This window comes from Protomyctophum bolini (assembly GCF_963924005.1).
Source record: "Protomyctophum bolini genome assembly, chromosome: 7".
Classification (NCBI taxonomy): Eukaryota; Metazoa; Chordata; class Actinopteri; order Myctophiformes; family Myctophidae; genus Protomyctophum; species Protomyctophum bolini.
This window is the reverse complement of record NC_137868.1, coordinates 31,662,949-31,720,313: the sequence shown is the minus strand read 5'-3', so window position 1 is coordinate 31,720,313 and position 57,365 is coordinate 31,662,949. Positions and strand designations below refer to the sequence as shown.

Sequence of the window (57,365 nt, the reverse complement as noted above, 5' to 3'; positions counted from 1 at the left end):
GGAGTAGAATGCCAAATTTGTGCTCCTACAAAGCCTACAAAGCATTGTGAGCTTGTAGATTGGCTCTTTTCAGCGAGCAAAACTACAAAACTATATTTCACCTCAGCTGAAAGTTCTGATTGATTACTCAACTCGCCTGTCATTTTGAACTTTTAGTTATTGCCGCTTCTTAAATGACCATCCCTATAATGTGAAACCATTACACTCACAATGAAGTTTGTGGAAGAGGAGAGACTCAAAGCTACACATGATTTCACTTTGTTTCCGAATTTGTGGCGTTGAGTATACTGTAGCTTTAGTTAAGGATTTAGTATAGCAACAGTTTTTAGTCCCTCCTAGTCTTAACTCTTCCCTGTGCCTCAGTCATAAATGCTACAGTTGGTAGGCTACATGAGATCATCTGGGTCCAGTCAGGGATGAGACTGTTCTGCTTTGTAATCACAATTGAATTACCAGACAAGATGTTGTGGGGGCAGTCTGCTGGCTCTGCACAGGAGTTGACGTCCAATTTCTCCAAGGACCCACCCCTACCCCTACCACATGCACACACACACACGCACGCACACACACACACACACACACACACACACACACACACACACACACACACGAGATGCTCCTCGTTTTCCTCATATGCATCACAGGTTTTTTGAAGTTCAGTGGTCCTCTAAGATTGTATCCCCCTTTCTTATCCAGGAATTTGTCTTGTACATTTACCGGTAATTGGTTGTATATGCTTTGTACATAATTTCTTTCATATCACAAGCAAAAACTAAATACAGGCCCAAATAGGAACTCGCTTCAGGTTACACCTTGGTCACACAAGGCCCTGTAGCTCTCTGTGTTAAAGCCCACAACCAACTAACCCACCTGTCCCTGCAGCCTCCCTTAAATAGGTGTGGATCCTACCACAGGACACAGAACAATTAGCAACCTTTCTTCTCAATAAATACTGCCATAATAACGCCTTAGATGTTTAGATTACCCCATAAAAGTAATCTAAACATTCATAAAGATGCATTACAATTAACAAGTATAACTTGGGTTGGAAACTCAATGACAATTAAACTCAAAGCATAGGAAACCCCCTCCCCTGCATAGCACTTGGCCTCTTCCTAAATCAAGCGAAATGCCACCAGCAGTGCAGGAGAGACAATTAGCAAACAATCAGTGAACACAGTTTTCAATACACCAGTTTAAAACATTAGTCCTTGCCTGTTATAGAAAGCAGTTTTATGTGTATATATATAGGGCACGGGTTGCCCCGTGACAGTGTGATTGTAAAAACAGTGTGTGTGTGTGTGTGTGTGTGTGTGTGTGTGTGTGTGTGTGTGTGTGTGTGTGTGTGTGTGTGTGTGTGTGTGTGTGTGTGTGTGTGTGTGTGTGTGTGTCCCGGTATCCTACATAGTTTATTTCTTGTAGTATAATGAGTGTATTTATGGGATTGGTAGGTGTCTCCCCATACCTCAGAGCAGTAGTTCAGGTATGGTAGGATCATTGTGCAGTGCAGTGTGTGCAATGAGCTGGGCTTGAGTAGATGTTTTGCCTTATTTATGACCGAGATGCTCTTTGCCATCTTGTTCCTCACATATTCTATATGGGGTTTCCAGCAGAGCCTATGGTCTAAAATCACTCCCAAGAATTATAACTTCACACATTAACTCTAAATGAATTTCTTTAGCTTTATTTGGCAGGTAACAGAATCAAGCCAAGCAGTAATAGAAAATAGAACACAGCCGGCATTTGTGCAGGCTACATGTAACCACTAAACAGTAGCTGCTGGACTGCTGTGAAGCTCCAGTCAGCAAGAGAGAAGACACGAGAGACTGAGGTGATGGAGGCCCTGATGAGCTCACTGCTAAAAATAAAATCCCTATACAAGCTGACATGCAAGGCTGCCCTCATCCAACCATCCATCCATCGGGTCCGCGTCAATATGCCGACGGTCCATTGGTCCGATCGACAACCTACTTCAAACCCTCACCCTAACCCTAACCTCCCCCGGGGCAGACACCTAAACCTAACCACCCACCCTCTCCCGACCCCCAGCGCACCTCGGAGCAATGGTCCGTCGGATCATAGGGTGCTTCCCCCATCCATCCACCTACCTAGTACCTGTCTACCTATCTATCTATCTATCTATCTATCTATCTATCTATCTATCTATCTATCTATCTATCTATCTATCTATCTCAAACAAACAACTTCCCATCAAGTCATCACAATGACATCATGTCAAGGCATCAAGCTTGCAATTTACAAATAATTTATAAAGACTTTGTTTTTACCCGGGTCAGGAATCTCAGAATAGGAATGAGAAGCATGATTTCTATTGGACTAAATTACATGGAGCTGATAACAGTGTAAAACAACATTGAGTTTAAACTAGACATTACCCTAAGCAAATACTGTATTATGTCCAAGTTTGGTTTTCCATTCTCTTTGTCTTCTTTTTCACGTCCAACATAAGTCTAAGTCTCTGTGGTAAAACCAGCTACCTTTTCCTATTTCTTGAGTATAGTTGGATTATTGAGGTCGAGCCGATATGTGGGACACTGATCACATTCAATTCAGATATTTGTACGGCTACAGCCTGTGAATCAGCTGATCCATGGAAAAGGAGGGTTAGAGGTGGGTGTAGGGCAGAATAAAACCTCCCCATTTCTCAATGTGAAGACAGCAGCTGTGTACAGTTACCATGGAAACCTTTGTCTAAATGTGTCAGGCGGTGGCATAGGAGGAGGGGAGGATTAAGTATTAATCTATTCCATTTAGAAATAGGTTGAAAGAAAATGGCCTTTGATACATTAGTTACTTACTTTTAGGTAAATAAAATACAAACAGCAATGGCATTAATTCTATATTTGCAGACAAGCGACAACTTTGCCAAATATTTATAGACAGATTCAACAAAAGACAAAAGATTCAAATTGATCGATTAGCCTATATTGTGAACCTTTTCGCACACTTTGAGCTAAATATCATATATATCAATATAAAACAGATTTTAATTGCTCCAAATAGCCTAGATGCCAAATAGGGAAAAGGCTGCATATACAGAATGATGCTGCATATGTATATCAGACTAGCCCTGCCTCTATCTCAGATGTCTAATATCTCCATTGGCCCGGGGGAATTCTGAGCAGAGGATCTCCCCAAACTGAGACTTCAATTAGATCAAAGGCACACTTTGTCTGGCAATTAGCATGCAAGGTTGTCCAATGTCCATAGGGTGTGTACTGTCTAACTGCATGCATTAAGGCTAGGTACTGTTGTTGTTGTGGTCAAGTTTAGGCATGGGTTTGTCTACTATGGTTAAGTTTAGGGTAAGGATCTGGGGAAGACCTTCATTAGTAGAGTAGACCAGCAGTCTGAATACTTGATGTGACAGTAGCTCACTCTAGTGTTTCTTCAGAGAATAGCATCACAGTTGCCACTTGCCATCACTGAAGTGGTACAACATACACCACATGCCCGCAGCCCACATCCTTTATCACTGAAGTGGTACAACATGCACCACATGCCCACATCCTTTATCACTGAAGTGGTACAACATACACCACATGCCCACATCCTTTATCACTGAAATGGTACAACATACACCACATGCCCACATCCTTTATCACTGAAGTGGTACAACATACACCACATGCCCACATCCTTTATCACTGAAGTGGTACAACATACACCACATGCCCACATCCTTTATCACTGAAGTGGTACAACATACACCACATGCCCACATCCTTTATCACTGAAGTGGTACAACATACACCACATGCCCACATCCTTTATCACTGAAGTGGTACAACATACACCACATGCCCACATCCTTTATCACTGAAGTGGTACAACATACACCACATGCCCAAATCCTTTATCACTGAAGTGGTACAACATATACACCACATGCCCACATCCTTGCTGTTCATTGAGTACTTAATGGTGAGACCTTCAAAGAGATTTATTCATTCAAATGACACATCATAATCTCATCTGATTTATAGTGCACACAGAACCATGTTCTTGTTAAATTTCTGTAAACCGTAGACTGTGACCATGGGGTAAAGTAACAATAAAATAATAAGCAGATATTTATACAGGCATTGATTTTAATTCAGTTTAAAGAGAGTTCAAAGTTATGGTAAAAAAAGAAACCGATTTGGAAACAAATATCAAAGCACAATAAATTGGGAATGCTCCCAAAGATACAAACATCACAACTCATTATGTACAACACAAATATATAAAAGAAAACAAATACAGACAACATGTTTTTACTTAGATGAAACTGTATATATTTACATAAAAAAAACATTGAATAGTTTTAGTGAATTAACAATATAAAGCTGTTTTGTTGACAAAGAGCAGAACACTGTTTCATACTATGTACACTGCAGGCGGTGCAAAGTTTATAGTGATATAACGTTAAAAAAAAATCACCATAGAAATTTAGCTATTTTTTAAGATATATTATGTCACCTATTTGTTAAATCCAAATGTCCCCCTGTTCAATTTACAAACAAGGGCCGTTCAGGACATACATTAAGTCCTTTAAATGTAAGCAGTATTGAAGTAGACATCTGCATTGTGTCTGAAAAACAGTCTGTAAATTGCCGACTACTGTCGTTCTGGATTCTGAGTAATTTTTTTATTCATAAAACCTCTCTGCACACTCATACAGTTCTACTTTGTTCACACTTCACACACAAGATTTTTCACCAGATGTTATTGACAAAGGCAGACAGCACACAGAAACACAGGTAAACATTGGCAAACATCTCTGACAAAACTCTGCCACTTTCTTGGTCAAAACTGGAATTAATGTGACAAAATACATAATTTCAAATGTGCCTTCTATCTGGATAAATAAGTCATCTTTGATACATATGATTTCAGATATGTCAAACCAGTGAAATAGACAGATATACGTATAGTAGCTATACAGTGAGAGAAAAAGTTGAACCCTATGGGAGCCAAAGCTCAAGATTATCCACTGTTAAACCTTCAATGAAATGACCAATCTTTTTTTGTTTGTTTTTTGCATATTTTTACTTTTTGGCATGTTTCCAATTGTAACTTTGTAAGTGAAAACTGAAAACTGACACATCTTTGTAAGGACTTCTCTAGGGCTGAATCCATAGAGAAAATAACCGCATCACGTGGGGGACTCTTTTGCTCTATCACTCATTTACTCACTCTTTACATTTTCTCTCTCTTGTTTTCCCCATGTCTCCCTGCCTCACTCTCTCTCTTATTAATAACAGCATGAACTATGTTGATGATGCAGGGACTCCAAAAAAACAGCATGACACATCATTAACAGTTACATATTCTGTAAACCTATTAAGAAATAAAAAGAAACAATCCCAAACATAAACTAACTGACAGACTGGGTGTATGTACGTACGTAACGTATGCACTGTACTGTACTGAATGTGTGTGTGTGTGTGTGTGTGTGTGTGTGTGTGTGTGTGTGTGTGTGTGTGTGCGCGCGCGTGTGTGTGTGTGTGTGTGTGTGTGTGTGTGTGTGTGTGTGTGCTACTATGTGTTGTGTATTCCTATCTCTCAGCACGGCCCAGCCTGTTCCTGCTCTAGTTCAGGTGTACATACGGAACGCAGCAGAGAGACCCTAAAGCCTTTGAAAGTCAATGATGCTTTTTTGACCCAGATCTCTTGGCACCACAGTACAGAGGATGGATACTAAAGACGCCTCCTGAACCTCAAACCAGTATTTTTGCGTTGCTTGTGATTATATGGCTACCTTAACCATTCAGGTAGTCAGAGAGATCCTCTTTTCCTGCAAAAGCTCTTTCATTGTAGGCCAGCTTCCATCTTCCATCTTATCTGCAATAACCCAATGATGGCTAACAGAAACACCACAACCACCTTCTATCCACCCATCCATGCATCCATCCACCCACCCATCCATGCATCCATCCATCCATCCATCCACCCACCGACCCACCCATCCATGCATCCATCCATCCATTAATCTCGGCTTCCTTTATTTACCCATCCATCCATCCATCCATCCATCCATATATCAATGCTGTGTTCCTTCATGTATCCATCATCCATCCACCCTTCCTTACCCTCCGACAAATTAAGTATTTAATGTTTATGTTCTCTCAACCTGGAATCCAAAGTAAAGTCTTACCTCAGCTCTTCTCTTCTCTGTCTTTCCTTTCTAATCTCTCTTAGCTCTGCCTTTTCTCTTCCTCCTCCCTGTGTTCTCCTGGGTCTTCTCTTCTGCCTTTCCCCCCACTGCAGCGGCCCCATTGGTGGCCTTGTTGAGCCCGTTGAGGCCCCCATTGGAGAGGGCTTTGCCTGACTTGGAGGAGGCGGAGGCATCACGGCGAGGCAGCTGGCGGCGGTAGGTCTGGTAGTAGAAGTTGCCGAAGAGTATGATGAAGGTTACGGCATAGCAGATGAGGGAGTAGTGCATCCAGTGGGGGAAGTCACAGTTGACGTACAGAGACAGGGCCGTATGTCCAATGGTAACGTGGAACTGGACCTGAATCAGGGAGGGAGAAATTAATCCAAATTGGATCAAGGTGGGCCGAGCCAAGCCGAGCCAAACTGAGCCAATTGAACTGAATCAAATCCAATTTTGCACTGCAGACTGGTGACCTGCTGCATTGACTGAGACGGTAATATCAATCAGTTACGTATCTGTTCGCAAAATACAAGCACACAATTCCCGATAAAGCCAGTCGATTTGACATATTATTACACATTTTATGTGACACTAAAACTGTGGGAGTAACATAGAAAACCATACTATAGTCTATAGTAAAGTATAGTAAAATTGTCTTAAAAATTGTCCTTAACCTACCATAGGGGGCGTAGGTGGATAGTGCCAGCTAAATGTACATCATGAGCACAGAAGAAGAGCTCTTGTTGTCATGTCTGAAACTGAAAGTACTAATCGCCCGTGGTCTACTGAGGGTCACAGAGGCCTACTAGCGATCCGATCATTGTTTTGTTTAGCGGGAGCTTTTTTATTTATTATGGTACTTCATCCCATTATGAGCCATAAAGTCACTAAAGTACGTCCATGAAAGAAGCAGACAAAATCCCCAATCCTCCGTGTGGAGGATGACATCAGAGATATCCATATATGGGATCCGAACTCTTGATCCTCTAGACTAGACTATAACCTCTATTGAAATAAACTATACTATACACTGGGATTGCCTTTGAGGCAACCACACTAACTAGACATTCTTTTTTAATTGTAGTGTGTTGGCCCAACACAAGTCATGGGTTGCAGCCATTGGGACCCAAGGAATCGACAGGGGAAATTGTGTGGAAAAATTTATAGGGCTGAAGAAATGAGGTACAGTGAATGAACCCACGTGCATAAAATGTATAAATTGCATTGATAGAATAAACGTTATCATAAACTTTGGGTAGTTTATGACTTACCATCTGAACAATGGTCAGATACTTCTTCCACCACAGGTATTTCTGGATCTTAGGTCCACAGGAGGCCAGGCCATAATACAGATACATCAAGACATGAATGGCAGCATTCATATGTGCACCAAAGAACGCTAACAGAGGGGAGGAAAACAATCCAGATGTCATTCTAACAATTCCACTTGTTCCTCTTTGTTGAGGGGCGCTAGCCCCTCCTATATACAGCTATAGAGATTTTTGTCCTAGCACAAACATTAAATGCCATTGACAATGAATGGATAATTTACGTCACATTGTGTCTGAGCAAATCGGCCATTTTGCTAACAACACAAACATTATGATAATGATAATGAATTTATTTATACAGCACATTTCTAGACAAAGTCACAAAGTGCTCTACATCAAGAGAAAACAACAAAAGGACAATCCATGCAATAGCACGCATCAAAATACAAGAGAGATTTAAACGTGGATATTGATTTTGCACATCTTAGGTCAGTAGGAGGGACATTCCAGAGTGTGGGGGCCCAGGTTGCAAAGGCCCTACCGCCCTTAGTGACAAGCTGAGCTTAAAGGCCATTGACAATGAATGGAGAATTTACGTCATCTGAGGACAAGCAAATCGGCTATTTTGTCGAATTCCCATTGACAATGAAAGGAGAATTTAATGTTTGTGTTGGCACCATTTGTTTTACATCACCATTACGTCCCCTAATCAACATGAGTTAGACTTTACTAATATATTAGCGCCCCTCACTTCACACAGGTGTGATTTTTACTGTTGATTACAGTATGAGAAAATTATGAAAATAAAATCATAGCTCCATAATATAGGATGATATTTTTAGCATAGAAAAGCACTGTAAATGTAAAGCAACTAGTACTCACACTGTCCCCCAGCGACCCACTTGATCCCAATCCACCAGAGGGTGAACATGGTGCAGTGGTGGTAGACGTGGAGGAAGCTAACTTGGTTGAATTTCTTCCTCAGAATGAAAAACACCGTGTCCAGGTATTCTACCCCCTTGGAGATGAAATACCACCACAGAGCCCCTGCTACCTGCCTCAGGGACAGGATGGGAGAGAGAGAGAGAGAGAGAGAGAGAGAGAGAGGAAGAGACGGCCAGTCAGATAAACAGAAAGTTCATGATGAAAAAGTAATTATGCTCATAATCAGAGGTTGCAGTGAAATGCATTGGAGCAGTAAACAGTACACTCTCTGGGCATATTATTTTTCCTTTCATCTTTTCTCCTTTCTTTCATTTTTCTTTTCTTTTACTGTTTTCTTTTCATCTGACAGTGAGGAGTTTCACCACCAGGACGAACAAGCTATCCCCCTCCCACTGTCCCAGTGCTACACACGCCCTGACCAACCTGGAGCATAGTATTAGTCACTAGTGCAAAGACAGAGATCGCCTTCCCCTCTCATCTTCTCACCCATGTGAACATGGCCAATAATGTTCACTGGAGCGCCTGGCCAAGGCAGAAGGACCATGAAGTTATGCAAACGAAAATACTGGGTACTGAGGCTATCAAACCCCAGGAACATTAACTTTAACCAGATGCCCCAGCTCACTGGTTTTCTGCATTTTAGGGGCATGCAAAGCACTCACCCTGGTATCGCGCATCTGTGTGAAGATTAAGGTTGAATGAGATGTGTGTGTGCGTATGTGTCTGTTTGAGCATGTGCACATTCTCATGCAATCTCGGGTCTGATAACTCACCCTGACTTCATTGGGGTCATCGGAATAATCCACTGGTTGGCAAATGTAACTGTAGCTTGCTGCCCGTGCTGCCATGAAGAGCTGGAAACAGAACATACAGTACACAGTGAGCAGTGAGTGGTGGACAGTAATGAAATACATTTACTAGAGTAATATTACTTATTTTTGGAGTTGCTTATGTGTACACTTGAGTATTTGTATAGACAGACAGACAGACAGACAGACAGACAGACAGACAGACAGACAGACAGACAGACAGACAGACAGACAGACAGACAGACTGCACTGGTGTTTTACAGCAAAATACCTTTTATAAACGGAGATGAGCAATAAAGAAAGAGCTAGTATGCAATGTGAAAGCTTGATTTTTATTTTATACTTCTTTCAAAGGCAATATACTAATAATACTGTACATGAACACCAGCTCAGTGGCCTTGTGGTTAGAGTGTCCGCCCTGAGACTGGGAGGTCTCAATCCCCGGCCGGGTCATACCAAAGACTAAAAATCGGACCCAATGCCTCCCTGCTTGACACTCAGCATCAATGGTTGGATTGGGGTGTAAGTCCCTGCGACATACTAGTGTCATGTCCAGGGGGTGTGCTTGTACATCAAGCTGCCTCACGCTACAAAAACAGGAGATAGGCTCCTGCCCTATGGGCCTCATTACTACTGTGTGTGAGTGTGAGTGTGTGTGTGTGTGAGTGTGTGTGTGTGTGTGTGTGTGTGTGTGTGTGTGTGTGTGTGTGTGTGTGTGTGTGTGTGTGTGTGTGTGTGTGTGTGTGTGTGTGTGTACATACAGAGAAGGCAGGAAGAGAGGGTAGGTCATCTTTTTTTGATAATGAGATGTGCCTTCTTTTATAACAACAGCTCTTGAGAGAAAGCAAATTTCCTGCCTGATAAAAGTGTCTTAAACTGCCACCTGCCTGTGACTATAGTGGGACGTGACCTATAAGCTGAGACTTGTAACAGGAATTCAAGCTACTGTACCTCTTTGCAGATGAAGAAGTTGAGAAACACCATGCTGAAGTTGTAGACAATGAGGGTCTTGCGGAGCTGGAAGGGCTCTCTGTTTTTCATGTATTTAGGTCCCAGCCATAGGAACAGCAGGTAGGATGTGCTGATGGCCAGTGTGGGCAGTGGATTGTCCATCAGGGGCCATTTCTCCACTCGCTTGTCTGCAGGACAAATGTTTGAATAATGTTCCAGTTGCTACTGGAAACTGAATGGACTTATAGAGGAGGCTGGTTTTAGATGATAGAATGAATTACTGAGGATTCTGCAGGTGTTGGTAAATATAAATATATATATAAATCAATATAAGCATCACCACTGAGGTACCCACTCTCTGCAGCTCACCTCTCTCCTCTAGCGTTTTAATTGCGGGCGAGCATCGGCCGACACATCGCCCAATCGGTCAGATTGTACGCATGGCGGACAATGCAAAGAGGAAACTCTCTCACAAATGATACAGAATTAAGAATGAATTCTGATGGACCAATCAGAATTCAGAAGTCTCTTCACTAATAATAGAATGACTATATGAAAACAGTGTGCAACAGTGTGACACAGTTCACTGTGCGCAAAACTATAATGTGACAACAAACACTGCATTATAAAAGGAATAAAGAATCTGCTTCATTATTAATTCTTGTTTCCATATTTAGCACAGCTAAAACTATACAGATGTTTCAATCACAGGACTTTTAACCCATTCTGGGCGGGAAGTGGGAACCCCATTTGGTGTTTTAAGCATTATATTATACTTTAGCTGTTGAAAAATAGCAGATCTAGAAGCTCATAGCGTGGCACCGAGTGCCGCGCTACGAGCTTGTAGGTCTGCTATTTTTGAAAAATCGTGAAAATGTGGCGCAAATCTTTGAATATATATTCTTTCAGAGCGAACGTTTTTAACTCTTCTGAGAGGTTCCTGAAATAACATATTTTCAGATGGTGGTCGGTGGCCAATTACATATAGTTTCTGGGGTCCTTGACATGAAATATTGAGCACCAATGATATAGAAACATACTGTCAGGACATTTTCTAAATGTCGAAGTCAGGTCTACAACCTACAGAAACCATTGCTCTACCTGCGGCTCTACCATTGCTCATTGCTGAAAATCCCAACAACAACTTTTGAGTGCAGAGATCCTATAATTTTACACAATGATGTTTTTCTAACCTGTAGACATACCTGCAGAATAGACATGCATGCTAAATTGTTTTAACAAATTCTCTCAAAAGTCAATAGAGTAACACATTCAAATATTACAAACATTCTATAGCACATTTGCTCTCGCACGCACGCACGCATGCACGCACGTGCACACACACACACACACACACACACACACACACACACACACACACACACACACACACACACACACACACACACACACACACACACACACAATAAATTATTACCTGCAATAGTCAGACTCCATTTGTAGAATTCTATCGTGTCATTTATTAGGTGTGTGACGATCTCCATATTTGTGGCCAATGTCCTGAATGTAAGCAAATAAAATGTTTAAGGACTGGATATTAAAACAGTTTTGCCACTAAATCTATTAGCATGCATAGTGTAGACTATCAAAATACAGAGGTAATAAGTCAGTATTTCTTTGAAATAACTCTTTCTTTAACCTAATCATATAGGCCTATACATTTTGTGAATTCAGGTGAATTCGTGTAGCCTGTGAGATGCCTACACAGACTGAAGGCTTATATGGATGCTTAAGGCCTATTCATATACTTCCGTTTTTGTTAATAAGGTGGTTAGTAAAATCAGAGACATGTGTTTGGGTGAGCGGTGAAGCGCTGACCACCGCAGCGTGACGTCATGTTGTAGGTTTCGGTGCACCTTATCACCTAAGACTGGAGTATGAATGGGCCTTTATTAGTCCTATGGGACCCTGGTGGTGATGGGTCTCGTCTGCTATACAGTATAGGCTAGGCCTACAGGTGATGGGTCTCGTCTGCTATAGGCTAGGCCTACAGGTGATGGGTCTCGTCTGCTATAGGCTAGGCCTACAGGTGATGGGTCTCGTCTGCTATAGGCTAGGCCTACAGGTGATGGGTCTCATCTGCTATAGGCTAGGCCTACAGGTGATGGGTCTCGTCTGCTATAGGCTAGGCCTACAGGTGATGGGTCTCGTCGGCTATAGGCTATAGGCCTACAGGTGATGGGTCTCGTCTGCTATAGGCTAGGCCTACGGGTTAGTCCTATGGGACCCTGGTGGTGATGGGTCTCGTCTGCTATAGGCTAGGCCTACAGGTGATGGGTCTCGTCGGCTATAGGCTAGGCCTACGGGTTAGTCCTATGGGACCCTGGTGGTGATGGGTCTCGTCTGCTATAGGCTAGGCCTATACGGGTTAGTCCTATGGGACCCTGGTGGTGATGGGTCTCGTCTGCTATAGGCTATAGGCTTACGGGTTCGTGCGAATTAAGCAGAAGGGTCTGTGTGTCAGCACTGCAGGTTTACTGCCTGAGCAAGACCATCAATCTGTTACTGTAATTAATATTATGCTCTGCACTGTAGGCTATAGGCCATTACGCCATATACCTACTTCAATGAAATGGGTCATTGTAGTAGGCCAGACCCGACAGTATAGACTTATATGGCTGAACCCGAATTTAGTGAATTAACAGAATACAACCAGACACACAAACTGATGATCCTAAAAAATATGACGCCCCCCTCTCTCCAGCCTAGAGCAGATCAAGCGCTGCTGCAGCATCTGCCGTATAGCCTACCCTCTCTAATCTGGTCTGTGAAGATGAAGAACCCATTCGCTTCTATTATAGGACAGGACTATTTACTGTGTATAGGCTGAAATTATATTCAAAACTCTACCTCTGGCTCATTAAAACATCAATGAATATGAATGCTCAATTTGCATTTTGCGGCATAAAGTGTGGCCTAGACTAGGATATGTGCTATAGACTACCGGTATTTAATGCTTAAAAAAGCATAAACGATCAGACAGTTGATTTGGCTTATAAATATGTGCCCTAAAACTGGGCCAACAATTGCCAAAAATGCGTTGCTCGTTCTAGTGCGAATGAAGAAGATGCTTATTACCTTACCGTGTCGGCGGATAATTTAAAAAAAAAAAGAGAGTGATAGAGAGATCCTTCAGTGCAAGGTCATGCAGTGTGCGCTATTCCACCTCGTAGGCTATTCTACAGACCACATTTTATATAACATTTGAATGTTCCTTAAAACAGATGGAGGTAAACGAGGAGCTGTCTTGGATAAAACGGCGACAGCAGCAGCATGCATCTCTGATCAGAGGACCATCGTGTAGTATCTATCCTCCAATGCGCTGGGTGCACGACTCCTCGGTGATGGGGCGCCGATGGAGGGATGCTACGCGCGTGCGCACAGCGGAAGACGGGTGCAGCAAACCCGAAAATAGCCGATCTACAAGCTCACAGCGCGTCGCGGACGCGACGCCCTGTGAGCTTGTAGGTCGGCTATTTTCGGCGCACGATTACACCTATACCGCTGTGCTGTTGCCGACAAAGCCCCGGCTTCTTTACGTTGTGATTCTGTATAGGCTACATACTAGATTGCCAAAGCATCACGTGACTTTCCTCCGTATGTGTGCGTTCGCCACAGGAGGGGAGGGGGTGGGAATGAAATGAATGGATCATTTGCGCAGTCTTTACGCAAGGTTGATGTTGTGCATGGATAAAAGTCTACATTTATGGCTCTGGTGAATGGTGGTGGTGATGATGATGATGACGAGACTCCATTGGAGGCCGATCGGTGTCTATTAATGCATTTATTTCCTCATTTTCATAGCTATCACATGAGGAAATGAAACATCTTTTGGGCGGATGGATGGAGGACATTTCCACGGTGGTTAATTAAGGTCAAGGTTGACGTTTTAGCAAGATGAAGATTTGGAGCACGGAACACGTTTTCAGGTTGGTCGCGACGTTTTTGCTACTTTATCAAACAATACTTCCTTTAATCAACTTAATTACTAGTATCGTAGCGAAATGATGGTCAAACATGGGCCTGAATTGAAAATGCATGGAGGACCCCAATGTAAACAAGTCTTAGTGCTTTTTTGGGTTTATCCGACCTAGCAGACCTTGTGTTGATTGACAAATGGGATCATGTGATGATGTAGATGAGACAGTAAGGTGAGGAGTAAGGTGGAGTAATATGATTTGTAGGCACACAGTAGGCTATACACTGTCTGGTAGGCTATAGTACACGGGTGTAGCTATCTGTCATAGGCTACTTTACCTATAGGGTAGGCCTTTGTAATAGCATGATAGCTTATGATGGAATTTGACAGCTCCTAAACTCTGAGCACGTTTATTCATAAATTGGGTTACTCAGTCATACAGTCTATACAGTATAGAATGCTATACCTCAGATGTATTGGAATTGTTAACAGCATCATTACTACAAGGTAATACAAACTGTGTGATGTTGTGCATAATTTGGCCTATAGTCCCAAACTGAGCTGCAGAAGAACAAGAACACAGGTTTTGGGTTAATAGAGTTGAGAAACATCCCAAAGAAGATGGATACAAAGTTTAAATTCAAACACTTTACAGACAGTATTGTGCAGATAGACATGATGTTTGTATCATATTCATAACATTTTCAAATGTTTACTAATTTTTAGGTTTTTGAGGGGCACTAGCCCCTCAAAAACCATTGAAGACGAATGTAAGGACACACATTGTGATTGGCCGGAATGAGATGATGTCTGATGAATCATCATACATCATCATTGATGATGATGATGATGATGATGATAAGAGCGCCCCTCACTTCACACAGGTGTGATTTTTAACAATACATGTTATTACCAGTACATTGGTATTGTATTGTATTTTAAGGGGCGCTAGCCCCTTCTATAAACAGCTTTTGTCCCCACACATTTCAAGATTTGCCATTGACCGCACGGTAAGAGAATTACGGTCAAATGTCCGCAAACTTTTGTCACTCAAGTTTTGCCATTGACGATGAACGAAGAAATTGTGTCAGAATTCCGCTAAATATGACGTAAAGTAAACATGAAAACATTAAACGCCATTGACATTGAAGGGAAAATTTATATCATGAGCAAATCAGCTAACCAATCACCGGCAACAGGCATTCTGATTGGCCAATGGCCAGTATGAGATGTGGCATGATGATGTATGATGATAAGAGCTGATAATTCCGCTAAATATGACGTAAATTAGACATCACAGCATTAAACGCCGTTGACAGTCTATATTTTTCTATATTAAATATACATTACATATAATTTATATAATATAAATATATATTGATTGTTAAATTATAATAACATAAATTGATGTACGATAACAAGAGCGCCCCTCATTTCATTTTTTTATTAAGTACATTTGTGTCAGTGTGTTTCAAATGCAATGAATGCATAAAGCATACTAGCCTACATGTTATTCTGTCCTTTATCAACAAACATCATCATCATTTTTCGACCGCAGTCGAGATCGTGGATTTCACAATATTACGCCAGACTTCCCGGTCCTTCATTGCCACCCCCAGTTCCTGCTTACTGATGCCTGTGTCCCTAGCGATGACATCAGGGTTCGACAGTTTTCTACCTCTGGTCTGCTTTGAGGCAGCAAGGGAAGATATAACCTCATTGTCAGCTCTGTAGCAGTGGCCAGTGTTCTTCTGGATCGGACTAGAAACACGGGGAAGGTTGCCGTATATTAGATTAGTCGATTTGTGGCTCTTCCAAGACAGATTTTGCGCTCTCATTAGAAGGCGGGTGTAAGTGCCATCCAACCGTTTCTCTAGTTTCAACAAACATAGGGGGATACATAAAACATATTATGTTGCTTTGCAGTTACCCATGGGAGACGGTGATCAAGGCAGCGATGAGGAAGTACCCCAATCCCATGAACCCCAACGTTGTGGGGGTAGATGTGTTGGAGCGCAGCCTGGATGCAGAGGGACGGCTGCACAGCCACCGACTCCTCAGCACAGAGTGGGGCATACCGGGCATTGTGCGAGCGGTAAGCCATCAATACAGATACCAATGTTATCAACCCATAATCACCAGTATGTTCTCATCAAGACCATGCAATGGAGCCAGTATATGGACATTTCCTACATATTGACGTGGGGAACGGGGACCTAATGTTTGTTTTGTCACCGTTTGTTTTACAGCACCATTACATCACCTAATCAACATGAGTTAGACTTTAATATATTAGCACCTCTCACTTGGTGTGATTTAGATTTCTACATTCTCTCTGGCACAAAACCTTTTCAGATGGGGGTCCGCGTTTGAGAAGTTTGAGAACCACTGCACCAGATATCTGAGAAACGATTATCATGTGCATTATGTCGACACATGGGATTTAGTATTGCTAGTTTCATCATTTCAACAATTGTCTGGTTAACATGAAGAAGCAAAAAGTATCAGTTAAGTTCATAAAAATATTCAACTAATGTAACTATGGGACACATGATGTAGTGTAGGCCTACAGATATACGTATGTGTTGTGCACAGTACGTATGTACAATACAACACGTACTGTAGACACACTCACATTATGTTTATGAGAAACATAATGTCACAGTGCAAAGGCAGGAGCAATTAGGACCCAATTGCAGACAGATAGGCGCAGGCAGATGAGCTTCAATGCAAGGGTTTTATTCCAAAAAACCAACACAAGGAATACACTAGGAGTTCATTCATGGATACATGAGGAGCTGAACACTACTGACATTAAGTGACGAACTAGCAAAGGGAACTGAATGAACAGGGGAGTATAAATAGACACAGACTAACTAGGCACAGGTGAAACAAAACTCAAAATCAAGACAGGGATTGGCTGGGGGACTAAGAAGACACAGGTGGAAAACAAAGCCTAATCACAATACAGGTTAGACAAGGCAGGTACAGAACTACAGGGGCAGACAGGAGAGCAACAAAACAATACTACAAAATAAAAGGTACACAAGTTAAACATAACACGTCACGAACCATGACACATAATGCCTGTTCCCCTCATTGGTGCAATTGTCTGCTGTGTTCTTGCTTTTATATTGCCTGCTAAAGTCTGCTTATATTGTACCATTTGGTTTTATTTTTCTAAATGCCTGTTTATTTTTCATGTTTTTAAATTGGTTGTTTATATTGTATTGTTTGTTCTCTGTTTCTTTTAACCTGTACAACACTTTGGATGACTTAGTCATGTAAAAAATGCTCTACAAATAAAGTTGAGTTGAATTGAGAAAACTGTTTTACTGTGTCAGATACTGGGGACGAACCAGACCAGTACCTATGTGAAGGAGCATTCCATAGTGGACCCAGATGGGAAAAGGATGGAGTTGTGCTCCACTAACGTAAGTTAACACTCACCTCATCATATCGCCATGACTCACTTATAAGGTTACATCTGAACGGCATTTAAAATGAGGAAATTCAAGCTGCTTTTCGCCCCTCCAGATTACTCTAACCAACCTAGTGTCTGTTGATGAGAGGCTAATTTACAGACCCCATCCTGACAACCCGGAGGTGTAAGTACACTCTTTATACACCGAAATATTATATCACAGTAATATATCACATATTAGTACTGGATATTTAGGGTGATTCAGTGTTTCTTGTTATCATATCCTTTTCTTTGACCAGGCAGAGGCTGTATAGATTTGAGACTAGGATTACTGCAAGTTTTTTGTGATCAAATTCTTAAACAAATGATCAGCCTGGTTTCTTATCTCTCTGCTTCTGTCTGTGCTTGTGTTTATGCCACTTTCTCTCTGTCTTTCTCTTTTTTTTGTCTGATTATCTTATGCTTCAGTACTGTCCTGACTCAGGAGGCTATAATCACAGTGAAGGGAGTGAGTCTGAGTAGTTATTTGGAGGTGATGATGGCCCGGAGGATGTCTGCTAACGCCAGAAAGGTAATACATGCCACACAATACTGTGAACCTTTATGCTCTCATTCTAATTTTCTTGATCTTATCTCAAATCACGTTATGATTGCTGCTGTCTAACTGTCTAAGCATGCCTTTTGACCTTTGTGTGCTGTTTGGTGCAAGCCACAGCAAATCTGTGTTAAGAATGTTTGCGATATTCACCTGAATGGCTCTGTGAATGCTGCTTTCAATCTTCCTTGCCTTTGTGTGAATCTGTAGGGTTGGGATGCTATTGAATGGATCATTCAGAACTCAGAAAGTGAGAACGTTCCTCTCTGACATACACTAACTCTGGTAACTCCCCCCCCCATACAATGTTGTGCTATAAATATCATACTCTTTTCTGTCTCAGAAAAAATGTCTGTCCAATTAAACTGGCTTTTTGTATATGCGCTTGCCGACACTCCCTCTTTTTATACATTTACAGGACGGCAGGTTTACAGCACACCTCATACCTCGTATTCTCCTGGTGCATAAAGCCTGGTTTATATTTCGTTGTGTGACACCAGTGTACAATGAAGCATAAATCAACCATTAGTAACTGGGAATCCTCTAGCTGACATTCAGACGGTGCGGTGGTGTTCTTTTTTGTTTTTTCCGGGGGTGTTTCACCCATCACCCCCACCTCTGTCTGAGATCAGCCTTGACTGTCTACACTGGAAGATCAAACACGCACATGACAGCAGGAAGATAAAGTGTCTGACTTAATAACACAGAGGACAAGAATCAGAATGGACATGGATTTCTAGGAATGGGATTTAAGGATTTGGGGAGCTAGTCCAGTGGATTTGGTTGGTGATGCCTACCTCCACTCCCTTCTTGATAACATGTTTAACTTAAGCTATAAGAGAAAGAAATAGAGTCCGCAACACTGGTAAGGAATAACTCAGCTCCACTGGTTTATTAATTAAATGTTTCGATCAATGGGATCTTCTTCAGGAGTTCCTGAACAATTGTATTTCCTTACCAGTGTTGCACACTCTATTTCTTTCTCTTGTACTGCCATGTGTCCAGCACCTGGGCTAGAGTGGATGTGCATGCTCTATTACCTTTGTTAACTTAAGCTATAAACCTGAGATCTGGTAAAATTTCCATCCCACATGCTGTACCAAGAAAGTACACAGATGCCAAGCCAAACCATTCATATGAAGCTGCAGAACGTATTGGACCTTCTAGACTTTGCTTAATGATTGTTAACATTACTACCAGTACCAGAAAAAGAATAACTCATCTGCTCCAATGTAATTTATTGCCAACGTTTCTAGTTTGACCTGAAAAAGAGCCTTGGCTTAAAAAAAACGTCAATAAATGACATTGGAGCAGATGAGTGCATGCAGGTTTCTTTTTCTTTTGTCACTTTTCAACCCAGCATCTCCACTAAGTGATGTGTGTATTGTCGTATTCTATTTGTTTTTTAACATTAATTTACTACTATACATTAAAGTGTGCATTCACTATCTTAAAAAGCACCTCCTTATTGGACCTGGCCCTGAAAGAGGATGCGATCTGTGGATGAATACATTTCAGATTCTGAAAATAGTACAAAAACGAAATAGTTATCTCTGAGAGTTAAATTAACACTAAGGATTTTACTATGTGGGCTGCTTTGCATAGCGAGTCAATCACCACCATATTGTTATAATGAAAATGATGGGAGTGTCTCTTGGGCTTTACCTTATACTACTGATTACTGAAAAGTAGTGTATAATTTATTACTAGAGTAGGGCAGCATTATAACAACAGCAGCTATAGGCAACTGTTTGTGGCAATATTGGCTTTAACATCATCTGGATTTGCAACTGTCATTTTTGTTTTTAGGTAACGAATGACATTATGATGTAAAATGTACAAGTCAAATGTACATCGCTGTTAATATTGCCTCAAAACATTCGCCTTTGTAACATGAGTCTTAATGTGTGCTTTTGCTAGTCCTACGCACTAATATGCTTCCAAATTGTAACTATTCCATGGATGCTAAGCTACCTAATATTCCCTAAAATCAGGGTGGTACTGTACTGTATGTTCAATGCTGCAGTGGACCTCATATGTGACTTAATCCAAATGCACTCAACGCCACTGACAAATGTTACTGTACTAAATGGAATTTATAACAAGACAAGAATTTGTTTATGAAACAACAGTTCTTTTAAGTTGTGTTCGCGAAATACTTCGCTTATGGGAGGTTTCGATCTGAGAAAGCGAGGTGCAGATATTCATTTATGAACTCACACAGGCATTTTATATGCACTGTGGGTTTAAGGCTCGTGACGCAGGCACCCAGCGCCTTAGGCGTATATAAGGCCTAGCTGCTGCGTCACAGGCCACTCGTTTTCCTTCTGCCACAGAGGTTGCATGATAACGCTAGCCAGTTATACTTTGGGCGATTCAACACTTCATAAACCGGGCGAGAGACAGGACTCAAGCTCCGTGAGGTTCCCTAGTAGTGTACTGGTTAGATTCATATCTATTTTTTAAAAGCAGAGAGAACTCTAAAGCTTTTCCTCGACGTTTAAATTAGTTTAAAACTCAGGAAACTGCTAATTTTACTACAAGCTAATTCGCGCGAGCGAAGCTACCTAGCATAGCTACTCTCACGGGCCTAACACCCGTCCCAGCTAGCTTAAACACACAGCTTTTTTCTCGACGTTAAACTGGTTTTTAATTCAGGAAAACTAGCTAATTCCAACAAGCTATCTTCCCGTTGGGAAGCTAGTTAGCCTTAGCTGCGCGGAATCACGGGCCTATTACCCGCGGCTCCGCTAGCTTATAGCTAACTTGAGAACAAAGGAACGGGTGAACCCGCTCTTTTTAAGATAGCCGTTCACTAACTGTGACGATAGCGAACAGAGGAACGGGTGAACCCGCTCTTTTAAGCTAGCCGTTCACTAAACTGTGACGATAGCGAAAAAGAAAACAAATGTCTAAGTTTGCTTCTACGAGAAGTTCGAGGGCGACAGACCCGACCCAGACCTGCCTCCTCAAAGGGAGAAGCAGGTCTGCGAAGGGCCTCCGCGCTCCATGCCTAGACAGCGGGTCGACTGGCCACCGTTAGCACGTAGCACACCAGTGCCGCGTGCTAGCGCGGCTAACAAAGACAACACTGCATCCTCCTGGGTCCCGATAGCCAGGGCCGAAACCCATGACTACGGGGCCTGGGGAGCGAAGCAGAAAATGACGACCCAGCCAAAGCAGCCAACTGAGCGGGGGAAGTTACACGCTATACGGCATATTACCGTAGAAGAGTTTCCCCCCGCTCCATTGACTAGACCGCGCCAGCTGCTAGTCAAGGCTGCCGTGGAGCCTCCCCCGAAGCGCGCAGCACACACTGTCGTGCCTAGGAGGATGGCTGACCGCAGAAAATATTTTTCTATTGTCCCGGGCTCGCGCATGCTCGCATTGTTCGACCAGGGAAGCCCTGCTATATCCCGTGCGACAACATGGAGACCGTGCCCCGCATCACTGTGTCATCACAGCACCAGCCCGACGGCCGCGCTACGCGAGCCCCAGGCTTTGCGGCCTTCCCTCTTCCCACTACTACATCCAGCAGAGAGTATAGTGGTCTCGAACCACAAACCAAACGTTTCAGTGGGAATGTACACGCAGTTCTGCCCCTGTGCAAACCCCTCAAACATGGTGAATGTGCATGATTATGTCACAAATGTGTATGTTTTTTAATTCAATAAAAAAGTAACACAAACATCTCACTCAACGCCGTTCCCCAGACCCACTGCTTCCCTCAACATTACAAGGTATGTACATTGTGAAGCTAGGTTTGTTTAGCTGTTTAGCTAATATTTAAAAGAGGTCGGGTTTAACAACCTCGTTGGATGGTCGCTGCCATCCTAGCATGCTTAGCATTACTAGTCAGGCTGCTTTCAGGGTGGACGACGGACACAGAGGACGCCCCGGGACCGCTGGCCGCTGCTCTCCTCCGCCCTACAAACGTTTCAGAGGGAATGTACATGCAGCTGCTGCCACTGTACAGAACCCCTCAAATGTTGTTAAAATGTGCATAATTATGTCACAATGTGTATGTTTTTTACTTCAAAGAGTAACACAAAAACGAAAAACACAAGAACAACTTGAAACCTGACACAAGGGCATAAGCCCATACGTGGGGATTATAACCCGCCTCTGGGACAGTTTTAAAACTGTCCCAGGCCCGGGAGGTCACGCCCAATTATTTTTTCAATTAATTGAGAAATTAACGGCCTGTCTACTGATGCCATGCCTCTACACGCCTAGGCCACTAGAGTGCACCAGAGCCTCACAGACAGAACCTTCCCCTAGAACGGGGGCTTCTCCTCTCACGGCCCATACATGGGAAATATACGAGAGCAGGGGTCAGGACGTACCCCTGAATCTCTCCTCCCTTCAGGGGTCCGAGTTAGAGGGTAGTGGTCACGGACCTCACCCTCAAAACCGCAGACTCTAAAGACATTTCAAAGCCGAAAATTGTGCATGCTACTAGCCTCTGTACCATTTTCTGCATTTGTTGTTAATGTGTATTCTCTGTATTTTTTTTTATAAAATAAAAATATACATGAAACAAAAACACGAATACGACCTGTAGGCCATAGGCCCATACGTGGGGAATAACCACGCTCTGTGACAGTATTATACTGTCACAGGCCGGGTAAACTACGCCCAATTATTTTCTCACCTCAATGAAAGAATAACGGCGTTTAATGGTAATGCCTCTACGCGCCTAGGCCACTAGAGTGCACCAGAACCTCACAGACAGAACCTTCCCAGGAGGACGGAAGGCTCCCTATCACCCGTTAAAACAGGTGTGCAAGACCCCATTTGCCACACACACCGCGGGTGCGGGACAATACAGAGGGGACGTGCACGCAGAAATGCCTCAGCACAGGCCCCTCAAAAGAGCACGATCATGTGCTTCACATTCAGCATGTGTTAATGAGATAATCGCCACAGACAGTACTGTTTAAAGCAGCTCTCATTCTCTCATCTAAAAGAAGAGAAACATTTGTCCCCATGCGCTCAAATCGCTAGAGGGCACCAAAGCCTCACGGACAGAATCCCCTGAAACAGAAGGGGCTCCCTGTTAGGTCATCAAGCTCAGTGCTGGATACTGGGAACTCCCCATGATCATGCGCACTATAGCAGAGGGCTAAAGGTTAAATAAAACCGCACACTCTCGAAGGAATCATCTTCTCGAGAGCAGACGGAGAGGATAGGGGCACATTCTAAAGGAGGAAATCGATTCCGTCCTGCAGAAAGACGCCATCTCAGAGGTCCCTGTCAACCAGTCTCTTAACGGGTTCCCCGCTATTTTCTGGTGAAAAGACAGGGGGCGGGCTTCGCCCATTCAAACCTCAGAGCCCCGACTCGATTTTGATGACTTTGGCTTCAAAATGCTGACACCGCCAGTCCTACTAAGCTTACTCCGCGAAGGGGACTGGCGCACGTTAAATGGACCTACAGAACACATACTTTCAAGGTCCAAACTACCCCCCCGCACAGGAAAAAATTCTGCGCTTCGGGTTCAAAGGGAGAGTACGAATACAACGTCCTCCCGTTCGGACTGTCCCTGAGTCCGAGAGTCTCTGTGAAGGTTACAGCCACGGCTATAAGCTCCACTATGACAACAGGACATTCGTCTAGCAGCGTGCATAGACGACTGGCTCCTGTCAACAGACTCGCCACAGGAGGCGCTGTTGCACACTCAACGAGTGCTCAACCACCTCCACTCTCTAGGGTTCCGAGTGAACCAGGAGAAGAGCGTGTTAACGCCGACACAGTCTATAGACTTCATCGGTATAACGCTGGACTCGATTTCTTTCACGGCTCGTCCGAGCCAAGAAAGAATAGAGGCGATAATACAGTCCACGGCATCATTCAAAAGGGATCGCTCGATTCCTTTTCATGCATGCCTGCGGATGGCGGGGCTTATGGCCTCGGTGGTTTACATAATACGCCTAGCCAGGCTAAAATATGAGACCTTTTCAACAGTGGATGAATGCGTTACGCATACCCATGCACCGTCGCCGCCAGAAGGTAACAGTGACGTCACAATGCGTGCTAGCACTGAAATGGTGGGCGGACAGACGAGCCCTCTCAGAAGGCGTCCCTATGGGCAGACCTCTGACCAGGAAAGTCGTCACCACAGACGCCAGCATGTCTGGCTGGGGAGCCACATTGGAGGGCACTACAGCCAGAGGACTGTGGACAGGACAACTACTGTGCTTTATAAATAAAGTTGAGTTGAGTCCTGCCACATCAATTATCTGGAGTTGATGGCGGTGTTCCTCGCACTGAGGTGCTTCGAACCGCGCATCCAAGGTTGCCACGTCCTGGTCAGGACAGACAACACGACAACGATGTGCTACATCAACAAGCAAGGGGGACTCAGGTCCCCCCGCTTGCACCAACTGGCTCAGAAACTCACGTTGCGGTGCAACGCTCGTCTCTTGTCCATTACAGCGTGCCACGTCCCGGGTGTTCTAAACACAGGAGCGGACCTGCTGTCCAGGGGAGACCTCCGATACGCAGACTGGTCACTACACCCCGAGGTAGCAAACCAGATCTGGGGCAGGTTCGGAGCGCCCGAGGTAGACTTGTTCGCCTCAGAGCAGGACACGGAATGTTCTCTCTTCTTCGCCATAAGAGGACCATCGACATTGGGACTAGACGCTCTAGCTCACCAATGGCCCAGGTCCCTTCTCTACGCCTTCCCTTCACTGAGTCTCATTCTCCATACTCTGAACAGAGTGAGGACTCAGGGTCTGACGCTACTTCTAGTAGCACCAGCCTGGGGCGTGTGGAGGACGGAGATAGCTCCCCTCCTCTACAGCCGACCATGGAAGCTCCCTCTACGAGCGGATCTCCTCACGCAGGCGAAAGGAGAGATCTTCCACCCTTGCCCCAGGGACCTAGACCTATGGGTCTGGCCCGTGAGAGGGTGATGCTGACAGAAACCGGCCTCCCTCCGAATGTTATTGCAACAATTCAGAGAGCCAGAGCCCAGTCAACAGCAATACGCTGCGAAACAGCCTGGAGCGTGTTCGGGCGGTGGTGCTTCGAACGACCTAACCAGGTTATCCCCTTCCAAGCTTCAATAGTCGACATCCTGACATTCTTGCAGGAGTTCCTGGATAGAGGTCTAGGCCTCTCTTCAGTGAAAACCCACCTGGCAGCCATCTCGGCTTGCCACGTGGGCATTGACAACCAGACGGTATGGAAACATCTGCTGGTAAAACAGTTTGTGAAGGGCGTACGCAGGGACTGTAAGGTCAACAGGCCCCTGGCCCCCTCCTGGGATCTGTCACTAGTACTCAGGGCTCTAACCAATGAGCCCTTCGAGCCACTGCAGACGGCTGACTTAAAGTTTCTTACTCTTAAGACAGCCCTCCTAGTCGCTCTGACGACCGCTAAGAGGGTCAGCGATCTACATGCACTTTCGACCACTCCAGAGTGCATGAGATTTGACGACAGGTCAACCAAGGTCACCATCAAAGCAAACCCAGCCTTCTTACCAAAGAATGCTTTCTCGGTCTGCGTACCGGTGGACCTACAGGCTTTCCACCCTCCCCCCCCTTCGCCACGGAAGAGGACAGGAGGCTGAACCGCCTTTGTCCAGTAAGAGCGCTCCGCGCCTACATGGACAGGACAGGCCCCTACAGGATAGGCCATCAATTGTTCGTATCCTGGGGTGAAAGAACCAGGGGAAAACCTGTCACCAAGGTCACTATCTCCAACTGGATAGTGCAGGCCATTCATCTGGCCTATACCACTCAAGGAATAGAGCCTCCGCTTACGCTAAGGGCTCATTCCACGAGAGGCATGGCAGCATCCTGGGCGCTCCACAGGGGCATCTCGATCCAGGACGTCTGCACAGCAGCGAGCTGGTCCTCCTCCTCGACCTTCGCCACATACTATAACCTAGATGTGGCGGTGCCTTCTATAGCGCACGCGGTCTTGGGAGCAGCCGCACCATAGGTGGACTATAATAAAGTCCACCTTACAGAGCCCCGAAGGGAAGGGGACAAAGTCCCCTCCTCCCTCTATAAACCCAGGCTACCTGGGGTAGTCTCCGCCCTACCCCAATTAGCCACTAAGTGGGACCGGGCCACAAACCTGAGGTTTGTCCCCAGCCCTTAAATTATCCCAAAGTCCTAGGACTCACTGGCTAGTTCTGGATACGGGAGTTCATAAGGTCCCATAAGCGAAGTATTTCGCGAACACAACTTAAAAGAACATGAAGGTTACTTTAGTAACCATGGTTCTTTAAGTAAGTGAGCGAAATACTTCGCTGAACACCCTTCTGTCATGCTCTGTGGCAGAAGGAAATTGTTCGAGTGGCCTGTGACGCAGCAGCTAGGCCTTATATACGCCTAAGGCGCTGGGTGCCTGCGTCACGAGCCTTAAACCCACAGTGCATATAAAATGCCTGTGTGAGTTCATAAATGAATATCTGCACCTCGCTTTCTCAGATCGAAACCTCCCATAAGCGAAGTATTTCGCTCACTTACTTAAAGAACCATGGTTACTAAAGTAACCTTCATGATACTGACTTTTTGCAAGACATTTTATTTCCCAATGGGAAAAAGTGTAATGTTTTTATTTCCATTTTATTTATCCATATTTAACATTAAAAAATAATCTTGTTTGTAAAAACAAATACAGCATTTCTTAATTTTTAACGTAACGGCTGGCCAATGCTGCTGAATGTTTTTGTCTAAAAGACAACAGAATAGCTACAGAGCTCAAGTCAGTGTTCATGTGCCAAACACCTGTATCGTCTTAAACCTCAGCTATCTGTGCCAATTTAATTTGTAATTTATAATACCTACAACACCCACACAGCTAGCTGTCTACACTTAACATACTAACATAGCCTCGGAAACCCTACACTTAACAGAACACAACTACGAGCTTGCAGTTCACACTTAATCCAACAGATGGCAGATTTGCTGATAACAGAATAGCTCAGATTAAAGTACTGGCCATCAAATAGACATTTCTAGTAATGGATAATTTCCTTTTTTTTCTCACCATGTCTTGCCAATAAGTAGTCTTTCCTCACCTTTTTGATATAATACTGCTGAAATCTAAGAGATTTCCTGTTTTCCTCACATTGACATTTTGTATGCTGATCTTGTCATTTCACCACATACTCCATGAATAACTGATGCCAAAGAGTGATATGTTTTCTTATTTAATGTATTAGAACATACTCAACATAGAACATAATGCATTGCTTAGCATGTACTGTATCATAATAATCTAAACACATAAGAGTTCAAGTCAAAAATTGCACCATCCTGGTTGCACCACTTCAACTGTACCCAACAGATTAGGCAAAACCTCTTGCCTGAATTAAACCAAATATATTAAAGTAAGCATGATCATTTCGTTTTAACGGACAGTCATGCAGAAGGACAAAGTGAACAAAATATTTAGAATTTATATAAGCTGTGCATCTTACTTTGGTTTCAAATCCCTGGATCACAATGCTCTCTTATCAACAATACATTTGTAGATGCCAAAAATAGTATCACCTTCTGAAAAAATGAAAACTAAATGTTGTCCCCGATAAGGCACAGCATTATTGAACTCTGATTACACACTGTAATGAGTATGACATATTGAGCTTCAGCAGCCACAGCACTAAATGAGCACACGTAAAAAAAAAAACATTGGAAATATCAAACGTATAAAAGTGAAAAGAAGAAAGATAAATATAAAATATAGGCAACATCAAGGAATCACAATACGATTACTCTGCTTACATTAATTTTCTTTTCTCTATTGCATCAACTCATTGATCCTCAACACTAAACTGGCACCAAAACAGAACATTATTGTAGAGTTTCTTGACATAGTTCGATGTCATTCGTAGTCGTACCCATGACCAAATCTAAGGCTGCATTGCTTTAAATTAAATCTCTCTGTTCAAACATTAATCAAACCAGGACTGAAGCTTCTCCTGCATTGTCGAAGAAATCCTCTAAATGTTTCACAACCAAAAATAAATCCCAAATCAAACATTGCACTTAAAACCAAAATTGCAGTCCTGTTACAACTGCACTCAGCTAAGGCCAACTGTAGGTTCGTTTATTTCAGAGGTATATTTTCACATTTACTTTGAGCAAAGACCAAAATTATTTTAGATAGACGAGTGTCCCTTTTCAGATCTAGTTCCCTGCTCTACTCCAGAGATATGGCTTTTACCTCTCCTTCCTCCATCACTTTCACTTTCTTCAAACTGTGCACACTTGATTGCATAATTGTCCCACTGCCTGCCCCTCACCCTTTTTCAAAATATACATTCAGGAATCCATTGCAGTATATTAACAGTAAGAGAATTGTACACTTCTATGTACAGTATGTACAGTCAGTCCATTGAACTTTGAGAGGGGAGGCTCTCAGAAGTGGAAAAGGTTGATAAAGCCTTGAGGGGAGACAGACATAGTACAACCTTCCGGATTGTTGGCTGTGCAGGGGTGACTTGTCTCCTAGGAGGAGAGACAAGGAGAAAAACACTGATGGTTTGTTCATGGATTCCCACTTACTGTAGGTGCAACGCTAAAAATAGCAGCTCTACCATCGCATAATGAATCGAAAGGAGAAAGACGTGCAATGGACGGTCGTACATACAACCACTTTATGCATGCATACACACAGCCACTTGTGTACCTTCCAGAAGAGGATGTGGCAGTGGGTACAGAAGTGCAGAGTGTCACTGTACTGCTCTCTGTGAGGATAGCAACGGCTCAGCTTGAAGTACATCTTCTTCCACTCCAGGTGACCCTTCTCTGACAACATTAGACGTTTACGGATCTGGAGAGAGGAACAAGCGATCAGTCATCGGTTTAGTTCTCACAGTGACCTAGTAGGTACATGCATCCGTATGCTGACCTTAAAGACTCCCATTCTGCTTTCATAATTATCAGAAATGCTTGACCTCCTTGTTAAGTGCTAAATTGTACTTCAAAGCGTAGGCCAATTTTAGGCATATAATTCTAGATCGACATTTTGGAGAATTTTTGAATAGGGCTTAAGTGGTTAATACATATTTGTATGCATCAGTCTGTTGCCAGACTTGACCAGGTCACCCACGGTCACTGGCACGAAGAAGTCCTGAGACATCCCTGAATTATATTAAATTGTTATATTATTATAACAATCCATACCTGTCTATCGGTGAAGTGGTACTGGCAGAGTCTCTTCCAGAGCAGGCGGTCCTCGGTGAGGCTGCCCAGGTCAGGAGACACCTGTCCCAGACTAACGAGGTCCCTGCCGTCCGTCAGGCGCTGCATGATGTTGAGCTGCAGACTGGCCGGTAGGTCGGTCAGCTCCATGCCTTCAGATGTGGGCTGCAGTGAAGAGAAACAGAATATACACCAAGTTTACAAAGAAGTCAGAGTGATAATGTGATCTAATATAACTACTCAATAGTACAACATTCATGCTTCACATTTTGCCCAACAGTAAGACCTGGCCAACATACATTGTCAACAAATCTTCCATGAACATCTTGGGTCTAAATTAGACTCTTGATGCTACCATCAGAATATACCACGTATATTCTGTCTATGTTCAGGCGAGCAGACACAATCCAATGTTTTGCTCAAAATAAAATGCATTAGCAAAAATCTTTTCCGATTTTTGCTAATCAGATTTAAACCACATTCCTGGTGGTTTGGAATACGATTCAATATGGCCACTGAAACCTGATTTATACTTTGTACAGTAAGGAATATTTCTCAGGAATATTGTTTGTCATTACGCCGTTACAAGTAACCAAGATAGGTTGACGATGTCTGAATACACCAGTGTGGTTTGTCCTAATGATGTCCAGATATGATAAACAGTTGTCTGAACAAAGCCTTAAATACCCACCCTGCTGATCTGGATGTTGTCCAGTTGCTGCTGCCACTGCAGGATGTTCTCCATGCGGTGGACCCAAGTGTTTATGTTCCCCACTAGGACAGACTTGCCAATGCCGTGGACGAGTGCACACAGGGACACGTAGAGCGTCTGCAACAGCTCCTTAATGGGACGAACATTCTGCTGGTCGTCCAAGACTGTCAAGGAGAGAAAATCGCAACTCGTTCAAATGACTGACTGAACAAATGGCAGACTGAATAAAGATGACCAAGTTTTATTCTAACTAAGATTGATCAATCGCGACTTCCTAGACAATGGCAACAGTGGACACCCCAAACATTTTTCACACTTCTAGAACTAAACTATATAGGCAGAGGTAGACAAACAAGAGTTAATGCATAGATATTTTTCCTTCAAAGTAAGTCTAGAGGTGATGCAGGTTAATTTACTCAAGATGACAGTTTTGTTCTTTGTCCTGCTATAAATCCTGAACTTCCCAACAACTTCAACACAAGATTACTAGCTAAAGGGCCAAACTGAAATATTTATAATTTATCAATGTTTTTGTAGGCGGTTGCTTGGCTCTGCCAGTGTACCGTTGATTATGTTTGGCAAATAGGTTTCATAAGACCACCTAAACAACCTGAATGTGTGTTTAGGACATTTTTGTTTACACAATTACACAGAAAGCTCTGGGACAGTCAATCCCTTAGCTAAGTCTCTAAAATCACTACTGTGCATCATCGTCCCTGGTTTCATTAGATGTGGTCACTCATTGCCTTGGTATACATAAACATGTTTGTGATGTTATGTGCCAACAGAGGAGGAGCTTTTGTTCTGTTATGGTAGTCATTAAATATGTATTTACCACTTAAGCTACTACTATGTCTGCAACTCCTTTAAGAATAAGAACAAAACATAAAAAACAACAACAGGGTCATAGTAATGTTTGAACTGCCTGAACAACAACAAAAATCAGAAACAAAACAAGACTTCTTTACATACAGTATGTGTTTGTTCACAATGCATGAATGTAAACAACCATCAACATGAATTCTTACAACAATCAAGAGACAGTATAGGCCTAAAGTGAAATTAAGAAGGAGAGAAAGAAGACAAACAGGCCTCACCTTTCTGTACCACCCTCTCCAGAATATTCATGTAGTTTTTCTGGGCCACTCCACTGAGTGAAGGGAGCTGGGACTTGGCGATGAGCTCCAGCAGCTATAGAACAAAGACAACACAGAACAGAAACAACATCAATTTCAGCCCATTTCTCGATTATGTACTTCTTGTTATGGTGCAGTCTTAAGCACACACAATCCCAACGATAAATGCGGTCTAGAAAGGGGGTTATTTGGACCTGGTCCAATAATTCTCAGCAGAGGCTTGATCCAAGAACCACATAACAGCATTCTTGGCAGCTCTTGTATCCAGCAGTTTCTTTAGAGAAGAAGGAGCTACTAGAAAAGTGCCCAGGCCCCAGACAACCTAGTTGCCAACAACAGCCTGAACATGAAACTGTTTACTTTCTTTGATCATTTGACTCCTGAATCCTCGTGACATCTGAATCACTTGACTTAACACGTTTACTGTATGCATGTGCCCCATGGCTGAAGGACAGGACAGAAGGGACCATGGTGGCATGTCTGGTATGTAACTAATGTTGCGTTCACACGGGCAGATGAAATCATGCAGTCTAGCATTCATTGTCAATGGAAGCCAGCAACGTGAAGCTACGAAGCAACTATGACGCATGAAGCTGCCGCACATTATGCTGCGTTGCGTTTTTGCTTTGTTTCATCTGCCCGTCTGAATGCACCATAACAACAGAAGTTTGTGACATCATAGAGAAGTTCACCCCAAGTTTGCTCAACCCTACCCCATAGCATTAATCCTTTCTCATCATGCCTACAGTACTCACTAACAACCTTGAACCCCATTCGGGACATGTCATAATTCAGTGTAAATAAACTAGATCGGCTATTTATTTACAATGAACATGACTGATGCGCTACTTCGGGAGCTTAAAAATTGGATATTTTCAGCAAAAAGATTTGGTGTAAAGGATAAGAAGGATGGGGCCAAGCATAGACCCAGAGTAGTAACATTTGGTGGTAAACCAGAACAAGATTCCAAGCATTTCTCGCCCCGAACAAGTATGATTTTTGAACTGCCACCATACTATTCTGTGGACAGTACTACAACAACCAACTATGATGCTTTAATAATACCTTTCATTTTAAGATACTCATACTCAAGACACACATCTGGTATCCCTGCATATTCTCTTTTTTTGTCCTTCGCATCTCTCTCTCTCTTTCCCCAACCACCTTCATCTCACCCACCATACTCCTCCTTCACCACACCATCAAGTGTTCCTTGCAGAGCATAATTACAACATGCGTTTCCGAGTCTACTCCAGTGTTAACTGACCTTCATAACTTCGCCTGCACAACTTCTGCTTTTACAATGTTTTTCGCAATGTCAAAATGTTGCAAACAAAACCAAAGATAATTAAATTGTTTATTCACCTTGAGTCAACCCCCCCCCCCCCCCCCCCCCCCCCCTTCTGCCTGTTAGAGAACCCGATCTGTGTAAGTGAGACGGAGATAAATGAACCCAGCAACCACCATCAGACTAGACCAGTAAACATCTAGGACAGTGTGTCCAGACTAGGTACTAGTGTTACACAGCTCTAGTGTTCTTTAGACAGACTACACTGCCCCCATTAGCTGTATAATATATAAGTACTATAAAAACAAGTCAGTCCAAAATTAACAATGAGAATGATAAATTACGTTAAAATTATATAATTAGATGTTAGAATTTACCTACTTAAGCCCTACAGTAAATACACTTGTTTGTTCGATGAACGGAAAACAGTCTCATGTGGCGCACCGTGATACAGTATAGGCTTGTAAAACCGATGTATAAATATATATGTATTTTTTTTAATTTACCCAAGATATCAGAATGCAGAACAGGCTGGCAGAGAATGCAGAAAGAGCAGGAAAGTGTTTTTGAATATGATAAGCATGCTATCACAATCACATAATCGAGTTTTTTGTCTAGCTTGTATACCGTACTTGTTTTTAATGGGTAGTGGGCAATAGAAACAGTTTTAAATATATAACACTGATCTCTATATGCCTAGTCTTGCCGTCTTGTCAAAATTGTAAGGCAATCTCCCTGCCTCCTCCTGACCAAAATTTAAGTGGTACACCCACAACAATGATTAGAACATTTGTTCACTGGGCCCATTGCCTAGAATGAGACACTGATTAAAGACGACGGAGGTAAAAGCACTGGGCAGAGAAAGGGGTTTGGTAAGGTTACATAACTTACATTTAATGTAAATCCTATCATTCTATTGTGACACTCGTGACAAAATACTTTCCAGTGTGTTTCATGTACCGAGTGTTTGTGCTGGAAGATGGAAAAGTAATCTAATCGAAACTCATTTTTGGCGAGGCCGGAGGAGAGTCTCTAAAGCACACAGGAGGAAGCTCTTGGAATTGCTGGTGTCGTGTTTTCACAAGTTCCCCTTTTAAGAGAGATGAGCAGATAAAAAGGGAAGAGAGTCAGGGAGGAGAGGGAACAGAATGCACAGAACAGAAGGGAAGATGGTGGAGCAGTCTGAGTCATCAGAGTCTGATCCCTGTTGGATGGTTGCCCCTCACTGCACAGCTTTCAGACCGCCCTGGAAGTTCAGGACAGCATATAACAGAAACTGGATTTCCCACCCCCACCGTTCCCTCCCTCACTCACCTCCCAGGGCTTAACCCCCCCCCCCCCCCCCCCCCTCTGAAACCCCCCACACACTCCTGACAGTCACAATGACCTTTGCCTGCCAGCAACACATGCATGGCTCTCAGTGCCCCCATTTCACCTCACATGGGAGCACATGTGGAGGACTTGCTGTTCCAGGTTCAGCGTCTCGTTTCTCATACAATGGGAGTGAACATTGTATCCTATCGACTGCCTACTGTATATGCACCATCTCCTGTATCCTTTGTAATAATGTAAGGCCCCACCAACAAAAACATATACTTTATTATGGCTATCTTGCATCTGTTTCCTTATGATTTGATGTACTTGCTCACTCTTGGCACAAAATGGCAAGTGTGGTGAAAAGAAAGTATTACATTTCTTAATCCAAGCCTCAAATGTATGTTCATGTGTTTATCGTATGATCAACGTATGCCGATTAAAGAGGATTGTTCTATGCAAATCTATGGGATGACCAATTCTTGCTACACTCTCTTCAGTGTGTCACGTCGGAGTATCAAGAGAGACTGAAAGACCAAGAGCACCAAAACACAAACAACCATAGTACACACGCAGTATCATCACTGAGAGAGACTTGTCTGGGGAGACTTGATAAGAGACAGACAGAGGCCTATACACCCTCTGCATGTACCAAACCTTTCCCTGCCAATTCTTTCCGTTTAGCAGATTAACACTGGTGTCCCATTTTTAGGCAATAAAAAAGGGGCACACACCAACACACACACACACACACACACACTTTGTGAAGAATCTTGCAGCACTAGTTGGCTGTCCAATTCATTTTAGTTACTCTGTTTTTGTTTCCTTTTTTTTTCTGAATATTTTCATGGAAAAAAAGAGAATCGTGTTGTGGTGGAGGAAAATCGAGATTTACATTTGAGCAATTATCGTGCAGCACTAATGCTTAAAGTGGTTAAAGTACCATTAACAACCACAGAACCACTGCTCTGTAAAAGCAGGGGAAGACAATGGAATGAGAAAAGGGAAGATGAGGACTCACCCTGACGACGTAATTAAATCTCCTCGTGTCCTTGATGGCACTGCAGAAATCTAAGCGGTTGAAGGCTTCTCCCAGTGTACAATATCCGTGACGCTGAGGGAATTTAATTATCAGGGCATTAAGATTCTGATCTCACAGTAGGCCTATAGAGTTTTCTATAGATGTCCAATTGTCCAAATTGGAAATGTTATTAAATTGATACAACATATAATATATTATTAGTTGGCTTGTTACCTCCTTGGTGCTTCCTTTATGAACGTAAATCCACTTTTCTCTGTGGAAATCTGTGAAATTGGTATCATTTGCAAATTAGTGCCTTCCCTGATCAAAATACTATCTTGATCAGTATTCACACAAGAATTTGTCAAAGCATAATTTATTGTGAACTATGACCTTCAATCACATAATATGTGATTGAAGGTCATAGTTCACAATAAATATATATTATATGTTCATGGGTGGCCCATTCACATATTTCCTCAATGACTTAGCTAGGATAAGATTCCATATAAACACAACTTGATGGAAACATACTTTTTATAATAATAGAACTGTTCCAGTTCTCTCATTATACTCACAGGGAACCTTGGTGTTGTTGTTCATCATGTCTTTTTTCCTCTTCTTGGCAGCCATGTCATAGTTCAGAGACAGCAGCAGGTTCTCTTTGTTGAAACACTCTTCATGTGCGTCGCAGTAGCTGGAACAAAGTCACAGAGCAGACATTTCAAACAGTTGAACATATTTTTAGATTTTATGCTATACAGAGAGAGAGAGAGAGAGAGAGAGAGAGAGAGAGAGAGAGAGAGAGAGAGAGAGAGAGAGAGAGAGACGTCCACGTATATTCTGTAAATAAATAAAATAGGCCTATCCACATACTGTGAGTGACATTATAATGTCGATCGTGTCACTCCCCTTATAGCTTGAAAAAACATAACTAGGATCAACATTGGCATCTTTTCAGGACAGTGTGTAGGGTTCAATTAAGTCCAGTTCAGCAGGTCTCCACACGCCACATTAATAATAGCGCGCAATCGTTTTGGAAAGTAAGCGACTCGAGTCAACAGGAACAGATGTATGTTAATCCAGTCACTTGTGTAGTTATTAATAGCACATAGTGATTAGCCTGGAAAGACAACACTGGTCAGTGAGTGGTCACGATGTGACGGACAAACACAAAGAGATTAGAAGATGGAAACTGGTAAGGAGCTGCACGTATGCACTAGTCTCTCGCTCCTTACCATGGTTAAAAAACAAAACAAATATGCACACTTAACGGATCACGTGTACTCTCCACCTCTCTTTCTACGTGGTGCAACTATTGTTTGCCGCTGTCAAACATTGCGTCGAAGATGCCACGAATAAGCATGACAAACCTTTCGACGGAAACGTTGTTGTTTTTGTCGTCTGTATTTTTCCAACCCTCCTCGGTTTTGACCCAACTTTGACCAGGAGAGCGCCAGTCTTGTCCAAGAAAAGGCATCTTTGATTATGGTCAAATTAAGAACACAATAGAACAACAAAATCCAGAATGTTTATGGGGTTCCAAGGCCCTTTCGCTGACTTAAAATAGTATAACTGATTTCCCTATCTGTCTTGACTTAGATGTATCTCTTCACTACTGTTGACATTGCGCAGCTGGCTTTATATCCTCCAGCTAGGTACCCGGAAATACTTAAGATCCGCCCCCATTGGAAAGTTCCCTACAACACGTGTCTTTGTTTATCATCATCAGAGTGGTTGTAAAACTTCCTAGGGACTGGATATCACCTCGGCTCGCAGTGCTCTTTTGCTACAACATTGACAATAATAATCACCATTTCTTTCTTTCTTTGCTGACAATGCTTGTTCAGCATTGAGTTTATCTTAAAAGAATAATTATTATTCAGAAGAGTTTCCCTGATTGTTACTCACCCATGACCCATAACATTATTAATAGACCAAGTAGAGCTCAGGATTCTGGGCTCTGTCTTCTTGTAACCCAGTGTTGGGTTTCTAATTCTATGTAGTTTTCCCCTGCAGAGTAATCTAAATTTGTGTCAAAAGTTCCCCCTAAAGTAGACACACAACACTGATCTAACAATAACAATTGTCAATTGATCTGTAGGTGCTCAGCTGACCTACAAACACATTCGTTTATTTATGACTGAATGGTGTGGTAAAAGATACCTTAACATAACTAAAACATAACCCATAGAAAACCTCTCAGGCACACACACACACACACACACAGGTCTGGCTTTCTAAATACTTGTTTGAAATGCTTCATCGGCACTGTAGTAATTTGTTTATACAGCCTCAAAATGTTTAGTAAGCTTAAAGTGTGTGTGTGTGTGTGTGTGTGTGTGTGTGTGTGTGTGTGTGTGTGTGTGTGTGTGTGTGTGTGTGTGTGTGTGCGCGTGCGTTCGTGTGCACGTGTACATGTGCTCATTGCTGTGCACGTGATTATGTGAGTGAAATATTGAATACTTAGAAAGAGGTGGAGGATTCCTTGATACTCATAATTCACACTATACCTACACTGCCAAACGTCAAACACGTGTGTGTGTGTGTGTGTGTGTGTGTGTGTGTGTGTGTGTGTGTGTGTGTGTGTGTGTGTGTGTGTGTGTGTGTGTGTGTGAGTGTGTGTGTGTGTGTGTGTGTGTGTGTGTGTGTGTGTGTGTGTGTGTGTGTGTGTGTGTGTGTGTGTGTTCATCCTGACCTGTTTTAATATACATGTGTGCAGTTCTTCCAGGAACCAACAGTATCTTCATCACTGCCAAGTGCCAACATTGTGACACACAGCTTGTGAATGTTGCAAGCCAGCTGATGTAGATGTAGATGCAGTCTCAACCTTATTGGAAGCTATAGTACACAAAACCTCCATAACATCTAGACGTTTCTTAATCCTTCAAGTAATGAACGAAAGTCTAATCTAACTACGGTATTCTTTTTCAGACAATTTGTTAAAATGTAGCACATTACTAAAATGTTATTGACAAATGACAAGGTTATAAAAGTCACATGAGGACAGATGAGGCTACTTAGTACATTGTAGTGTAGGTGTGTTCTTATTATAGATTACAATTTAAAGTGCCAACTGGGATGCCCCAGCCTGCAAGTATACCCTATAGGTGCAGTAACAAAGTGCATCCAAGATACATAAAGTAAAACTTACAGTTACAATAGCATCTGTGTGATATTTGTTTTTCTTTACTTTATTGTTTGTGTTCATTGTGGTTCTTTGAAATATATGGAAGTCATTTATAAGAATAGGTCAACTTTTAGGTCAACAAAATGTTGCCTTTGGAAAGTCCCAACAAATGCTTGGTTGCTTTTGAGTGCCTAAGTGGAAAGCTATATGATCTAAGGCTCATTGTAGTTTGTGTAATTAGTTAAATTAATCATAAATGGCCATTACTTCTTTATTAGTACTTACTACTGGTACTGTGCTTATTGTTACTGTAGATATAGGAAAGTACATACATAAAAAAGTTGTAATGGGGCAGAGTTCTTGGATCACTCTCTCTGTTTTTGTTGTGATAGTCATAGGACAGCTGCATGGACAGTACTTGACACCCCAAAACATATAAGCATGCACATGCGCTTGCACGCACGCGCGCGCACACACACACACACACACACACACACACACACACACACACACACACACACACACACACACACAACACACACACACACACGTCACACACACACACCTGTTGCTGTTCCTTCTGAGGATTTCATCACTCGCAGTGTTGTGAAACCACGGTCATTAGTTGGTACCCTCTCCCTTCACTTCTCTGTGTTTCTCTCTCGCTGCCACCCCACCCCCCCCCCCCCCCCCCCCCCCTCACATCTGCCAACTAGCACAGCAACCAACAGGTCAACAGGGCCACATGCTTCACATGGTATAACATTCACCCCCTTGTTTGTTTCTCAAAATATCACCAGCTCACCTATAGTTTTTCCAGTCCCCCACCTTTTTGCACCCATGCACAGTTGCACATCCCTCCAACTGTCACCTTTGACTTGCTGGTGGGAAAACCCAGTGACTTGGGTTTCAGAAAGAGATATGATCACACTCTTCTTTCTTCACACAAAATGCTTAACATTATTGGTGTTCAAAAGTAATTGAGGATACATACTATTATGTAATCAATTCATATCCTCGTTATTTAAGATAATTTAGCTGCAATCATTAATATTATCACATTTCTGTATATAAAACATTGGGATGTGATCCTTGAGGCTCAGTGGGCGGGGTGTGTTAAAATCTGATGTGTAGCGTTATGTCTCCCCTCTTTCGCTGTCTTGCCAGGCTGTGCCTTTTGGAAAACAATAGAACATTCCTAGAAAAAACAAACACTGTGGTCTAATTTTGTCTGTGATGTACAACAGGTGGAGAAAAAACTATTTGAACAAGCCGTTTCGATTCGTTACTGCTTGATATGTACTCTAACACTGTTTTCTGTAATAGGATATCTTTTATATGTCAAAATCTAAATCTACTGGCTGACTGGAACTGGTCTGGGCATGTACAGCTTGTGTGTGGAGTGGAGCGTGACTAGGGGGTTATAGACTGACTAGACACACAAGGTATGCTCACTCAGGTTGCAACTGGTGTCAAGTGACCCAGCACACTTCAGAGAGGAAGATAAAGACTAGGCTACACCAAAGAATGATTTGAATATTTATTGATGTGCATATAAAAAAAAATATATATAGGCCTACCGGTATATAAAAACAAAATTACAGCAATGCAAAAAATGTAAACAGGAAATAACTGTGTCCATAAAAATGTAAATGCACCTCAAATATTGTCTTTGACACATTGGGCTGGATTTTGAAGGTGCGTTTTACCATGTGGTAATACATAAATTGGCCTCGCTCTGCGCACAATCGTATTATGAAAGCCTTATCGTCCCGTGTTGAACGCACACACATATGGAATACGACGTTGCTGAATATTTTAGCATTGTGGGAGTGTCCATATGTTAATTATTTTCGCTTTGCGCAATTTGCTATTAAGCCCCTTGACCTGCGCATAACGATTAGACGTGGGTCTAGGCACCTCATAAACGCAAAAAGAATTTAAAGCACTGTTTGATTTTACACTTGAGCGGCTCTGGGACGCTGCTGGAGTGTTGCCAAGTCTGTTTATTATAAGCGGCTTCTTTTTCTGTAAAGTTGCTTGTAAATATTGGTAGTTGTGGTTGCTTTTCTTGTTTCTAAAGGTTTCTCCTAATGTTGTTTAAACCAGTGATCCTCACACAGCACATTCCCATGTCAAGGATCCCCAGATTAATGCATTTGCCCAACTTAAGGACGGCTAATACAAAAATGTAATTAAAATGTTACTTTTGAAAATAGCAGATCTACCAGCTCACAATGAATCACATTCATTCATTAAAACTATGAACTCTGACTGCAGGCGGATATATAATGATCATTATAACAATGTGCAAGAAAATATTTAAATTTTCTTTATATTTGTGGACAATCAAAATATGTTTTTTATTTTAATGTGGTGTCATTAAAATTAATCTGGATATAGCAGACTCACTATCTAGAAAATAAAAACATGGCACTTCATTTAAAATAGGTTACAGACCCCTGTTATATGCGCTTATTTTGGGATTATTTTTATAGACCTATTTACTTGTTTCTATGAGACATGGCAACAGCCAGCAAAAGACGCATCCATTCTTTTTGAAAGGTTGAGATTAGAAACGACCATAATTATTTCATTTCTCAACCTTAAAAATAAATAAAAACATCTCCATAATCCTTGAGAGGTTTGCTTTCATACGCTGTATCACACTCGATCCAAGTCTTCTTCAATAAAATGCTACGAGCGAAGACCATACCATCACGGGCATACGCACCACGCATTCAACTCATTACTCATTTCAAATATAATATAATTATAATTTAAATTAAAATATAATTTTACTGGTGTTTCTCAATAGAAACAACTTATTTTGAGGCATAAAGGTGACAGCATGCAGTGCAATAGGAATAATTAACCCAAATGTGACAAAGTCATATGTCATGTCTTCTATGGTGCCAGCCTGAAGAAATGTAATAATAACGATCCCCAAAGTGCGCATTCCGTATGTGACATCAGCTGACTGGTAAAGAAAATAGTACGGACATGTTGATTGGGTAACTCTCAAACACGCCTTAAACACTCCCATGACTAATTCAAGGCCGTTTTGCGCACTCCACGGGGTGTCGAAAGCGCTTCTTAACATGCTTAAAATTGCAATATGACATACCTCACGCCCCCAGCTCATATTACTGTAATAGGTAAAACGCACCTTCAAAATCTAGCCCATTGTGTTGTACATTTGCTGCAATATACAAAAAATACAAGGTGGACCGTGGAATTGCACACATACTGTTAGCTTTCAGTTAAACAACAAAAATACTTCACCCTTTTAATTAAAGGAGCATTTAGTGATTCGGAAAAAACCCGTCCACCTCGGTAACAAGATGTGCACATGCACACGCTCTACAGTGGGGGGGACACACAACAGGCCAACAGCACGTGCACCAAGGCCCGCCCCCACTCGATCATGATTGGAGGAAGGCTGACTAACCCTATCCAAAAAACGAAACCTACTTTTTTTTTTACCCCAGGGGTTAACTGGGGACAGGGAGGAACTCCTCATTGTATGTTCAGCACACTCTATAGTAGGGAGGATTATGAAAAATAATAATATATATATATTTTTTTGAATTAAGTGAATTCACTGAATATACCTTGAATGCATCAATACAAAGAACAGGCACAACCCTAATATTATAATTCTCATCATGGTGCTATATTTTCTAGGAAATGAACAATACATGGCTGAACACCACTTTCATACAGTAAAAACAGGAATGTTTTACTATTTTATCTAGGCCTATTCCTCTTTTGAGTAAGTTGGTTAAATAAATCATATATAAATAATCACACTTGTGTGAAGTGAGGGGCGCTCTTATCGTCATACATCATATTCTGTGCTCAATCTCAAATTTGGTACACACAAACACACAAAACTGGCATAGGATGGGCTAGTGCCCATCAAAATTTTAAATAAACCATGTGAGTGACATGCCCCAAAGGCCAAACTCATCGTATGTTGACATGCTATTAAATTATAAAAATGTGCTCCTTGGAGCACAGGTCTCCACCAGGCCAAGTAGTCAAAAAAGCAAAACAGAGCCGTCGTGACTCGTGATCACACATGACTTTAGAAATAATGTGTACCAATTTGCATGATGTTTGGACAAAAATCCCAAAATGTGTAAAGTAGCACAAATCGGCCCCATGGCGGTATGAAAGGCTGATGTGAAATATATGGGTCAGAGGTTTTTCCTTTGCCACTAGGGAGTGTGCACGCAAGGTTTCTGCACGCTGATCAATCCAGTTATAGGTAAAACATGAATCGGCTGAGGACGATTTAAAAAATGTAGGATGGCATTTCTTCCATGGCCTAGTAGTGGGAATGTGCGTGCAAAGACTGACAACACACACACACGGACGGACGGACAAGGGCGAAATCATAGTCTCGGCCACGCCTTAGGCCTGACAGATACAATGATGCTCTTAGTCTTACCTATATTTAAATACAAAAATATCATAATCATTTGATCATTAGAATGTTGTGACAATGACTGTTGACAACATAAAAATGTAATGCAAAACATGACCCAAATTAAGGTTCACTGACAAGAGCAGCAGGTTCAGTCCTGTGGATGAACAGCTGGGCACAGCCTTGAATTAGACACTCGGTCCTGGGCTTTCAACATGACAAGGGAAATCTAGTGATTTAGAGCTAGCTGAAAATAGTTCTTTGATCCATTGTGAAATTAGACGGTTAGAATGTGTTTCAGACTGTCTGGCTGGATAACTTGTTTTTGGAGGCTTTAGTGTACAAGCAATAACAAAATCTTCAATAGAAAAATGCATATCTACAAAGGCCGGGAAAATATATAATGTATAGGAGACTAGACGTATGGAAAAATGCATTCCCTTGGATTATAAATGTTTAGATTACTTCATGTGTGCTTGATTATTCTTATCAGGGACTTGAAAACGGTAAAGCTCGTACTTAAATGTGAGGCAATAATATTGTCTCAAATAGTATAAATAGCCATTATTATATTGTAATGAAAGGATCAAAAACTTTCAGATTGACTGCTATAGATAGCATCAGTGGGTTCCATGAAGTAATTGTGAAACCCCTTAATTTAGTTTGAATGACTAATCATTATGATTTTGCCCACATCTGGGATACACATGTCAGAGACACTGAACCGTGGTCAAAAAGTTTATAAGGCAGAGCCCCCTTCGATGTCCAGGCATCTGTATTTGGGTCATAGCACTCAAAATTGTCGGAGTCCTCTATGACGTCATGGCCGTTGACAAAGCGTCCCCCCGTCACACAGAGCTTGTTGTTGAGCACTGTAGCAGAATGGTGCATCCTCCTCTCCTTCAGGTTGGCACACTTGATGAACCGGTTGGCCTTTGTGTCATAAGCAATCATTCGCCTGGTGTATCCTGTGATAGCAAAAGCAGAAATTAATATGGTAGAATGTTATTATCCATGAGGGGCTAACCTTGTTCAGTGCAGTGAATGCAACGCTGGGATTCAGGATCAAAATTCCTCTCATAAAAAATTATGTCTCTGTAGTCTGGACATTAGAAAGGAGGTGTGAAATAATCTTATATCTGAATAATTGTGATTAGCCAGAATGAGATCATGTATGATGACGTATGATGATAAGCCCCTCACTTCACACAGGTGTGATTTGGGTTTGTCTGGCTGTGGAGTGAGGAACACACTGACATGGGGGATTGTTACTGTTGAGATTCTCTCTCTACTCGAATGGAAAGGCATATTAAAAGGTCAATGAATTACAAGACTATAGCCCTGATGTTATCTGCTGTGCAATGCCAATACAGCAGATAACAGAGCTGCTAATATAATTGATTACTTCCGTTACCTCCGATGATGTAGATTTTGTCATCAAGGACAACAGCAGGAGCTGACACATTCTTCACTGTCCTGTTTTCCATTTGACACCACAGGTTCCTGGCGATGTGATAGACCTACAGTACAACATAAGAGTAAAAAGAATCACACCCGTGTGAAGTGAGGGGCACTCTTATCATTAGGTTATGAGGTGTATGATAATGTAAAATGATTATGAACAGTGTCAAAACAAACATTAAATTCTCTTTATTGTTAATGGGATTTAATGTTTGTGTTAGGGACAAAATAATAATTAATTTCTCTTCATTGTCAATGGCGTTTTTAAAACAAACATTGAACTAAAAACAAACATTAAACCTGTATATATAAGGGGCTAGCGCCCCTCAAAAAGAGCATTTGATACCTCTCACCACTAAATACACTCAAGATTTTGGGTGAATAGATTAGTGAATGAATGAAAGGAACCAATAAATAAGCTAAATAAGCTCAAACAAAAAATGTGAATGGGTGCATTGACAAACAAAGAATACTCAACTCAACTCAACTCAACTTTATTTATAAAGCTGAGTTGAGTTGTGAATAAGACCACATTGTATATTTGTACCTGTATGATTCTGACAGGGTTCTGCATCCCATCTTCTCCTCCAAACATGTAGATTCTCTGATCAATAGCAGCCACTGCTGGATGAAGCACAGCTTCGGGCATGGGTGCCATAGATTCCCATTGGTTGAACATGCTGTTGTACCTGTGGTTACATATTTTTGTCAATTCTACTGAATACCGTGACATATATGTAAGCATTTTCATTTAATGTGTATGTGGTAATAGTATCTTCTGCATTATTTGTGAATTTGGAGAGAGATAGCAAAGACCAACACCCTATAGCAATGCATTCTCACCTTTCTACACTGTTGCACACATGCTTGTCAGCCCCGAGGCCTCCGAGGACAAAGATAAAGTGGAGGTAGGAAACGCTCTGGTGGGCAAAGTGTGGTTCCAGCATGGGCTCTGCCATCCGCCACTGGTTGGTCTTCAGGGAGAGAGTGTAGACAGTCCTGCTGACCTGGTTGTGCTTGGTGTTTGTTGTCAGGCCCCCTAGAACATAAAGGACACTGTGCAGGCAAACGTAGGAGGCCTTGTAAAGACGAATGGGCAGCTTGGCTAGCCACTGCCACTGCTGGCTCGTCTCATCAAAGATTAAGGCCTCCCTTGAGGTCTGCTCATTGTTTTTCCTTCCTCCCACTAACACCAACGTCTCACAGCAGGTGTAGCGCCGAGGCGCTACCCACAGCGGTTTCAAGTCAATCACACTGCTGTCAACGTATTTGCTACAAACGGAGAACATGAGACGTCGAACAGAATCGATAAGCTCTGTGCAGAGGGTGGAGGACTGGATCAGTGGATCGTTGGCAATGAACTGGAAGAGGAAGGTCGGGTGGATGTAGCGAAGGCGTACCTTTTTGAATAAGTCACTAATGGAACCACGTCGGGATACAGGATCATGGTGGATCCAAGCCACAAGTGTTTCGAATACCTGTTCTTCCTCCGCACACAGGCTGTCGTCTTCCAGGTATCCCATGAGCTCCGACAGTGAAAGCTCACACAGATCCTCCGATGCGGACACATCTGAGAAGCTCTTCATAGCCAACTCCTTGGCCTTTTCTCTCAAGCTAGTGCAACTGAGGATCTCAGAGAGCCTTATCATGCTTAAACAGTTGTCTGGGCACAGGTGCTCCTGGAGGAAAGCAGAGCAAGCCTCAAAAAGGCAGCCATATTGCAACATAGATGCCGCTTGCATGAGTGGCAGCACAATGTCCATGGTGATGCTCATGAGTCCCGTGTAAACATAGTCAATGATACCACTCAGAATGGCTGCTGTGATGCCCTTCACATTGATCTTGGTCATCTGACTTTCCATGAAGTTATTGCAGAACATGGCTCTGAAGTACGGGCTGCTGGAGACCAGGACATTGCGGTGGCATGGGATCTCTGTGTAGTCTGAGCAGAGTATCACATCAGTCAGGACATTCTCCTGTCTCAGTCTGTTGAGCTGTAAATGTAGATTGGAGGAGAGCTCTGTATCTTTGTAGTGGAAGATGTCAGCTGGCCGTCTGTCCATGCTGTGAAGAAGAAAGATAAGTGTGATGTTGCATTCAATAACAGCCGTAGGCCATTAAGGCACCTTGGATTCATCTCTCCAGAGGAGATCAGTACTCAGCATTAGCCAACCAACAACTTTACCCTAGTATTATTCACCCACCATACCACATAATTAAGGGAAAAAATCATGTTCACTAGAACATTGCTCCTTTATCAGAAAGGATATTAGACATGCTTGCTCTCTAGGGCTATAACTACATTGGGGGCATTCTAGGTAATTTGAGCGTAGGGCTAGCTGCAACATAGAGCAACAATTATGTTGGAACTGTCTATAGACCAGGTGTGACTTATTTGGGGCAACCAACAGCATTCTGATTTAAGCTCACTTGTCAGAACCATGAGGCCATACAAACATCACTATGACTTACTGTCAGGGATAAACATGTCTCAGAATAAGATCAAGGTCATAAGTTTAAGTTCAAGTTCCTGTTGTTGTCATAAACTGCTGGAGTTTAACTATAAATATTGTGATGCTTTGTCATTCACAGCAAATTTAAGGGATACACTATTCATATTGTAGCAGATATGATCATATTATATGTATAGTGTATGTCAGCCAATATATTTCCTCAGCAGTCATTTTCTTATTCAAATTTGTATTGGTAAGACCTGGGGCAGTCTGGTCACCGTGTAGACTGTTCATGATCATTGCTTGACACTATATAATATTGAATATTCATGCTATGCAATACTGTGCAATATTTCTCTGAACCTTTTACAGTAGAATAAAAATGTATAGGAAACCTTTCCATCACCATCACAATAGGTATGAATTGCAATATATTGCTTACCTGTTATTTATTTCCTCTTTTATATGCTCTGCAGATGTCCTCTGTGTTGAAAGCAGAAACTCAGTAGAAAATACAATGAATTGACATTTTGCTGTACTTTCTCCTGGTCTCTCGTGTTGATGCTTTGTGTCTGTGTGTTCCAGAGGGGGCTGTCTCTTTGTAGGAGCATGCTGTGCACTGTTTGTTGTTATGATCCCTTTCCACTATAGGCACTCATGTCCTAAAAATAGTAACTCTCTTTAGCAACTCCCCAGCAGACTCACACGTGACTATCAACTTTTTCCCAGTATCCCTCTGACTCTCTATCTCAAGGTTCAAGGTTCAAGGTGTTTTATTGTCACATAGATGTACAGGTACAGCATTGTGAAAAACTTTCATTGGGTGATGCTCCACAATACACATAAGTAAAAAATTTAAATAACATGCTAAGTATAAAAGTTTTAAAAGTTTTAAAAGGTTTTAAAGGACTCAGGTCAGTATACAAGGCCGTACCCACGGAATGTTCAATGTTCATTTTGGCTTATTGAGCAGTCTCACAGCCTGAGGGATGAAGCTGTTCTTCAGTCTGTTTGTGTTGGCCTTTATACTTTGGTATCTCTTCCCCGAGGGCAGCAGCCTGAAAAAAACTGTATGGGGGTGTGTGGGGTCCTTAATGATCCTCAGGGACTTCCTGAGGCATCTCTGGGTAAACAGTTCCTCCATGCTGGGCAGCCGACACCCAGTGATACGCTCGGCTGAGCGCACCACCCTTCTGAGGGCCTTGTGGTCCCCGTCTGTGCAGCTCCCATACCAGCTGGTGAAGCTGCTTGTCAGAAGACTCTCAATCGTCCCTCGGTAGAAGTCCCTTATGATATGGGGGCTCAGGCCGAACTTCTTCAGGCGTCTGAGACCATATAAGCGTTGTTGCGCTTTTGCAACAACCACATTTGTGTGTACCTCCCATTTCAGCTTTTCATGGATGTTCACCCCCAGGTACTTGAATGTTTCCACCCTCTCCACCACAGCGCCGTTGATCGTGACAGGAGGATGTGGGTCCCTCCCCCGCCTGTAGTCCATGATGACCTCCTTGGTCTTGGAGACATTCATCAGGAGATGATTCTCCTCACACCACCGCTCCAAGTTGGTCACTTCCTCCCTGTATGCTGCCTCGTCATCTCCGGTGATCAGCCCCACCACCACCGTGTCATCAGCAAACTTCACGATGGTGTTTGTGGGGTGTGAGGCCACACAGTCATGTGTGTAGAGGGAGTACAGGAGTGGACTGAGGACACTCCTGTCTCCTTCTCAAAATTCTCCCCCTTTCTCACTCTCCATCTCGATGTTCTACAGCCCCCGCCTCCTCTTTTAATCCCCTTGCACTCTTCTATTCGATCTCCTCCAATGCCATATGACCCAGCACGTATAAAGAACTGCTGTTAGAGGACAGTTTGGCAGCCTATGATGATTAACGGTGTAGCAGGATGGTGGGCTGTTGGGGTAGCTGTCTGGCAGGAAGGCTGATCAGATGGTTTAATATTTACTTACTGACAAACCAAGGAAGTGGAATAAATTCAGAGATGTAAGAATGTCAGAAACAAAAATAAATTATATGTAATTTTCTAACTAATGCTGTATTATTGTTGTGGGCTGTGGCTGCTAAATGATATTTCAGTTCCTCTTCGGTAAATATCTGCACCAGAGATAGGAGATACCCCCTTCTTCTTCCCTTTCACTTTTATGGAAATAGCAAATGATGGAGCTCGCATAAACAAATTCCACCCACTGTTTTACACCTGTAAACCTGTGCTGTGACAAAGCTGATTCAGATCTTTTGAGTTACAACTACAATTGGTTCATATATAACGCTTCATCACATACGGGACACACTTTATTAGCCCGGGCTGAGGGGAGTGACAAAAGGACAGCTAATATCAGAATAGTGTCTGTCCAAGACCTGAACAACACCAATATGGCAGTTAGACTCTGTTGGGCTATAGCACATATTCAGACATGGTAACACTCACAGTGGATCAGCACCATGCCACCATCTAGTGTAGCCTATAGGGTATATGCCTGACATCATCATCATACCCTTATTGCGAACGCAGTGAGCACTTACTATGAGACCTAGCAGATCATGTCTGTCTGTCTGTCTGTCTGTCCGTGTGTCACGCTTTTGTGCCCATATATGGAGCTGCTTTGGGGACTCCTTATATGGTTATGGCTGAGTCATGGTGACATGAGTGTGATGGCGTGGTCCAACTTGTGCCCATATATGGAGCTGCTTTGGGGACTCCTTATATGGTTATGGCTGAGTTAAAAACTTAACTTAAAAATAACTTAACTTAAATATGTACGATCCGCGTTCGCTTCCCGCGTTTGCGCGTCTTACTGGTGTTATGCTGGAAGCAAAAAACTACTTTCTGGGCTTGACAGTCCATAGATCAAAACAGAAAAGTCCTATCTGATTGCATTAAACCGTGTTAAACTCACTTTGCCGCTCACTTTATGCATGCGCATACCCTCTATATGCCTGGAGAAATGTCTTATAATATTCAGCCTATCATATGCTATAAAAGCAGGAACCCTCTGTCATCATCCATTGTTTTCCTCAGTGGGTTGACCAATCAACCCCATTGCTGGATCCAGGTGTTGCCAAGTTGACAAAGGCCTACTATACATAGCCTACTAAGTTTATAGCCTACAAACAAACATAATTACTGAATTTGGACTTTTAAGTACATGAGTTTAGTGTAAACTTGATGGCAGCTTGAAAAGAACCTGTTCAAGCCATTGGTTTTGAACTCTGACACAACGTGGTGTGCAATGGACCTCTTTCAGGAGTGCTCCACTTTCCCAGTTCCTCTTCAGTTTAAGGCTCAGTCAGTATCCATTATAGTCAGATGCATGTCTTGTCCATGCAAAATCACTTTAGGCTAGGGGGAAAAATGCAAATACACTTTATGTTTTATCAAAAGGATGAAATACAAAAAAGCTTGAGAGCTTATATCCATTGTCGTCCATTGTGATTTGAATAGGAACATCAGGTGGATCCATACATTCTGAAGGTAATAATAATAATACTGGTCTCAGAAGGTAAAATACCGTACTCAACCAAACAGCACCATCTAGTGTATTTGCCTGGAGGAAAAAACTATATCTGCGTATTGTACTAAATCAATGCCATGTAATTTAGAGTTTTAGACACTTACTTTAGGATTACAAAAATCATCAAAAAGGGATATATACTATATAGCAGCATTTACAGATGACAGTTACAACCTTTTAGAGCGGGGGGGGGGGGGGGGGGGTTGCATCATTGCTTTTTTCATTTGATGTGGTCCTGATGGCCCCATCTGTCCAAGACCTTCAACTCTCACTGGACCGGTTACACGGCGGCTGGGATGAGTATCAGCATCTCCAAATCTGAGGCCATGGTTCTCAGCAGGAAAACGGTGGATTGTGCAGTCCAGGTAGGGAATGAGTCATTACTCCAGGTGAAGGAGTTTAAGTATCTCAGGGTCTTGTTCAGGGGAGGACGAAGAAGGAGATCAGCCGGAGAATCGGACCGGGAGGGGCGGTACTGCAGTCGCCGTACCGCACTGTTTTGACGAAAAGAGAGTTGAGCCAGAAGGCAAAGCTCTCTATCTACCGACTCCGAGCAATCTTCGTTCCTACTCTCACCTATGGTCATGAAGTGTGTGTGTGGGTCATGACCGAAAGAAAAAGGAATACACAATACACGAATACAAGCGACCTAAATGAGTTTTCTCCGACGGGTGGCTGGCATCTCCCTTAGAGATAGGGTGAGACGTTCAGTCACACGGTAGAGACTCGGAGTAGAGCCGCTGCTCCTTCACCTGGAAGGGAGCCAGCTTAGGTGGTCGGCATCTGGTTAGGATGCCTCTCAGGCGTCTCCCTAGGGAGGTCCTCGATGCACGTCCCACTGGGAGGAAACTCACTGGCCTTGGAACGTCTCGGGATCCCCCAGGAGGAAGTCACTAATGTTGCTCTGGAGAGGGAAGTCTGGAGCTCTCTGGTGGAGCTGTTGCCCCCGCGACCCGACTACGGATAAGTGGTTGAAGATGGATGGATGGATGGGGGAAAAAGGGAGGGTTCGGCCATAGCCATCATCACAAAATGTGAAGAGTCATCACATTTTGGAAAAGTGGCTATGGCCGTTTTTAGCACAGAGTGTTTTTTATGCAAATAAATGCCTGCCATGGATTCAGAATAATGAAAATCCCTAATTTGACCTGTCACATGCTACTTTGAAATTAAAATTAGATTTTTGCCTGCATATATGTTGTTGCTGCTGTCACAAAGTTTCCCAAGGGAGTTGGGTTGGAACAAATTGAGAGGTGACAGTAGACACCTTTATGAACACATTTGTGAAGAATGCTATTGGTAAGCATTTATTTTGCAGTTAGGTCACACATTTGGCTAACTTTCCCTACTAAACTACATCTACAGTCATTTTCAAGGTTTCACTGAGCCAAAGTAGATAGTGTCCACTAGGTGTCAGGCAAATGTCATGTAGCTACCTACATTTCAAAAGAGTGACACAGACACACTCTTCACTCAACTCAAGTGAAACAAATTATGAGTTGTGAGCTATTTACGGAGTGCGACTTTGTCATATCAGAGGAAGTATAGATCAGGCAGAACACAGCAGATGTCAAAACCACTATCCCTGGGGAAACAACAGAAATAAATTGAAATTGAAAGTGAAACAATAATTTCCCAAGTTGTTGCTTTGTTGTTCATAAATACAAAAGATGAAATTGAAATATGAATGAATCAATAGCCTATATAACACATTTACAATCAGGGCAAATTGCTACATGTTTGATATGGGAATTGTCCTTCTTGCTCTGACACAGATCACCAACACAATCAGACTGACAGCCAGGAGAAGCCCCCTAGATAATCACTTGTACAAAAGGCTGATCTCACATTCCAAGTCCTCTTCACTCAAGCTGCCATGGGGTATTCCTCCCAGGCCGAGCACAAAGAGATCCATGCCAAGCAACACTAAGAACAGTAATCTAGCTTTGATGGAGAGAACATCCATGGATCCCATGCACAAACCTACAGAGAGAAAAGACGAGTGTGTGTGTGTGTGTGTGTGTGTGTGTGTGTGTGTGTGTGTGTGTGTGTGTGTGTGTGTGTGAGTGAGTGAGTGAGTGAGAGAATGCATGCAAGGTGGGGATAGGATGAGTTAAGGTGAGAATGAGATGGGAAGGGTGTGTGTGTGTGTGTGTGTGTGTGTGTGTGTGTGTGTGTGTGTGTGTGTGTGTGTGTGTGTGTGTGTGTGTGTGTGTGTGTGTGTGTGTGTGTGCGTGCGTGCGTGCGTGCGTGCGTGCGTGCGTGCGTGCGTGCGCATGCGTGTGTTGGATATACAGTAGGGAATGTTTCTGTACCAAAACCTATGGGGAGAGCTGCATGTTGAGAGTAACGTATGTGCATGTATGTATACATGCAGCGTGTGTTCTTGTATTTGTATCCTTCTGAGGAAAGAATAATTGTGCATGCGTGCTCAAGAGGAGAAGGGGCCTTAAAAGGCTTACTGTTAGCTGCTTAAAATTCTTCTGATGTAACTAACACAAGCTGTTACAACAACAAAAAAGTGCTTTATGGTGGTAAGATTGAAAGCAGGCCATGGGTCAGCAAAGAAGTGTTTGCCCACTGTGCCCGCCTATATGGTATTTGTGTGTTTATACTATACACCAGTGGGCAGGGAGGTGTTTCAATAATCACAAGACTACCAAGTTCCAACGCAAGACTACCTCTGAGGAACATGGCAGACATATACTCTAGGTTATCTTTATTGCCGCTTTGATAGCTGTTACCAAGGGAATGTGTGTGTGTGTGTGTGTGTGTGTGTGTGTGTGTGTGTGTGTGTGTGTGTGTGTGTGTGTGTGTGTGTGTGTTCCTGTGTCTGCATGTGTGCATCATGTATTTGTATGTATTTGTTTATGTTTAATTGTATGTATTTGTATGTATGTATTGTATGTATCATGAATTTGTATGTATCATGTATTTGCATATGGGACAGAGAGACAGACATGCAGGGAAGGGTTTCAGAGACAGCACGAGGCGGAAAAGAGAAGAAAGAGTTAGAAATAGCCGGGTTGCTCAGACAGGGTTTAGCTAATGTGACTGGCTAGATAAAGTTAAACTGTACTTTGGTGACTGTGTAATCTATAGTATATGTGCCTTTAAGTCCTTTAAGTTGTGACATTTTTCGTTTTATTAAACCTTTTTCAGTATCCCTCTAGCAGTGGTTCTTAAAGTATGGCCCATGCTGGAACCCTCTGGGTACCTGTAGCTACCTTCAGTGTGTACTAGGCTACACATGGAACCAAATGGACATATTCAAGTCCATTTCGTTGCATTTGTACACTTTCAGAGGAGCTATGAAGTCTAGAAGTTTGAGAACCACTTCTCTAGAGTCGACTCTCTGGACCATTGTTCAACTGGGAGAAATAAAAACACACACTATCGCTTTAAATGACAGCGCCTCCCAGTTACTAGATCCTCAGTGAGTTTCAGTGCTTACAGTCACTGTGGACTCTCTCTATCTCTCCACCTGTCCCTCCCTACAATATAACCTGCCATACGGCCAACAGCGTCGCTTTGAACCTTCGGACTTGCGAACAATTTGTACCATTTTGCCTTTCGCATATATGCAACTTTGAAGACCTGCATCTGCCTATATCAGCGGTGAGTTTTATAGGCGAGTAGAATGATATCCTCTGTGAGAGCGTAACAGGTGCGTCGTCCTATGTCACACACCTGTTTGGAATGTAAGAGTCCTATGCAAATTACTTTCACGTTTGACACAAATATACGATTTTGACGCGGGGCTTTGGCATAAAAATAACCATTTGCTGTTCTCCTGTCTTCTATAGGTAACATAGCCTCCTTGGTGTTGGTTTTGAAGTGCCACATCGTTGTGCACACCTTAAAACAGCTTGGACATGGATTACTGGCACCCGGTCCCTTCCCCATTTTGGATTTAGTTCTACGTATACCCTAGTCGAGTTACAATCCGGCGTTTCGCTTCTGCCAAGGAGAGGTGTAGCCTGTCCTGTTCTCTTTATTTCTCCTTCATCCACCTTGCAGTGGTGGGATGGGAAACCAGGTCGAAAAACTCACTCGTTTAAGTTACGCTGAAGTTCCAACGTCGGACCCAAACGGATTCGACCCGGACGATGACGGAGGTCCACGCATCGGCGTGTCTTACATCTTCTCCAATGACGACGACGAGCAGGAGCATTTTGACATGCCGCCTGACAGAGCCAGGCTGCCGGATCAAGACGGTATCCCGTTCGATCCGCAGAACGAGCTGCAGTGTTTGGTCTACTACCGCGAGGAGTGCGTGTACGAAAGACACGCCAGAGACTCGATAATGAGCGTCGCTTACTCGGCTGAGAGTCTCCTGAACAAGTGCAGGCCGGGGGACCTGGTGGAGTTCGTGGCCAGCGGGCAGTATCCACACTGGGCCGTGTACGTGGGTGACTTCCAGGTGGTCCACCTGCACCGTGCTGAGATCAAGTGCGACGTGCTGACCGACGCGAGCCAGGGCAGGAAGGGCAGGATAGTGAACGGTCTGTACAGGTACCGAGCGCTTTCTGCGGAGGTCGCCGTGCGCAACGCGCGGGATCAGGTCGGGGCCAGAGACGGTGATCTGTATTGGAGAAACTCCGAGTGCTTCGCCGCCTGGTGTCGGTATGGCAAACGGGAGTTTAAAATAGGTGGGGAGATACGGATTGGCAAACAGCCGTATAGGTTGAAGTTGCTCTTTTCCGAAAAGAAAGGTCATGTCCTGGAGTTTCAGAGCTTGGAAGATGTGATTATGGAAAAGAGAAGGAACGATCAGATTGGCAGGGATGCCGTGGTGCAAGAGCTCGCCGGTCACCTCAACCTCAACTGTGCAAATGAAATAAAGGATGGCCGTTTTGCCAACTGAGTTGACACCGAACACACGATACTAGTAGTTTATATTTTATAAAAGTGTTTTGAAGCACGATGATGAGCCAACTAAGCCACCAGCATAGTGCTACTGCTAAAGCCAACTATTGAATAGGTTGGAGAGAACATGATGTAAGTGATTCTAAAACAAAGTCCTTTCCCCAGAGCCCAGCTCGCCAGTTGCCACCAGGCATTAGGAGATAAACTCAAGCTTTTATTGGCCACGATTAATAACCATATCCTATCCAGTCAATATTTGCATAGAGGAGCAAAGAAAGCCTCTCTAATAAATGCACTTCTGATGAGGCTGTACTACATCTCAGGTGTGTAAGATGGACTACAGAGTGGAAAATGTAAAATAAGTGCTTTTCATCAATCATAATTGATTCCTTTGCACATAACTATTGAAAAAGAAAAGAAAAAGCTTTAAACACTTGACTATTGTTGTGGGGATATTACCCACAGCCATAAATGTGCACTTTAATTCATTACTGGGTTTTGACAGTTTATTTTTGTTTTGAAATTGTAATGTTTGTATGAAGGTATGGAAATAAATATATATTTGACCATACAGATTTTCTTCTTTCATGGGACTGACTGAATGATTTGCACTTTTTGTGATTGGTGTGAAATTAATCTCAAATGTGAAAATGGGCCATGGCAAAGAAAATGTAAACCTATAACATCTTAAAAGTCATTAAACAATTTCAAAGCAGTTATTTGGAGATAAACGGTACACCACACTGCCATTGCAATCCTGTTTTATACCCCAGGCAGAGGCTACCTGTTAATGGTCGCTGCCTTTATTTGTGGTTAGGAATGCTTGCTGACTTGCTGTGAAAAAGGGTTTTGACTTTGTAAACGGCTGAGAACACTATAGTACTTGTTATGTTAATTTGTAACAAGTTACTATTCCTCTGCAAAGTTTTGTTTATTCCTCCACAGACCCAAAGAAGCTTCTTTTTAAAGTTAGGCAACAGCTTTTAAACATTCCTCACCCAAATCTTGTTTTCCTCACTTTCATTGGATTTACACTAATTTGTGTTGGCTCTCAAATGGCCTCCACTTTAATAACTCCAATAAATAACATTCTCTTCTGCCTTGTTTGGCGCTTGTACGTTCATCTATAGAGATTTGACGATAAGTCAGCCAATGGTGCATTATTGTTTGACCATGTGATATATTTTAGATGAACTTTAGTTAACAATGCAATAGAAAATGGCAGGACATTATCTAAATATAATGATATTATATTTTATACTATTAGGCTATATGGTGTACTGATTATATAAATATGTAAGTGCCCATATGATATGATGAATAGAAAATGCACAGAAATTGATTACAAAACCAGTGCTATTTTTCTGTACATACTTCTCAGGTAACAGGTTTGTAGAACTTTGTACCGTAGGGTATGAGAAGGCTCACAGATGAAGGCTCATGTCCCCAACTAAGTCCCAAGTGCTTTGTTTATTTAGCCATTTGAGCTGTAATAATTGTACAGCAGGTATTTTCTCACCAGATCACAGATGCCTGTGTTATGTGGGCCAGGTGCTGGACATCAAGGATAAAGGATACAACCTAAAGGCCAAAACATTGTGTCATTAATAAAAGGAAGTTGGTTGGAGCTATAAAACAGTGTGTGGATGGTCTCACCAGACCCATGGCATGATCAACACTCCACTCCACTCTGATGGAGCTATAAAACAGTGTGTGGATGGTCTCACCAGACCCATGGCATGATCAACACTCCACTCCACTCTGTCTTTGTGCCTCTATTATGTACCAGGGAATCTAACACCCTCCTCATGCATAGTAACCGCTAAATTACAATTACATCACATACTGTCTGTATTCATGTGCTTTCTACCTGTATCTCCGTTCTGTACATCAGTATGTATAATTTGTATATACACCACGACAACCTGAGGAGGAGTTTAGCAATAGTTTGATATGATCCAGTAAATATACGCATGAATTATTTTATGTCACTGATTGAATTAATCTGCAGGTGCAAAATAGCGACAGATCACAAATAAATGGGACTGGGACATCAGATTAGATTGAAAGCGATTGGCCTTAAAATAACCACCTTTCAAACACCCATTTTAGTCGCAGATGACATGTAGACACCACCACAGAACCAAAGGGAAGATTTGAGTTTGTCTTGTCGCATTGAAGTAAATTTTGGCCTGTGGCAGTGGAGTGCTTTGTTTTCTTTGGAGGAGAGCCCGTGCCCTTCTGGCAGTCTGGCCACATTACAAATCCCAGGGACAAGCCAGGATTTAATGAAACCCAGCCCATGTTTGCACAATGTCTGTATCTGCAAACTTCTACTTCAACATCATAAACATGGTTGAACTTGGGAAGAGTATTTATGCAGATCCTATCTGACCAGCCTACAGGAAGTGGGTGTGTGGTGTAGACATAACCTCAAATCTTCGCAAGATTATAATCAAACTTGGAGGGGTATCTGCTACATTGCCAAAGGTTGGATGAATATTATAGGATGTTTAAGAATTTCAGGTGATGTTCTATCATGAAGCCTTTTATGCTATTTCATTTGTTGTTATTAGTGAAATAGCATCTCTGCTGTTGAGGGTCGTAATAAGGGCAGTGAGCTACAGCAGTGAAGAGGGGGATTTATTAATCACTGCCGAGAGATTGAAGTGTTTTTGTAAGATAAGATAGTGAGATAGAATGCCGTGATTATGCCAGCATTGCCATGTTGAAAGTTCAAATGAACCCTAAATCCGA

The 57,365-nt window shown here is 42.6% G+C and overlaps 5 protein-coding genes across 6 annotated transcripts; 2 read left to right on the top strand and 3 right to left on the bottom strand.

Moving 5' to 3' along the window:
* Positions 1-6,190: 6,190 nt before the first annotated feature.
* Positions 6,191-11,641, bottom strand: elovl4a (ELOVL fatty acid elongase 4a; the record flags this gene model as incomplete). Its single annotated transcript, XM_080767587.1, has 6 exons — positions 6,191-6,517; positions 7,432-7,559; positions 8,314-8,485; positions 9,150-9,230; positions 10,137-10,324; positions 11,575-11,641. The coding sequence occupies 6 exons, from the start codon at positions 11,639-11,641 to the stop codon at positions 6,191-6,193; spliced, it is 963 nt and encodes a 320-aa protein (XP_080623713.1).
* Positions 11,642-14,054: 2,413 nt separating this feature from the next.
* On the top strand, positions 14,055-18,365 carry prelid3a (PRELI domain containing 3A; the record flags this gene model as incomplete). Its single annotated transcript, XM_080768959.1, has 6 exons — positions 14,055-14,086; positions 16,003-16,171; positions 17,421-17,510; positions 17,614-17,684; positions 17,969-18,071; positions 18,306-18,365. The coding sequence occupies 6 exons, from the start codon at positions 14,055-14,057 to the stop codon at positions 18,363-18,365; spliced, it is 525 nt and encodes a 174-aa protein (XP_080625085.1).
* Positions 18,366-26,835: 8,470 nt separating this feature from the next.
* On the bottom strand, positions 26,836-36,372 carry fbxo32 (F-box protein 32). Of its 2 annotated transcripts, XR_013964347.1 has the most exons (10): positions 36,108-36,372; positions 35,313-35,431; positions 34,969-35,018; positions 34,735-34,827; positions 31,073-31,166; positions 29,955-30,139; positions 29,246-29,428; positions 28,749-28,892; positions 27,611-28,567; positions 26,836-27,552 (listed from the first exon to the last, which is right to left on the bottom strand). XR_013964347.1 is itself a non-coding variant. In XM_080767844.1 (9 exons), exons 1-9 carry the CDS (start codon positions 36,212-36,214, stop codon positions 28,478-28,480), a joined length of 1,065 nt encoding a protein of 354 aa, XP_080623970.1. In that variant the 5' UTR covers positions 36,215-36,372; the 3' UTR covers positions 26,837-28,477. The 2 variants fall into 2 exon arrangements, 1 of the variants encoding a protein (XP_080623970.1); XM_080767844.1 differs by having other exon boundaries at positions 26,837-28,567.
* Positions 36,373-41,060: 4,688 nt separating this feature from the next.
* LOC308318246 (kelch-like protein 38) lies at positions 41,061-46,939 on the bottom strand. Its single transcript, XM_080767719.1, has 5 exons — positions 46,653-46,939; positions 44,601-45,821; positions 44,305-44,446; positions 43,711-43,816; positions 41,061-43,264 (listed from the first exon to the last, which is right to left on the bottom strand). The coding sequence occupies exons 2-5, from the start codon at positions 45,818-45,820 to the stop codon at positions 42,975-42,977; spliced, it is 1,758 nt and encodes a 585-aa protein (XP_080623845.1). The 5' UTR covers position 45,821; positions 46,653-46,939; the 3' UTR covers positions 41,061-42,974.
* Positions 46,940-53,212: 6,273 nt separating this feature from the next.
* Positions 53,213-55,169, top strand: LOC308319091 (protein LRATD2-like). The gene is made up of 2 exons (XM_080768947.1): positions 53,213-53,357; positions 53,546-55,169. Exon 2 carries the CDS (start codon positions 53,767-53,769, stop codon positions 54,604-54,606), a length of 840 nt encoding a protein of 279 aa, XP_080625073.1. The 5' UTR covers positions 53,213-53,357; positions 53,546-53,766; the 3' UTR covers positions 54,607-55,169.
* Positions 55,170-57,365: the final 2,196 nt, after the last annotated feature.

Coding starts and splice junctions, on each gene's coding strand:
- fbxo32 (XM_080767844.1), bottom strand. CDS start 36,214: ATGCCTTTTCTTGGACAAGACTGGCGCTCTCCTGGTCAAAGTTGGGTC. Junction 35,432..36,107: donor AACAACGTTTCCGTCGAAAG/GTTTGTCATGCT, acceptor ACTTTGTTCCAG/CTACTGCGACGCACATGAAG. Junction 29,429..29,954: donor ACAACATCCAGATCAGCAGG/GTGGGTATTTAA, acceptor TCTTCACTGCAG/CCCACATCTGAAGGCATGGA.
- LOC308318246 (XM_080767719.1), bottom strand. CDS start 45,820: ATGGACAGACGGCCAGCTGACATCTTCCACTACAAAGATACAGAGCTC. Junction 44,447..44,600: donor GTGTGCAACAGTGTAGAAAG/GTGAGAATGCAT, acceptor ATGTAACCACAG/GTACAACAGCATGTTCAACC. Junction 43,817..44,304: donor ACCCTGTCAGAATCATACAG/GTACAAATATAC, acceptor GTTGTACTGTAG/GTCTATCACATCGCCAGGAA.
- LOC308319091 (XM_080768947.1), top strand. CDS start 53,767: ATGGGAAACCAGGTCGAAAAACTCACTCGTTTAAGTTACGCTGAAGTT.